At 30.8% G+C, this 72,089-nt stretch overlaps 2 protein-coding genes and 1 long non-coding RNA gene across 6 annotated transcripts; all 3 read right to left on the minus strand.

The window, feature by feature from the left end:
* Window positions 1-7,177: 7,177 nt before the first annotated feature.
* Window positions 7,178-25,313, minus strand: LOC135128869 (odorant receptor 33a-like). Its single transcript, XM_064055945.1, has 7 exons — window positions 23,985-25,313; window positions 23,726-23,933; window positions 23,577-23,676; window positions 23,422-23,526; window positions 23,055-23,210; window positions 7,315-7,470; window positions 7,178-7,255 (listed from the first exon to the last, which is right to left on the minus strand). Exons 1-7 carry the CDS (start codon window positions 24,502-24,504, stop codon window positions 7,205-7,207), a joined length of 1,296 nt encoding a protein of 431 aa, XP_063912015.1. The 5' UTR covers window positions 24,505-25,313; the 3' UTR covers window positions 7,178-7,204.
* LOC135128613 (odorant receptor 4-like) lies at window positions 22,947-40,380 on the minus strand. Of its 4 annotated transcripts, XM_064055538.1 has the most exons (7): window positions 39,162-40,380; window positions 38,903-39,110; window positions 38,754-38,853; window positions 38,599-38,703; window positions 38,228-38,383; window positions 38,135-38,180; window positions 22,947-22,966 (listed from the first exon to the last, which is right to left on the minus strand). In XM_064055538.1, exons 1-6 carry the CDS (start codon window positions 39,523-39,525, stop codon window positions 38,139-38,141), a joined length of 975 nt encoding a protein of 324 aa, XP_063911608.1. In that variant the 5' UTR covers window positions 39,526-40,380; the 3' UTR covers window positions 22,947-22,966; window positions 38,135-38,138. The 4 variants fall into 4 exon arrangements, with proteins under 4 accessions (XP_063911608.1, XP_063911605.1, XP_063911607.1 ...); XM_064055535.1 differs by lacking the exon at window positions 22,947-22,966 and having other exon boundaries at window positions 37,384-38,180; window positions 38,228-38,351; XM_064055537.1 differs by lacking the exon at window positions 22,947-22,966 and having other exon boundaries at window positions 37,384-38,180.
* LOC135129249 (uncharacterized) lies at window positions 29,821-30,943 on the minus strand. The gene is made up of 3 exons (XR_010280535.1): window positions 30,109-30,943; window positions 29,930-30,055; window positions 29,821-29,880 (listed from the first exon to the last, which is right to left on the minus strand). It is a non-coding gene; the product is annotated as an uncharacterized LOC135129249 (long non-coding RNA).
* Window positions 40,381-72,089: the final 31,709 nt, after the last annotated feature.

Below are 72,089 nucleotides of genomic sequence, written 5' to 3' on the forward strand. Positions count from 1 at the left end.
ATTTCTTCGATTACTCCAATGTTTCTTCCAGAATCCTCCATCGAAAAATACAAAAATGTGCAAAATACAACCAAATAATGAACAAATTTTCAAAAAATTTTTGAAATTTCATTAATTACATTTTCCGCTGGATTTCGGGCCCCAGAAGTCATATCCGCTTTCATTTCTTCGATAATTCCAATAATTCTCCTAGAATCGTCCTTCGAAATATACAAAAATGTTCAAAATACCACCAATTATTCGACCAATTTTTAACAAAATTTTCGAAATTTCACTAAATACATTTACTTGTAGATTTCGGGACCCAGAAGTCATATCCGCTTTCATTTCTTCGATAACTTCAATGGTTCTTCCAGAATCGTCCTTCGAAATATACAAAAATGTACAAAATACCACCAATTATTGGACCAATTTTTAAAAATTTTCGTAATTTCACTAAATACATTTTCTTGTAGATTTCGGGCCCCAGAAGTAATATCCGCTTTCATTTCTTCGATATCTGCAATGATTCTTCCAGAATCGTCCTTCGAAATATACGAAAATGTACAAAATACCACAAATTATCGGACAAATTTTCAACAAAATTTTCGAAATTTTACTAAATACATTTTCTTGTAGATTTCGGGCCGCCGAAGTCATATCCGCTTTCATTTCTTCGATTACTCCAATGTTTCTTCCAGAATCCTCCATCGAAAAATACAAAAATGTGCAAAATACAACCAAATAATGAACAAATTTTCAAAAAATTTTTGAAATTTCACTAATTACATTTTCTGCTGGATTTCGGGCCCCAGAAGACATATCCGCTTTCATTTATTCGATAATTCCAATAATTCTCCTAGAATCGTCCTTCGAAATATACAAAAATGTTCAAAATACCACCAATTATTCGACCAATTTTTAACAAAATTTTCGAAATTTCACAAAATACATTTACTTGTAGATTTCGGGACCCAGAAGTCATATCCGCTTTCATTTCTTGGATAAATCCATTGGTTCTTCCAGAATCGGCCTTCGAAATATACAAAAATGTACAAAATACCGCCAATTATTAGACCAATTTTCAACAAAATTTTCGAAATTTCACTAAATACATTTTCTTGTAGATTTCGGGCCGCAGAAGTCATATCCGCTTTCATTTCCTCGGTAAATCCAATAGTTCTTCCAGAACCGTCCTTCGAAATATACAAAAATGTACAAAATACCACCAAAATTTTCGAAATTTCACAAAATACATTTTCTTGTAGATTTCGGGCCTCAGAAGTCATATCCGCTTTCATTTCTTCGATGTCTGCAATGGTTCTTCCAGAATCGTCCTTCGAAGTATACAAAAATGTACAAAATACCACCAATTATTATCGGACCAATTTACAACAAAATTTTCGAAATTTCACCTAATACATTTTGTTGTAGATTTCAGGCCCCAGAAGTCATATCCGCTTTCATTCCTTCGATAAATCCATTGGTTCTTCCAGAATCGTCATTCGAAATATACAAAAATGTACAAAATACCGCCAATTATTGGACCAATTATCAACAAAATTTTCGAAATTTCACAAAATACATTTTCTTGTAGACTTCGGGCCCCAGAAGTCATATCCGCTTTCATTTCCTCGATAATTCAATTGGTTCTTCCACGATCGTCCTTCGAAATATACAAAAATATACAAAATACCACCATTTATTGGACCAATTTTCAACAGAATTTTCTAAATTTTATTTAATTCATTTTCTTGTAGATTTCGGGCCCCAGAAGTTATATCCGCTTTCATTTCTTCGATAACTCCATTGGTTCTTCCAGAATCGTCCTTCGAAATATACAAAAATATACAAAATATCACCAATTTACAACAAAATTTTCGAAATTTCAATAAATACATTTTCTGGTAGATTTCGCGCCCCAGAAGTCATAACTGCTTTCATTTCTTCCGTAACTCCATTGGTTCTTCCAGAATCGTGCTTCGAAATATACAAAAATGTACAAAATATCACCAATTATTGGGCCAATTTTCAACAAAATTTTCGAAATTTTACAAAATACATTTTCTTGTAGATTTCGGGCCCCAGAAGTCATATCCGCTTTCATTTCCTCGATAACTCAATTGGTTCTTCCAGGATCGTCCTTCGAAATATACAAAAATGTACAAAATACCACCATTTATTGGACCAATTTTCAACAGAATTTTCTAAATTTCATTTAATTCATTTTCTTGTAGATTTCGGGCCCCAGAAGTTATATCCGCTTTCATTTCCTCGATAAATCCAATAGTTCTTCCAGAACCGTCCTTCGAAATATACAAAAATGTACAAAATACCACCAAAATTTTCGAAATTTCACAGAATACATTTTCTTGTAGATTTCGGGCCTCAGAAGTCATATCCGCTTTCATTTCTTCGATGTCTGCAATGGTTCTTCCAGAATCGTCCTTCGAAATATGCAAAAATGTACAAAATACCACCAATTATTATCGGACCAATTTACAACAAAATTTTCGAAATTTCACCTAATACATTTTCTTGTAGATTTCAGGCCCCAGAAGTCATATCCGCTTTCATTCCTTCGATAAATCCATTGGTTCTTCCAGAATCGTCCTTCGAAATATACAAAAATGTACAAAATACCGCCAATTATTGGACCAATTATCAACAAAATTTTCGAAATTTCACAAAATACATTTTCTTGTAGATTTCGGGCCCCAGAAGTCATATCCGCTTTCATTTCCTCGATAACTCAATTGGTTCTTCCAGGATCGTCCTTCGAAATATACAAAAATATACAAAATACCACCATTTATTGGACCAATTTTCAACAGAATTTTCTAAATTTCATTTAATTCATTTTCTTGTAGATTTCGGGCCCCAGAAGTTATATCCGCTTTCATTTCTTCGATAACTCCATTGGTTCTTCCAGAATCGTCCTTCGAAAAATACAAAAATATACAAAATATCACCAATTATGGCACCAATTTACAACAAAATTTTCGAAATTTCAATAAATACATTTTCTGGTAGATTTCGCGCCCCAGAAGTCATAACTGCTTTCATTTCTTCCGTAACTCCATTGGTTCTTCCAGAATCGTTCTTCGAAATATACAAAAATGTACAAAATATCACCAATTATTGGACCAATTTTCAACAAAATTTTCTAAATTTCACTAAATATATTTTCTTGTAGATTTCGACCCCCAGAAGTCATATCCGCTTTCATTTCTTTGATAACTCCAATGGTTCTTCCAGAATCGTCCTTCGAAATATACAAAAATGTACAAAATATCTTCAATTATTGGATCAATTTTCAACAAAATTTTCGAAATTCCACTAAACACATTTTCTTGTAGATTTTGGGCCGCAGAATTGATATCTGCTTTCATTTCTTCGATATCTGCAATGATTCTTCAAGAATCGTCCTTCGAATTATACAAAAATGTACAAAATACCACCAACTTTTGGACCAATTTTCAACAAAATTTTCGAAATTTCACTAAATCCATTTTCTTGTAGATTTCGGGCCCCAGAAGTAATATCCGCTTTCATTTCTTCAATAACTCCAATGGTTCTTCCAGAACCGTTCCTCGAAATATACAAAAATGTACAAAATACCACCAATTATTGGACCAATTTTCAACAAAATTTTCGAAATTTTACTAAACACATTTTCTTGTAGATTTTGGGTCGCAGAATTCATATCCGCTTTCATTTCTTCGATATCTGCAATGATTCTTCAAGAATCGTCCTTCGAATTTTACAGAAATGTACAAAATATCACCAATTATTGGACCAATTTTCAACAAAATTTTCGAAATTTCACTAAATATATTTTCTTGTAGATTTCAATCCCCTGAAGTCATATCCGCTTTCATTTCTTTGATAACTCCAATGGTTCTTCCAGAATCGTCCTTCGAAATATACAAAACTGTACAAAATACTACCAATTATTGGACTAATTTTCAACAAAATTTTCGAAATTCCACTAAGCACATTTTCTTGTAGATTTTGGGCCGCAGAATTCATATCTGCGCTCATTTCTTCGATTTCTGCGATGATTCTTCAAGAATCGTCCTTCGAATTATACAAAAATGTACAAAATACCACCAACTATTGGACCAATTTTCAACAAAATTTTCGAAATTTCACTAAAAATATTTTCTTGTAGATTTCGATCCCCAGAAGTCATATCCGCTTTCAGTTCTTCGATAACTCCAATGGTTCTTCCAGAATCGTCCTTCGAATTATACAAAAATGTACAAAATACCACCAACTATTGGACCAATTTTCAACAAAATTTTCGAAATTTCACTAAATCCATTTTCCTGTAGATTTCGGGATCCAGAAGTAATATCCGCTTTCATTTCTTCGATAACTCCAATGCTTCTTCCAGAATCGTCCTTCGAAATATACAAAAATGTACAAAATACCACCAATTATTGGACCAATTTTCAACAAAATTTTCGAAATTTCACTAAATATATTTTCTTGTAGATTTCGATCCCCAGAAGTCATATCCGCTTTCATTTCTTCGATAACTCCAATGGTTCTTTCAGAATCGTCCGTCGAAATATTCAAAAATGTACAAAATACCACCAATTATTGCACCAATTTTCAACAAAATTTTCGAAATTTCACTAAATATATTTTCTTGTAGATTTCGATCCCCTGAAGTCATATCCGCTTTCATTTCTTTGATAACTCCAATGGTTCTTCCAGAATCGTCCTTCGAAATATACAAAACTGTAGAAAATACTACCAATTATTGGACTAATTTTCAACAAAATTTTCGAAATTTCACTAAACACATTTTCTTGTAGATTTCGGGCCGCAGAAGTCATATCCGCTTTCATTTCTTCGATATCTGCAACGGTTCTTCCAGAATCGTCCTTCGAAATATAAAAAGTATACAAAATACCACCAATTATTGAACCAATTTTCAACAAAATTTTCGAAATTTTACTAGAAACATTTTCTTGTAGATTTCGGGCCCCAGAAGTCATATCCGCTTTCATTTCTTCGATAACTCCAATGGTTCTTCCAGAATCGTCCTTCGAAATATACATAAATGTACAAAATACCACCAATTATTGGACCAATTTTCAACAAAATTTTCGAAATTTCACCTAATACATTTTCTTGTAGATTTCGTGCCTCACAAGTCATATCCGCTTTCATTTCTTCGATAACTCCAATGGTTCTTCCAGAATCGTCCTTCGAAAGATACAGAAATGTACAAAATACTACCAATTATTATTAGACTAATTTTCAACAAAATGTTCGAAATTTCACTAAATACATTTTTCTGTAGATTTCGTGCCTCAGAAGTCATATTCGCTTTCATTTCTTCGATATCTGTAATGGTTCTTCCAGAATCGTCCTTCGAAATATACATACTCGTAAGCGTACAAAATACCACGAATTATTGGACCAATTTTCAACAAAATTTTCCAAATTTTACTAAATAAATTTTCTTGTAGATTTCGGACCCTAGAAGTTATATCCGCTTTCATTTCTTCGATAACTCCAATGGTTCTTCCAGAATCGTCCTTCGAAATATACAATAATGTACAAAATACCACCAATTGTTGGACCAATTTTCAAAAAATTTTCGAAATTTTACTAAATACATTTTCTTGTAGATTTTGGGCCCCAGAAGTTAAATCCGCTTTCATTTCTTCGATATCTGCAATGATTCTTCCAGAATCGTCCATCGAAATACACAAAAATATACAAAATGCCACCAATTATTGGACCAATTTTCAATTTTCTGCCGAAAGAACTTTCGACCAATTTTTTTATCTACGGATATTGAAAATAGCTATTTTGCATTTTTTTTTATTTTTGTGGTGTCAGAGAAATTAAAAAAAAATCATAAAAATTTCAAAAATAAAGTATGCTGCTAAAATCTAAGAAAAAGCTATTTAAGAAATCTAAAAATATATAGTATGTTCCACTAAAAAACTAAGTTATATGTTGCACCTTAGAAAGAGAATTCTAGTTTAGGCACTTCATCGAGTCCATCGGGTGACTTGGTACTGACATCTTTTCTCGACGTTTCATTACACGTAGAATACGAAAAAATATCTGTGTCTCTGAAACTATTAGACCTAACGGTAATCAAAACAGAATGACGTCAGTTCCAAATTTTGCTATAGTGAATACGAAAATATTAATAAATTTTATGAAATAACATATTTTCGCCACTGTGGGTTTTGAATCCGTATTGAATTTTTACGCTAGACATGCAGATTTTCAAAAAAAATTGTAGAACGTCTGTTTTAATAATAATTAAATAAGTATTTTAGTACTACTGTTTTTAACATTTTGCTACGTTATAGTTTCATTAATGGGGCAGGGGTTACGGAGGTGTTATTTACCCCTCTGATTTTATTTTATACTTAGAGATTAAATAACTTGACATTTTTAAAAATATATTTATAATATTGTGTACAAAAGTAATAGGAGAGGAGTATAAATAAAACAACTACTCAAGAAAGAGCTACATATTTGAAGAAGTACTACAAACAGAAATAAATAAATAATTATAAAATTATAGACAGAATAAACATTCACAATTTTACATAAACCTCCTGAAAGAGAAAAAAAAATTAGTAAACTCCATGTTATTATTTCTTTATAAATAGTTTCCTTTTAATATTCTCGATATTAGAATTTGTGTTCTTGGGGTGAATTCATCAAGAAGATTAAGTATTGCGATTTTTTTGTGTTCTCGGATATAACAAACTATTCTACATAAAAGTCTTGTAGTTTTTATCCCGAATTCTTTGTGAGGAGTCCTAGAAAAAATTGCAGTTATATTACCCAAGTGTTTTTTTTTGTTATTGTACTGAAATTGGGCCCAGGTTTTTTAAAATGAATTATTATTTTTGAATCTAAATTGCTTTTTCTTTGAATGACTCTTTATTATTTAAATATAGCACAAAATCTTGAGTGCAATATATTTAAAAAAATTATTATTTATATCTACATTATAATGTAACATTTCCTAACTGAATGAAAGATGTTTATTTGATTTGTGCATTTACAGTGTGACAACTTTCAGTATCCACAGGGAGGTGTGTGCTCGTACAAATTTAAAAATATTACTAATATTAGTCTTTCAGGATGTTTGTGGAGTAAAAAAATCTATCTTCTTTCGAAAATTGTATCCTAACATTCATTTCAATAAACTTGGATTTCACTGGAAATTTTTCAATTACTGATAATTTTTTAACACTGCCAACAGAGAGTAGGACCTCCTCAAAATCTAAAAAAAAACGCAAAAACATGCTTACGTATAGCACGAATATACCAAAGAATACTTACTGTTGTAAATGTTATTAAAGACAAGTCAACAAATTTTCCAACCGTAACTACAACCGGCCGTTTTGACCTTTCCATAACGGTTAACAGCGCTTTTTGATTTTTGACATCGTATTTGTACCATTCAGTCATATATACCGCAGCTGCTAAAGAGTCGTTCTAGAACATAAAGTGGAATAAACCAAAATAGTTTTCTCCTAGTTAAAAAAATAAATACATTTACCTCTTCAGAAACTGTAAACCCATAATAACAATAAAAGTATATTTCGGTCAAAATAACACTGAAGTAAGCAGCCAGTTGGCAAACATAATAATCCAATGTTTCAACCTTGCTTAATTGTAAGCAGCAGAAACATACTACGAAAACGCTGGCTGAAATCTGGCTAAACACCACCCACGAGAAACAATCTTCGTAGTCTTTGACAAACCTGTGAAGTTAATTTAAAAAAAAATTAATCTTACCGTGTACGAAAAATTTATACTTTAAAATGGTTTCATGATGGTCAATACATTTCTTGATTTCGTTGTAAATTATTTTTTGTATATTGGATTCTGTTGACCCTACTTGCAAGATTTCTCCAAGATTTCGTAGATTATGTTTCAAAATTTTCATTTGAGTTGTTGCATGATACGCAAGACCTGCGATAAGAGGGTCAGTGACTCCGGTTATAAGGCTAGACACAAGTGGACCTAAATATTAATAATAAAAAAAAACACTGTGTAAAAATAGTGTAGAAAATTACCTGTGGCTACAAATAAGTAGACGCAAAAATAAACAAAATTATTTGTTGTGGCATCAAATGGCAACCAAACATCAATCGGAAAGCTTCGATCCTTCCAAAAAAAGGGTTTCGACACCCAACTAATTCCACCTCCAACTACACAAACAAAAAAACCGAAAGTATTTCTTCGACAAATTCTGATACAATCGTTTAAGATCATCTGATGGTTTTCTTTATCTGTCTTGAAACTTTCGAAGTAGGTAATGCATTTCTTAATCTTTTGACCATGTATCACAAAAGGTAGAAATTTCGTGATAAAACTTGTCGCTTGTACCAAGAAAGCAGCGTTATAGTTGGCCCTTTCGACATTCAAATCTTCCGAACTTATTAAATTGATTATACTTATCGTAGGAACAGCAACCACACACAACACGTATAAAATTAAGGTCCGAATTTTGTATAAATACGTTTGTTTTTCTGGTGGATATAAGTAAAACGCTTTTAACACAAACAAGTTGAACTGAAAACTTTGGGTGATTATGCCCGACATGACTGCAGTCTGTGAAATGCACAAATGCAGTTGCATTAATGTTGTTTTTTTTATATAGATGGGAAGTGCATGCATTTTAGATCAAAGGGACGCAAAATAAAGCTACATAAGCGCTTGTTTCAGGACTTATGGACTTCAAAAGGAATATAACTAATAATAATTTAATAATTGATATTAATCGATATGTCTACCTGTGGCTGAATTGCATTTAATAAAGGATTTTTTAATTGAAGCGCAGCAAATAAGGTAATAAATGTTTAAAGAAAACTTATGACCCAAAAATTGCGTAATGATTATTATAGCACTGTTCAATAATGCTCAGCTTGGATGGCAACATAATTGTGAGCGTTTTTAAGAAACATAACTATATTGAGCAAAATATCTTATTATGCAACTTGAAATTATTTAATATATTTTTTTTAAATATAAATAATATAAGAGCAAAATATAAACTCCGCCCACCCACCCTGTCTCCATTATGATGATTTTTTTTCAATTGTCGTGAGCCGGGAGGCGAAGCTTAATTGCAAAATGCTTATTTTTATAAGAAAATGCTGTATGAAATATGTTCTTAAGTAAGGTAATCGTCTTCTTTAAAGAAAACTATACGTTTTGAGTAAAAAAAGCCAAAGATTAAGCCCCGCCTCCCGCCCCGATCTCAATTGTGATGAGTTTTCCATTCCTAATCAGATTGAGGGGCTGTAATTATAAAATCCAAATTCCTCTACAAAATTTTTCCCTCTGAAAACATATTTCACATAGAAATTTCTTGTAGAGGAATGAGAATTTTTAAACTTAGCTTCGTCCCTCGATTCACGATGCATTAAAAAAATCATCACAATTGAGACCTTGCTTATAATTTGTCCCTTTTTCTTAATATGGGAAGTCTTCTTTTACCAACAAGAAAAAGAAAACATGTTTAACTATCGTGTTGTCGAAAGAAAACTACATACATTTAAAACAAAAAAATTAAGCACGACCTACCCATCCCGATCTCAATTGTGATGAATTTCTCATTCGTTGTTAGATCGAGGGGCGGAGCGTAATTGCAAAATACATATTTTCTTACAAGAATTTACCGTTTTGAACTTGTTTTAAGTTTCATGTTCTGAAAAGAAGGCGACGTATGCTAAAGAAAAGAAAAATATAAACCCCGCCCACCCACCCTATCTCCATTATGATGAATTTTTTTATTTGTCGCGAGCCGAGAGGCGAGGCTTAATTGTTAATAAGAAAATGCTATGTGAAACATGTTCTTAAGTATTCGGGTTCATACATTTTGAGTAAAAAAAAACACAGATTAAGCCCCACCCACCCGCACCGATTTCAGTTGTGATGAGTTTTTCATTTCTAATCAGATTGAGGGGCGGAGTTTAATTACAAAATCGAAATTTCTCTACAAAATTTTACCCTCTGAAAATATATTTCACATGGAAATTTCTTGTACAGGAATGAGAATTTTTAAACTTAACTTCGTCGCTCGATTCACGATGCATTAAAAAGATCATCGCAATTAAGACGGGGTGGGTGGGCGGGGCTTATATTTTGTCCCTTTTTTCATAATATGGGAAGTCTACTTTTCTCAACAAGAAAATGAAAACATGTTTAACTATCGTGTTGTCGAAAGAAAACTACATCCATTAAAAACAAAAAAAAATAAGCAGGACCCACCCATCCCGATCTCAATTGTGATACATTTTTCATTCGTTGTTAGATCGAGAGGCGGAGCGTAATTTCAAAATACATATTTCCCTACAAGGATTTACCGTTTTGAACTTGTTTTAAGTTTCATGTAGTGAAAAGAAAGCAACGTATGATAAAGAAAAGGAAAATATAAACCCCGCCCACCCACCCTATCTCCATTATGATGATTTTTTTTATTTGTCGCGAGCCGAGAGGCGAAGCTTAATCGCAAAATGCTATGTAAAACATGTTCTTAAGTAATCGTGTTCATACATTGAGTAAGTAAATTAAACCCCACCCACCCGCACCGATCTCAGTTGTGATTAGTTTTTCATTTCTAATAAGATTGAGGGGCGGAGTCTAATTACAAAATCGAAATTCGTCGACAAAATTTTACCCTTTGAAAACATGTTTCACATGGACACTTCTTGTAGAGGAATGAGAATTTTTAAACTTAGCTTCGTCCCTCGATTTACGATGCATTAAAAAAATCATCGCATTTGAGACGGGGTGGGTGGGCGGGGCTTATATTTTGTCCCTTTTTTCTTAATATGGGAAGTCTTCTTTTACCAACAAGAAAAAGAAAACATGTTTAACTATCGTGTAGTCGAAAGAAAACTACATACATTAAAAACAAAAAAATTAAGCACGACCTACCCATCCCGATCTCAATTGTCATGAATTTTTCATTCACTCTAACACATTCGTTGTTAGATCGAGGGGCGGAGCGTAATTGCAAAATGTATATTTCGCTACAAGAATTTACCGTTTTGAACTTGTTTTAAGTTTCATGTTGTGAAAAGAATGCAATGTATGATAAAGAAAAGGAAAATATAAACCCCGCCCACCCACCCTATCTCCATTATGATGATTTTTTTTATTTGTCGCGAACCGAGAGGCGAAGCTTAATTCAAAATGCTATGTGGAACATGTTCTTAAGTAATCGTGTTCATACATTTTGAGTAAATTAAGCCCAACCCACCTGCACCGATCTCAGTTGTGATGAGTTTTTTTTTCATTTCTAATGAGATTGAGGGGCGGAGTTTAATTACAAAATCGAAATTCCTCGACAAAATTTTACCCTTTGAAAACATATTTCACATGGAAATTTCTTGTAGAGGAATGAGAATTTTTAAACTTAGCTTCGTCCCTCGATTCACGATACATTAAAAAAATCATTACAATTGAGACCGGGTGGGTGGGCGGGGCTTATATTTTGTCCCTTTTTTCTTAATATGGGAAGTCTTCTTTTACCAACAAGAAAAAGAAAACATGTTTAACTATCGTGTTGTCAAAAGAAAACTACATACATTAAAAACAAAAAATTAAGCACGACCTACCCATCCCGATCTCAATTGTGATGAATTTTTCATTCGTTGTTAGATCGAGGGGCGGAGCGTAATTGCAAAATGTATATTTCGCTGCAAGAATTCACCGTTTTGAACTTGTTTTAAGTTTCATGTTGTGAAAAGAAAGCAACGTATGATAAAGAAAAGGAAAATATAAAACCCCGCCCACCCACCCTATCTCCATTATGATGATTTTTTTTATTTGTCGCGAGCCGAGAGGCGAAGCTTAATTGCAAAATGACACAGATTAAGCTCCACCCACCCGCACCGATCTCAGTTGTGATGAGTTTTTCATTCCTAATCAGATTGAGGGGCGGAGTTTAATTACAAAATCCAAATGCCTCTACAAAATTTTACACTGTGAAAACATATTTCAGATGCTAATTTCTTGTGGAGGAATGACAATTTTGCAACTAAGCTTCACCCCTCGGCTCAGGATGAATAAAAAAATCATCACAATTGAGATGGGGTGGGTGGGTGGGGCTTACATTTTGACAATATTTTCTTAATATGCGAAGTCTTTTTTTCCCAACAAGAAAATGAAAACATGTTTAACTATCGTGTTGTCGAAAGAAGACTACTACTATTAAGAAAAAATAGGCAAAAAGGGGTAAATTATGTAGACGACATCCATCGTTTGCGTTGTTATTACACTTTAATTAAACTGCAGAGCGTTTAAAAAAAAATATTATCAATTACGAGTTTTTGCTTCAGAAAACGACAAATTACAAAAAAATCTTCCTTTATTGCAGTATTATTAAAGTGAAATTTAATGTATGTTTTTATAAAAAAAATAAACCAATATAATAGATTTAACATAGATTTCGTGTTTTATTATTATTTTAAATTACCTGCTTGTTTATCATAAATTAAACTTTAACACAAACTGCTTATATTAAGAGCAGAAGGAATTCAGGAATGGAGGGAAGTAATAAGTGGCTTATTAATGTACAAAATTTATTACCACACAACATTCTACAATCAGTCTTCAGTTTTAGTCTTGATTTACCTTGAAAATCATTTGTAAAATATTATCAAACATTTAACTGCACAACTCATTCCTGTCCATGGTTCTGCAAGAAAAATCTTTAACGAAAATTCTTTACTCTGTGAACATTACCTTGTAAAAAATGTAGTACAAAATTAAATTCGCCGTCCTTCAAAAGAAATACGATTCACAGAAATAACGATCTTCTTTCCTGCACCTTTAATACAAATGCTGAAGTGCTTAATCTTAATAATCTTAACACTTAGTATAAGTTTCACTACAAGACATGATGTTGCAGTTAATATTTTTTCTGAACTTTTCACATTTTCCGTTAACGTAACCCACAACGTATAAATAAACACACATGTTATTAGCTTCTTTAACAACATGGATTTCGTTGTACTGAATTTAATAACGTTGGTCATTTTAAATGGAGAACCGTATTAATAAGGAACAAGTAAACTTGAAGACAAATTGATTAAATGACAATAGCTCACTTTTATATGCTATGAAACAATCTTTTATTTTTTCTGGTGCAGCCGCCGAAGCAGCGTCCTATAATTAGCGTTCTGAATTAATTTTACATCAAAGCCGAAATTAAAATATCCAACGACATTTCAATGAACACGAAACCTGCGCCGATTATGGCGTAGTCAGGGTTTTCATCTAAAGTTTACCGACTTTGATGAAAATTTGATTAAATTAGTTGTTTGTATCTCGTATTACTATAGCCACAATGAATTCGTCTTTACTGATTATTCAGTTGTGGCGTTGTAAAGTTCCTAAAACGTTAAAATTCATAAGTATTGTTTTTAAAATTAGCAGATTTATTAGAAATATTAAAAACTAGAATTAAATTTAAACGAATGATTCGTTTTAGTTTGTTTTTTCTTTTTTTTTTTTAGCCAAGAGGAAATTTAATCCAAGATTCACATTAAAATATCTCTAAAAGGAAAAACTGAGATGTTACAATACCATTAATGACACTGCCAAAATAACTGAAGTATCATAAACTCGTTATTTATTTACTATGCAGACGTGTATCTACATTTCTAGAAAAACAATTATAGAAGAAAATTTTCTACGAAAACAAATCTTTCTTCGAAAATCAGTTAATCAGAAAGTACACTCACCCAGAATAATTTACATAAGATTTACAAGCAATCACAGTATAAAAATCGTTCGGTGGTCTTTGAATATGGTTTGTTTGGTGTTTTTTTTAATTTTTGAACAGTTTTTTAGTGGTAACCTAAACCGCGCTGTTGCTTTACATTTTTTTTTAAATTAATGAAAATTAAAAAAACGGCGGAATAGATTATCACTAAAAAAGCTGTTAAAAATTAAAACATATAAGCAAATTTAAGCGTTTCTTTTTAGTACGGGTGTCCCAATTTTCCTGTTCCACTGCAGTGTTTTAGGATAGAAGCTTGAAACTTACAGAAATTAATTAACATAAACCAACGTCTAAAATGATTTTACACCACCTTCGTTTTTCATTGTGTTCTCTGCTAAGGAGTTAATTTTTTTCACGGAATTAACTTGTAAGATGTATTCAATTTTATTAACTGATCTTTTTTATCTTTTGCTTTAACCATTACAAAAGTGTTCTCAAAGCAAGATCTCGACTTTAAAGAGTGGTATTAAACCGCTTTTAAAATGTGAAAATATTTCTTGTTTTCTCCCATTATAGACGTAGGACCAGAGCAATTGTTAGTTGCCTATATTAGAAACCAAACAGTCTCTCTTAGTATCTGTAAAATAAGCAAGCGAAAGTACCACTACTTAACCCTGTTTTATTTCAAGAATAAAGCAAAATGCATTCACAGGTTATCTTGTGGAGCGAAACCCCATATCACATACAAAAATCACTCATTCAACACGATCAAAATCAAAATTTTGTGGTATAGGAAACGCTGCCTCTAAAGCAGCGCCTTCGAGAATAAATGTTCAAATTCAAGCAGCATAAAAATTATTAAGCATACAAGAAAATTATTAGACTCGAAACAAACTATCAAACCTCCAAGAAAATATTAAAGTTTTCCCGTTTGAAAGATGTCAAATTGATCCTCCTCTATGGACCCAAGTCTCTCAGTCTATATTTAAAAAAATGAAGTAGTAGTGGTACACATCAACAGCGTAAAATTGTAAAAATCTAAATTTTTTTCACAAAAAGCTCACAAATTTTATTTATTAAAACTTATGGTGAATATTCCAAGTGTCAGTTCAGTGGTAAACTTTTATCTGACTTACTGCACAATAATAAAATACAAACCTGTTTTAGAACCACTACCTACCACTAAAAAACTTCTTTACTTACAAGTATACAAAAGTATGAAATCACTTGAATATTTCAGAAACTGTTTAGGACCACTACTGGATCCTTTTTTGGAAAATTGTAGATTTATGGTAGTTTCGGGAAGACTAATTTAATTTTTTTGGTCGTCGCTTCTGACGTGTCACTGTCTGAAAATCTAGAATTACTGGTTGCCTATACGATATATAAGGGTGATTAAGGCGAGCCAACGGTATCGAGCTGTTTGGTTGGGGTGGGTCGGGGATATTTCCGGTTCTGTTAGCAAAGGAAATTAGGAAATACATGTGATTGACCCCGCTGTAAGTATAGTCATTTAACTCTTTGTAGTTCCACTACAAAACCTCTCATAGTGTCTCTATTGGTGAAAACAAAAATCACTGTAAGTACCCACTAAAAATCTCAGTTTTACGTATTGAAATTGTTTTTTTTTTTTTTCATTAGGTTAAACTGCCTATTCAATTCTTGTTGTTTTAATTCGAAAAAATGGCTCTTTACCGACGGAAGCGCAGTCATCGTGTGCTAATGAATCATGTGATCGAAATAGGGTGGGAGTTATAGATCGAAAACACGTAAAAACTTAAAAGCATAAAATTTAAAGTATTTTTTACAACAGCCGTTTAGTTTAGTGGTAGTTATAATATTTTTGAAGGAAAGATATATATATATTATATATATATAATAAATATGCCAGTTTAGTTTAACAAACAGTTTGACTTTTATTTTGGTATTCTAGTTTTAACTAATCAGTAATCACATTCAATTTTTTTGAACTTTCGTCCAAATGCACAAGTGGTTCTGTTCAGGAATGGTTTGTGGAAAGTCTTGTCGGACTCGAAGTAAGAGCTTGTGTCCTATTTACTGTGTAATATAATAATAATAAAATAGCTTCGTTATACGATATAGAAAATTTTAATGAATAGAAAATATTTTACCTTTAAATTCTTACCAAAGTAAAAGTGCTGAGATCGTTCCATTAGAATAAGTAAGAAAGAGTTTTCCAGGGGTTTTGGTTGCCTATATGGTTTTTTTCAATTCAACTCGACTTAGTTTCTAGGAAATGTTAAAACGAAAATTAAGTTGCCTGTCAGTAGTCTGAGCTGGATTGCTACTTTTCTACTTCATTTATTAGATCAAAATTATTAGAAGCAATATTTTAATCAAGCAAGCAAATAATAATAAAACGATGTTTTTTGCAGTTTCGAAAAGATAGGCCCGATCTTTCTTTCGAAGAAGTAACTATGAGGGTCCGAACATATTTTCTGTAATGTAAAAATACGGTGTAAAATATTTTTTAATTTTTTTTCTCATAGGTGAAAACATCAACTGTGGCGAAAAATTTTATCAACAGGAGACCAAAATTTAAAAACATCACTATCTGGCAAGCGAAAACCAACGGATTTATTTACAAATTATATGTTTCGGAAAGACCTGCAACGACAAATTTGGCAACTTAATGAAAAAAACGAATATTTCACTGTAGATACTCTTTTGGCATATTCTAGGGAACAGTTGGAATTTATAAGGGGGCGAACCACATTATACAAAATTCTTAAGTCAATTGGTTATAAACGCAGGGAAGTAAATGGTCGGAAAATTCTACGTGAACAAAAACATGTTGCAGCCAAAATTACTTTTTTGAGAACATATTTACAGTTTTCAAACTCTTGTGAAAATTTGACTTTCGTGTATTTGGATGAAACATGGATCTGTCAAAATGGTTCGTCCATTCGTCGCTGGGTGCACGATAATGATCTAAAAAGCAATCCCACCAAAACTAAAAGTGAAGGATCAAGGTTTACTATTCTCCACGGAGATTGTTCAACGGGGTTCTTGGATGGTTGTAACAGTTTTTTAAATTCAAAAAATAACGATAGAGACTATCATAAAACGACAGACGGGACAATTTTTCAAAATTGGGTGGTTAATCAGCTCATTCCTGCTTTGGAAAAGTTGAACCAAAAATGTGTGGTTGTTTTAGACAATGCACCGTATCATTCGGTTCAGTTGGATAAACCACCCACTTTTTCTAGCAAAAATGTGAAATACAGAAATGGCTCTTTAAACATAGTGTTGAATTTGAGAAAAAAATTTCGAAGAAACAGTTGTGGGATTTAATTAAACCCTTCAGAAACAATAGAAAAAAAATGAAGTTCTTAGATTATCTCCATACCATTGTCAATATAATCCAATTGAAATGGCCTAGGGATTTTGTAAGAACTATTACAATAAGCACATAAATTCTCAACCTTCATTAAAAATTAGGGTGGAGAATTTATGGCTTGAGGCGCTTTCTAAATGCACTCCAAGCATGTGACAAAATTTTTGTAAACATTGTGAAAAACTTATTTTTGCAGATTGGGAAAAAAATATAGGAAATATTTCGTATGAATCCATACCTCCTTTCATTATTTCGCTAGGTGAATCTGATTCAGAATCTGAATTTGAAAATGACGGTGATGATACAGATTTTCATAGCGAAATAATGGAAATGGAGTAAATTGTAGCTTGTCGGGGGGTGATATTTTTACGCATCTTTCGTTCTAAATTTACCAAGGTAGTATGTGAAAAACTACCTGACGTACAACAAAATAAGTATAGTTTTAGTTAGATCATCGACGTTGTTACTTTGCACCAAATTTTAAGCATTTTCATTTTTTTTGTAACTCTTCATGGACCTGGAGAAGGCGTATAGTTACGTTCTTATTAATAAGTGTTTGGAAGTACTTAGTAAAAACAAATAAAGAGCACCTACGTAAGCATTAGTAATAGCTATATAGATAAATCATTCAATTTAAGGCCGGAAAAATGTTTCAGAACAGCTAAACCCATCAAAGCACTGGAGCAAGTTTGTTGTCTTTTACCAACCTTTTTAGTAATCTTAGAAAAGTGAAAAAAGAAGTTGGAAGATATGGAAATAGGCTGTTCACAAAAATCGAATTTTCCATTTCTAAGAAGAGTGGGCGAGCAGAACGAATTGATGATTGAGAATTAAAGATGAGATGCTAAATGTGGCATGCAACAATAGTCGTATGTAGAACCCCCATTCATATAAAAACAATGTTTAAGTGAAATTTTAGTGTTTATTCCTTATATATGAAATAAACACTTACAAAAAGCCGAATAACTGTTTTAAATAGCGTAAAGTTTTATGCTTTCTAAGAAATGGATACCGTTAACTTGGTCATTGCTACTGAAAACTGAAAGTATCGGCAACAATGTTTATATTTCTGGCATATTTTTTAACCTTCAATTTAATAAAACATAACCTGACGAAAAATGTTCAGGCAATTTTTATTCTTCTGCATCGAATACCAACAAACTCACTAGATTTTCATGACCAACCCCACTATATAAAGATCGTGAACTGATAATATCTATCTTGCTGAATCAAACTTAACCATAATTTAGCCACTGGTGAAAAAAACACTGAATTGTGTCTCTTGGAAATTGAATAACAGAAAATCCGTTAGAGATTTTTTCAAATAATTTGGCCAGACAATGAATACGGCAATGAATATGGTAACAAGCAAAAAAAAGAAGAGAAATAACGAATAGAGGAATGAAACAAAAACAAAATAGTATACACATATTAACATGGAATGTACGAGTATGTGGTATTTATGAAGAATGAGCTATCAAAAATCTTATTGGAAATTAAAAGATATAAAATAGAAACAATAGCTTTACAAGAAACACATCTCTGGCAGGTAAAGGAATACAAGAAGAAGACAAGAACAATCTGTTTAAATGTAGAGGCGCAACGAGACAGTTTGGGACAAGTTTTATAGTGGAACAGAGGCTTAAAGGAAAAATAATAGACTTTATGCAAATAGCAGATAGGATCTGTGGGATAAACCAAAATCTATTCGTTCTAAATACACATGCACCGACAGAAGAAAATGAAGATGATGTAAATGACGCATTCTATGAAGAAGTGGACAGAGTTATCGACAAAATAACAAAAAGAGATATCATAAATATAATGGGAGACGCAAGTGCAAAAGTAAGGAGAGAAGAAATATATAAAGAAATATTAGGAAAACACAGCAGGCATGAAGAATCAAACAAGAATGGTCTAAGATTAATCCAATTGGCCATAGAAAGAAATATGAAAATAGTAACTATGCAATTTCAAAGAAAAGATATGCACAAGGGAACGTGGATCATTCCAGGAAGAAAAGAAACAAACCAGATTGATCACGTACTGATCCAGGGAAAACATTCTATGTTGATAACATCAGTGAAAACCTGTCGAGGGGCTGACACAGATTCAGACCATTTTTGGGGCAAAGCTAAAGCAATGGAAAGGATAAGACAAAGAACACACGAGGAAACATGAAGTAGGGTACAATACAGAATAATTACAAGCACAGGAAATCAAAACAAAATATGAAGCAGACATAGAAAGAAACCTCGAAAAGCAAGATCTTTCAAAAGAAAAAAAATTAAATACCAAATGGAACAATATAGAACGCATAGTAACAGAAACGACAAAAAGACATGTGAATAAAACAAAAGCAAGAGGAAGGAAAGAATGGTTAGACGAAGAACGCGAAGCAGAAATAAAACATTAAAAGTTATCCAGAATGAAAATGCTGCAGATAAGAAACGAACAAAATACAAGGAATTATAATAGTCAAAGAAAGATAGTGAAGCAAATATGTTGCAGGAAAAAAAGGAATTTTTTAGAAAGACAAAAGGAGTTAAGATGGTGGCGTGGAACATTCCGGAGGGCAAAAGGAAAAGAGACAGACCAAGGAAGGAGCGGAAAGAAGCGATAGAGGAAGACCTATCAGAAAAACACTTACAAAACTTTATGAAGAACCCAAAAAATCAAAGGGAATAGAGACATATCACAAAGTTTTTCACAAGTTTTACGCCTCTTATTTTAATCATTTATTTGGTTCGATTTAATGCACATTTGGTGAAACTTTCAGTTTCATCAGCCAACTATTTCAAGGTGTTCGGATTTTTATGGAAATCAGTGTATGAACAGACTAGAGAGGGTTAGTTGATTGTGTTTTATAAATAAATAAGGACAAAAATTTGGTTCTTGATACTTTATCACCATATGGTCTAGAACAATATGTCTTTGAACCGACCAGAGTCTGCGGTAAGTCAAAAACAACCATTGATAACATCTTCATATCGAACAATTTCAACAAAAGCCACTACTCATATCATCGAAAACGATATCACAGATCATTACGGGCAGTTGCTCCAAATTAATGGTTTAATTAATAAATTAAACGACAATAAAAAATGCATAGTTTATAAAAGAAATTTTTCAAAAAAAAATATAGAAAAATTTCAGAATCTGTTACAATCGGAATCATGGAGTGACGTTTATAACAATTCGGGACCAAAAAAATTCCAAAAATGTTTTCAACTATTTGACTACTATTTTGATTTGGCGTTCCCAAACCAAGAAAAAGAAATCAATATAAAAAAAACCATCCACCCAAAACCTTGGCTTAATAATGAAATTATTGCCAGTAGCCGAAGATTACAAGATATGCATAAAATCACAAAAATTTACCCTGAGGTTCCAAAACACTACAAGATCCTTCAAAATCAACATAAAATTCTAGTCAAAAAAACAAAAAAAGATTATTATGACAATATTCTAAAAACATCGATGAATATAGGTAAGGATGCTTGGAAAATAATAAATTCGCATCGTCCTAATAACAAAATAAATAATTTACCAGACACATTACAAAACTCTGAAAATGAAAATATAAGGTTGTTTAAATGTAGCAAATAGATTCAATTCCTTTTTTATTAATTCAATACAGAATATAACAAAAACTTTTAAAAATACCCGTAATGATAACAAAAATAGACTACAAAATATTCCATTTAATAGATACTCAATGTTTTTAGATCCTGTAGTAATACCAGAGGTATATTACATTATTTCATCTGTGGCTAATAAAAAATCGAAAGGACTAGATGGGATACCGTATTATTTATTTAAAATACGTTCCTGAAACCACAATAGTTGTGCTCACAAATTTAATAAATACTTCATTTAGTACGGGAATTTTCCCAGATGAGCACAACAGCAATAACTGTACCTATACATAAAAAAGGTAATACGTCAAAAATGAATAATTACAGACCTGTTGCATTGTTGTCAATTTTTTCAAAAATTTTTGAAAAGGCCTTTTATCGTAGATTATATTCCTTCATAGAAAGACACAATATTCTAAGTGACAAACAATTTGGTTTCAAAAAAGGAGGAAGAACACAAGATGCTATTGTGTCAAAGTTAATGGAGATATTTGATTCTTTAGATGATAAAAAGAAAGTAGTAGGGATATATCTTGACCTAAGCCGTGCATTTGATACTTTGAATCATAACCTCATATGTGATAAACTGGAAGCATACGGAATCAGAGGTGTAGCTTTACAATGGGTAAAAAATTATTTAACAGGACGACAACAGGTGGTAAAAGTTACTTACAATCAGAGACCCTATTTATCAGACAAAAAAAGCCATTAGCACCGGCGTACCTCAGGGCAGCATATTGGGCCCGCTCCTTTTTATAATCTTTATTAATAATTGTATACATTCCCAAAAGAACTATTCATTACGACGACAGCAATTGTTACATCTAATGATATAGCATCCTTAAGTGTTCATGGAAGTAAATGTGTTTTAAGTATGGAATCGTATTGCTCTAAAAACTTTTTATCTCTGAATAAAGACAAAACATCATATTTGCAGTTTTTGGCTTATCCTAGGCAAAAAAACTTTAGCGTATTAATTAAATCCACTACAGCTTCAGTAAAACATAATAATGTTGTAAATGTTTTAGGTGTGACTGTGGATGAACATTTAACTTGGGAACCTCATATCGATATAGTAGTTAAAAAACTGACTAGCCTGTGCTTCTGTGTAAGGCAGTTAAAAGAAAACGTAAATGTGTCAACACTTATGAAATATTATCATGGATGTATAAACCCTTACCTTTCGTACGGAATTATGTGCTGGGGCAACTCTGTATTTGTAAATAGAATTTTTATTATGCAAAAAAAATTCTTAGAGTGATATTTAATCTACCACAAAGAGGTTCATGTCGTCAACTTTTTATAAAACATAAAATATTAACAATACCCAGCATATATGTTTTGGAATGCATTGGATATGTAAAACAAAACAAGAATGAGCCATAAATTATATAATAAAAAATGTAATCTTACATTAGTACAACAAGGTCCTCGAGAGGTAGCGTTGAGACTGTACAATCATCTGCCAGAAAATATTAAGTAATCAACAATGACAAAAAATTTATTAAATCCGTGAAAGTTTTGTTAACGGAAAAAGCTGTCTACTCAAAGAATGAATTCCTTACTATGTAGGTGTTTATATGTATGTTAGTACGTTTATATGTGCATCTCTGTTTTTTGTATTTTTTATATTAATATTTATTAAATTTGACAAGTCTAATGATTGCAATTGTACGCAGCCCTTACAGACAATAAATTATTATTATTATTATTAAATTTACAACTTTTAGTTTTATGCAGATTAAAGATTGCTCTGATGCACTGCTTTTGAACAACAAATATTCTAAAGATACCACTTAAATTTCCCCAGAATATTAGGCCATATTTTATTCTGCATTTTACATAACTGTAGTACGCTACTAGTGCTAGTTGTGGAGATAATGTTCAAGTGTACACCTAAATTTATTGCTTAAGTGAATATATACTATTCTTTTAAAAATTTGTGCTGTTTTTATAGTGGTTGTTTAGTTTCATCAACATATTTTTATTTTTGTTTTAGTAGGTATTTTATAGTTACACAAAGTAAAACAATCAAAATTCATTAAATAAGTGTTTGTAAAGCGTTAAATTTTTGTCAAATTGAAAGAAGTCTTAGACCAAAGTTGCTTCTAATATTTTGATATACTCACTAGTTTTTGAATAAAATTAACTAAACTGTTCATGTGTTTCCCCTTCTCATTTTTTGAATAAGAAAATGTCATTAAATACATATAAATTTGATCTATTACAATTTCTGGTTAATAATAATCATTTCTATTTTAGAGCAGCCACCACAGAATAGCTTTTTTTCAATATCTAAAAAAATTCTATGATTAATAATATTTTACATTTAAATTCTTACCGAAGTAAAAGTATTTAGTGTTAAATCCAATAATCCTCCAGCTGAAAGCATTGTAGGTCTCTTAGATCGCTCCATTAAAGTAAGATACAGTTTTTGTGTTTCCAGAGTGTATTCGTACCAATGACTTGAATAAGTAGCTGTGACAAGCATATCGCTCTAAAATATGTCATTATTTAAACTAATTTTTAACGAAAATTAGAAGTATGAAACCAATTTATTACGTCAAAAACTGAATTAAAATTTTGCAGGGGTTTTAGAAAATGTGAGATGTTAACCTTTCAGCAAAATACATCCACATAATTTCATACTTCTAAAACAATAAAATAAAAATAAGTAAATTATGAAATAAAAAATGTTAATTACGCACCTCTTCAAACAAAAGTGTTCCAAAATAGCAGTAAAATAGTATTTGGGAGAGTATGACGAAAAAGTATACAATGTATGTCATTCCATCTATGCTTGCAAGGGGAACCTAAAGTTCTCGATTACAGTGAGAATAACCCTTTAAATGAACATTTATACCGTAAGAACTGCAGTGATGAGGAAACATAGTAAAGCTGTTGTTCCAAGAAATTGATTGAACACACACCAAGATAAACATTGATCGAATTCGTTGATAAAACTAAAAATTAATAAAAATTAATGTAAGTTAAACAAAATGAAAATCTTACTTTAGTATTTCAGTGTGATGCTTTATACATTCCACTACCTTTTGGTAAATATAATTTTCAAGCAACGTCGCACTGAACGTATATTGGTCGAAGTTTTCAGGATTCTGTATTCTGTGTTTCAAAATTTTCAACTGACTCACAGCTTGAAATATAAGTCCTCCTATCAATGGATCAAGTGATGCGTTAGTGAAAGCACAGTAGGAAATAACTGAAATAATTACTTGTCATAACATTAATTTTTACAATAAATTATCCTTACCAGCCCAGATGTAAGCATATGCAGTGTAATAATTTACTAAACTCGAAGTGGTAGAATAGGGTAGCCACATCCGTAACGGCAAGTCATATCCACTCAAGAACAATGACGGCAATAAATACAACACTTGACAACACGCCATACTAATAATGTAAATTTTCGCTATTATTTGGCAAAGGACCACACTGTTGCTGAGAATTCGTTGCTCTGTTTTATCTCGTGGTCCAAATTCCACACCATCAAAGTAACTGATGCAGCGTTTTATTTGCTCTCCTTTTCTAAACATAGGCAAAAACTTCAACCCGAAGAAAGTCCCTTCGCATAAAAAGATAGCTTGCATCATGTCGTATCCTCTTCGCATTAACATTTCTACACCCACCAACGACACCCCAAGAACGAGAAAAATAATATATAAAACGTAACCTTGCAGTCGCTCAAACGTCGACTGAGTTGGAGGATACCATCTAAAAATTTTCATCAGTTTTAAATTGTAGATAAAACTTTGCCGGTTTGGATTTTCCATCGTTACACAAAGAGCTCGATTAATCTACTGTCACAGTGCTCTGCAAAACTGTGTGGCGATTAATTGTAAGTTCTATATTAATAGGTATCGTTTCCCCTCTGTAAGTGCATTTTTTCATAAATAAAATAAGTTGAATGAATTTTTAATCAAAGAGAACATCGGCTGAGAACACGCAAATTTCAATTTTAAAAGAATAATAGATAATTATTGAGCGATGCAACAAAGAGATGCATATATTATTTACTTGGATATAATTTTCAAAGAAATGTATTTAGTTTTATCAGAGAACGTAGGTGAAATGTAAACGAATGAAACGGAGCGTGGTTGCCAAATCAATCTTTTTCAACACTTTAGCAAGTGCTTTTGAACCAGGGACATGTAAATCGTGACAATAGAGCATCTAACGAAATTAAGTGGGACGTGGTTTTAGAGAGAAAAAGTAAGTGCTGTAAACAATTATTTTAAACTTGGACCACTTACTAAATTTTAAGCATATTTTACACATTTTTTTGTTTGCCACTGCAAGCCTTCTGATGGTGTCTTCTGAGTGAATATGAAGTTAGAAAAATAAAAAGGTCCAATCACATAAAATCCCTGACATAAAAAAAGAATATTTTTGTTGTGTTGTATTCTCTCAGAAACTATATTGCTACTATAAAGAAGTAATAGTTGTAACACTTCTGAGTCATTATTATTTTCGAGAGGTTCAAAGTACTCTAGCTAAAAGTAGGAAGCAGTATATCAACTTCTTAAACCATGTGTCAAGAGACAAGAAAAATTTTGGGTGTGTCGAATGGAAACAACTGAGAGCACTTGAATTCAAGAATAGACTAAGCAAATAACTGTAATTTGAAAAATAAAAATGTAGCAGTAATTATAAATCCTTAAATATACTTTTTTTCAGAAATATTTCACTTAGCTCATTAATAACTTTATATTAATATTTTCTCTAAATTTGTGTGCACTGTTGTGACCATAAAATATTTCGACAAATATTTTCCATCATCTATTCTGTTCTCTAGTTCTTTACAAATTTTTGTCGCGACATGCTTTACTGCCCATCCCATTCTTCCGTACTATTATCAACAGTATTTGATAAAATTTTGGTGACGTCATCAAAAATTTGAAAAGTTAAATTTTATAATTTTCTTCGATCAATTTTCTCGATTACTGAATTTCTCGAATAATAATAATAACATATTTCCAACTTAAAAACACATACATTGCTATGTAAATGACTTAGAGATACGTCCGTAAACTCGAAATATAGACATTAATAGTGACAGAATAGTACCAAACAGAGTGGGAAAAACAAAAACAAATGAAGGATGTTCAATTTCTCCATTTTTGGATTCTCGATTTTTGAAATTTTGGTTGTTCAGTGTTTCAAGGTTTCGAATTCTTAAGTTTTTTTTACTATTGTTCGATTCTCGAATATTCAGTTTTATATTTTCCAAATTCTCAATTATTTGTTGTTTCTTCAAATGTTGGATTTTTCGAATTGTCAATTTTGCGATCGTTCGATTTTTCGATTTCTCCATTGTCGATTTTTCGATTTTTGGATTTTTTGAATTTCAATTTTTTCGTATTTAAATTTCCGGATTGTTCGGTTTTTTGGAGTTTCAATTTTTGAGATCCTCATCAGCTAGTCCAATTTTCAGTTTTTCGATTCTTCGGGTTCTCAATTTTCAGTCTCTGTATTTCTTAATGTTCGATTTCCTGGTTTTTCGAAATTTGTTACTTTTCGATTATTCTAGATATTTGTTTTTCTTTTTTTCGATTTTTGGAATTATTGATTTTTCAAATTTTCTATTTTTCGATTTTTTCCTTTCTTACTTTTCTCATTTTTTGATTTTTCGACTTTTTGATATTTCGAACTTTCGATTTTTTAGATTTTTCAATTTTTCGGTTTCTCAATTATCCAATTTTTCGATTCCTCGATTTTTAGATTTTTTGGACTTCCCAATTTTTCAACTTTTCAAATTTTCAGATTTTTAATTTATCTTTTATTCGATTTTGTAATTTTTCAATTTTTGGATTTCTCAATTTTTTGATTTTTCAGTGTTTCAACTTTACAATTCTTCGATGTTCCAACTTCTGGGTTTCTATATTTCTCGACTTTTCGATCTTTCGACTTTTTGATGTTTCGAATTTTCGATTTTTCGTTCTCCGATTTTCAAATTTTTAATTTGTCGTATTTGTATTTCCAGATTGTTCGGTTTTTTGGAGTTTCGATTTTTCAGCTTCTCAATTAACCGAATTTTCAGAATCTCGATTTCTTAATTTTCGATTTCCCGCTTTTTTGAAATGTTTGACCTTTCGGCTATTCGAATTTTCGGTTTTTCATTTTTCGATTTTTCAAATTTTTGACTTCAAGTTTTCGATTTTCGTTTTTTTTTCATTTTTCGATATTTTGACTTTTCTCGATTTTTCGAATTTGATTTTTCCATTTCTCGATTTTTCTATATTTCCCGTTCCTTCTTTTCTGATTTACCGAATTTTCGACTTTTCAATGTTTCGATATTTTAATTATTTAGATTTCCCGATTTTTCAAATCTTCGAATTTTTATTTTTTAAAATTCTTTTTAATTTAGCTTTCAATATTTCGATTTTGCATTTTTTCAATTTTTCAATTTCTAATTTCTCGATTTTTTGATTTTTCGACTTTCCGATTTATCGGTTTTTCCATTTTTCGATTTTTCGATTTTTTTTGCGTGCATATTTTTATTTACGAATTGTTCAGTTTTTTGGAGTTTCGATCTTTCAGATTCTCAATTAATCGGATTTTCGGTTTTTCGATTTTTAGATTTTTCGATTTTTTTTGCGTGCATATTTTTATTTACGAATTGTTCGGTTTTTTGGAGTTTCGATTTTTCAGATTCTCAATTAATCGAATTTTCGGTTTTTCGATTTTTAGAGTTCTCAATTGTTTTGAATTTTCGATTATTCGAATTTTCGGTTTTTCTTTTTCCGATTTTTCGAATTTTTAATTTATCAAATTTTCGCTTTTTCGTTTCTTCCATTTTTCGATTTTTTGATCTTTCCATTTCTCGATTTTTCGATTTTTCCAATTTTTATCTTTTTGATATTTACAATTTTTTCAGTTTTAGATTTTTCTTAGGTTCGACTTTAAATTTTTCGATTTTTCGATTTCTGAATTATTCAATTTTCTGGTTTTTCACTATTTCGATTTTTCAGTTTTCTGATTTTTCAATTTGTCGACTTTTCGATTTTTTGATTTCTGATTTTCTCGATTTATCGACTTTTCGATTTTTCAATTTTGGATATTTCAGTTTTCCGACATTTTACTTTTCAACATTCCGATTTTTCTATTTTAGGGAGTCCTAATTTTTTTATTTTTCGATAATTCTCGACTTTTCGATGTTTCAATTTTTCGAATTCTCGATCTTAAGATTTCCTAGTTTTTAGAATTTTCAATTTTTTGGGGTTTCGACTTTTCGACTTTATAATTTTTTGATTTCTGGACTTTTCGATTTTTCGATTTCTTGATTTTTCAGTTTGTCAACTTTTCGATTTGTCTATTTTAGGATCCCCAATTTTTTTATTTCTCAGTTTTTCGATTTTTGGATGTTTTAATTTCCCGATTTTTCAATTGTTTAAGTTTTTACTTTCTGAGCGTAAGCAAAGGAAGTATTGTAATCGAGTCTGTGGACCCACTATCTACTTTTACGTTTTCTCGACCTTTCATGACCCCTAGAGTACGAAGAAATAGGTCTCCCGTTTCCGTCTGTCTGTCCGTCTGTCTACCGTTCCGGATTTTTACTAGACAGATAATCTCTGAAAGTACTGGGCCGATTGTTGTCATATTTTGTACTTATATTAGGAATATCATGTAGATGGTACAACGATAACCAAAATTTACCTAGTCATCCCCACCAATAATGTGATGACGTCACTTCAAAATTGCACATAGTAAATGGGTTTTAAATTGTATGAAATAACATAGTCCTACACATGTAGTTTACGACTCCGTACTGAGTTTCTACCCGAAACTTCCAGATTTTTGTACAAAAAATCTAAATTGTAAAACAACATTTTGCAATTTAATCTTGAATCTGCAAAACCGAAAGCTTTAAAATCTTGCAGATGGTTTACAGTTACTATAAGCATGATAAATTTTTAATCAAAATATATTTACTTATCCCCTCCAAAAAATTGATGACGTCAGCTCAAAATTTTGCTGAATAAATTCTACCTAAAATGTACAAAATATGATGAGTCCGTACTTGTGATTTATCATTCCATTCATATTTTTTAGATTTTCACATACAGGGTGACTCAAAAAAATTAATGAATGCGTGAAGTTATTTTATTGATTTAATCAGGAACTACAAAACCGAATGCTTTGAAAACTTGGAGATGTTTTAAAGTTGTCATAAGCATGGTAAATTTTTGATCAAAATATATTTGCTCATCCCCCGTAAAAAATTCATGAAGCCACCCCAATATTTTCTGAAAAAATGCTATCTTAAATGTGCAAAGTATAGATTTAGTGTGATTTATCACTGCGTTAAATTTTTTAGATTTGCTTATACGGGTGTCCCAAAAAAATTAATGAATGAGTCAATTTATTTTATTGACTCCGTTTTCCCCGAAAATTTTGGAAATACAAGACTGTTATTTTTAGTATTACACTGCACCAATTCAAGTTGATATATATGCCCTTGCAACAAATATTGATGACGTCATCACAAAATTTTGTAAACTCCAAAAACCCCTGGATTTGCTTCATTGTATTTCAGGAGCGAGGGAAGTTCTGTCGAAACAACTTTCGACCAATTTTTTATTCATGAATCCGTGTTGATATCGAGATGTTTGGAAAAATCAGAACTTTATAACAACATTTTGGAATTTAGGTTTGCAATTAGAAAACCGAATGATTCGAAATCTCGCAAACATTTATCGTAATCACAGTAAATCGTAATTAAACTTTACTTAGTCCTTGTTCCCAATTTGTGCGAAACAATTTTTATCTCCAAATTTTGAAGGATCTTTTAAAATCATATATATATTTTTATTTTGATTTTGGTGTAGTAAAAATTTGAGCGGGTTTTTTTATGACCACCATCTACATAAAACTAAAAAATTCCCCAGATAACTTCATGTGAATATATAAATACTGAGTACATGCAAGTGTTTTTAAAACGTTAAATTCTCTGCTCAAATTCGAAGAACTTTTAAACCTAAGCCTAAACTAAAATTTATCAAAAATATGTACACATGAAGTTATAAAATACTTATAAACTTTTAGATAGTTTATTACAATTTTGTGAACATTACTTTCAAGTATCAATTCACTCAAACTATCAATAAACGTACAAATCTAGCCACCATAGAATAGCTTTTTTTCAACACCTAAAAATTTCCATCAAAGAATAATATTTTACATTTACATTCTTTTTACTGTAAATATTCACCATCAGAAGCATTATCTAAGAACCTCTCAATTTCTTCGAGTGTGAACACCTTGGATTTCTTTGGTCTGTGCTCTACAAACTGTTGTTTTAGGGAAGCTGACACTTGATGAAATCTATAATAATGAATAGTTTAAACCTCATAAATAATCATTGCGATGTCACAAACCTGCTTATTCAATATTTTCTTCAGATATAACGTTTTCGTTAGTTGGGAATAATACGACCATAGTGATAAGACCATCAAAATGGAACTCGCACTGTGATCACGACCTCTCAACATTTTCTCGTGAATAAACGTATGTTTAATCCACTTGTTGTATAATAATATAATTAAAACCTACCTACGTACTTAGCTGTGCAATAAAATTTGATCTTTGATGGTTTACGCAGAAAAATAGTTTTGGGTTATTGAAATATTGAAGATTTTGCGAAAGGAATTCCCCCAACACTTTTAACCAAAACTCGGGTTGGATTGTCTTTTTTTATAGTGCCGGAAGTATTAAATGTGACCTTCACGAGAAACATGTGCTTAGGGGTATAGAAAATACAGATTTTACAACAAAATAGGCAGATAAAAGTAAAATAGGTAGAAAAAAAAGTAAAACAGGTAGAAAAAAAGTAAAATAGACAGAAAAAAGTAAAATAAAAGTTCAAAAAGGCACTCATGATCAAAAATGGACAAATAGGCAAGAACAAGTAGGGCTTAAATAAAAAGATTTTCTCAGATATACACTTATATACAACTCTTATGCATTTGCCTACAACTAAAATGAAAAAAAGCCCTGGAATCCGCTTTTTATATAATAATTAATAACTAAGAAATGGTGGATATGTTATTTAGCATAAAGAAATAATTTTGTAATAATTCAGTTGTTTATTTTCCTCTTATTATTTTATTATTAACACTTTTGTAATTATTATACATCGTGTGGTAATGAACTTCTATTTTTTAATTTGTGGTTACTTCTTGATAATTGAAAAATATTGGTGTCGGATTTCAATTTTTTTGTACAGGGATTCAAGTGTTTTAAAAAAATTGGACCCCTTTCAACGATTTTAATATTTTACCATTATAGATAAACATGGAAGTTGGCGCAATTGCTTATAATTTTTTTTAACGTCAAAACTTTTACTCTGTCTACATTCGATGAGCAGATCAATGTGAACTTGCGTATACACGATGACTACGCTTGCGTCGATAAGCATCCATTCTCCAAATCATAACAGCAGCCAGAAAGCGAAAAAGCAGACATAGTAAACACGACCTTAACACAAAATGTCGTACGGAAAGACAAAAAAATAGTCGTAGAGAATTTTTTTTTTTAATGCGAGAAAGCGACTTTTAATGCAGGTACTTACACTCGTTTTTTAAAACAACAGAGGCACGATGAGGGATATTGCGTATATGGAAGCACAATAAAAAGTGAAATGACGATATGTTCAGGAGCCGGGTTAATCGCACGCATTTCCTTCGGCGACCAGACGGGAAATATCCCCGACCCACCCCAAGCGCACAGCTCAATATGATCGTCTCACCCTAATATAGGCAACCAGCAATTCATCGTCCATTAATAAAAATAAGCAGGCATCATTTTGAGCGAGATCTATCACAAGTTTCATAACCTCTACAAAGCACTTTTGTTTTTATTTACTTGTACTTTGAGTACAAACAAAAATCTCTATGCAAGAAGAAAAAGATAATAAAAAAGAATATTGTGAGGAATGTTAAAAATACTCACATGAGGGTAAGGACATCAACATTTTTATCTCGAAGAGTTTATCATAGCGAAGAGAATTTTGCGTAATGAGTAATGAGTTCTTTTCAATTGAAAATTAACCCACAATAGTATAAACAGAATAGAAAAATGGAGTGCAAAAATATTGTAATTAATTAAAAAGAAAAAAGATAATGACCAGATAAATTAATCTATTCATGCATATAATAAAGGGCGGGTGGGCGGAATATTCGGTGTGAAATTCGAATTTTTTGAAATTTTTGAAAGTTGCGATATTTCAATGAACGATTCTGGAAAAACGAACGGAATTATCGAAGAATGTATTTAAATTAAATTTCGAAAATTGTCACAAACGGGTCGAAATGTGCATAACGGAAATTTCACTTTGGAAAAAATCTAAAAATCCTCAAAAAAATCTGGGATATAAATTTCGACGTGCTGATTTCCAATTTATAACGTACCTGTGGCTTCTGAGCAACATTTTTGAAATACATAATTCGGTTCAAAAATCGAATTTTTAAAAATTCTAAAAATTGCGAAATATCAATAAGACATTTTGGAAAAACGTTTCTAGTTATCGAAGATGTTTCGAAAAATTTCAAAAATGACGCGGAATTTACATAACGGCAGTTTTCTTTGGATTATCCTCGTAACCGTGAATTTGAGAGAAAATTTGTAGATCAATTTTTTTTTACTACTAGTCGCTGATTAGAAATCTCCGACAAATGTCTTTAGCTGATTTTCGAAAATGGTTGAAAAATGGTCGAAAATATCAAAAATGTTAAAATCAGCCCACCCTCCCTATATTTTCTTAGAGGGTATTTTATTTGTCAAAATCATGCATATTTTAAATAATTTAAATTTTTAGACGGAGTGAAAAGTAAATTTTGATTAACGATTTACCATTTTCATTATAATCTTAAAGTGTGTGCAGAATATCCGAGTAATAGGTTCTGTAGTTTTTAGGCTAAACGTTTTCTTAAAATTCTTTTTTTTTTCAAAAATCTACATGTTTAAAGTTAAAAAGGAGGCGCATTACTATATATTCCAAGTCTAGAACATGGACTATATAAATAAGACTGACTTCCATCATCCACACGACATTCTTAAAGTACGCCAAAACTTTACAATAATCAGCCCCGTAGTTTTGGAAATTATCTCTCACAACCAATCGCCAACAAACAACACACAAGACACAATCGAAATCAATGAAAATACGAGTCCTAAAATTAACAGTTCTTGTGACAATTTCGAAAATATTGTAATTTTTGGATTAAAAAAAATACATATTATAAAATTTCGACCAATTTTCGACAATTTTTATCAATACCAGGAGATCTATACGACAGTTTTGTTGGTTTTTTTTTTGGAACATTTTTCATTATCCTTTCTATAAAAATTTCGACCATTTTTCGACAGTTTTCAAAATTTAACCATAGACATATTATTATGGATTTCGACTTCCAGAAGTTAGTTTCGCCTCATTTCCTCGATAGCTCCTTACATTTTTCCAAAATATAACACTAAAATATTGTAATTATTTGGATTTAAAGAAAATTTTATTTTCAAGCCTAAAGCAGAGAGCATAAACACGCTATGTTTTTGGAATTAAGAACACAAGATCTATACGACAGACTTTTTTTGATTTTTTTGGCAAATTTTTGAACATCTTTCCAATACTAATTTCGACCAATTTTCGACAATTTTCAAAATTTAACGACACATTTTCTTATGGATTTCGATCTCCAGAGGTTAGTTTTGGCCTCATTTCTTCGATAGCTCCTTCCATTTTTTCACAATCGCTCATTAAACTATTGCAATTTTTTGGATTTAAAAAAATGTATATATTTTCAAATCGAAAATTTTTTATCTTACCCTGAGAGCATGCATACGATATGTTTTTGGAATCAGTACGACGAAATCCATAGACCAGAATTTTTGGAATTTTTTTGGCAAATTTCTCAAAAACAAAAATTTTCAGTAGCCGCTATAAAAATTTATATCAATTTTTAGAATTTAACCAAAGACATTTTCTTATGGATTTCTACCCGCAGAAGCTAGTTTTGGCCTCATTTCTTCCATAGCTCCTTCCATTTTTTCACAATCGCTCATTAAACTATTGCAATTTTTTGGATTTAAAAAAATGTATATATTTTCAAATCGAAAATTTTTTATCTTACCCTGAGAGCATGCATACGATATGTTTTTGGAATCAGTACTACGAAATCCATAGACCAGATTTTTTTGGAATTTTTTTGGCAAATTTCTCAAAAACAAAAAATTTCAGTACCCGCTATAGAAATTTAAAAATTTAGGTCAATTTTCAAAATTTAACCAAAGACATTTTCTTTTGGATTTCGATCTGCAGAAGCTAGTTTTGGCCTCATTTCTTCGATAGCTCCTTCCATTTTTTCAGAATCGCTCATTAAACTATTGCAATTTTTTGGATTTAAAAAAATGTATATATTTTCAAGTCGAAATTTTTTGTCTTACCCTGAGAGCATGCATACGCAACGTTTTTGTAATCAGTACGACGAAATCCACAGACCAGATTTTTTTGGAATTTTTTTGGCAAATTTCTCAAAAACAAAAATTTTCAGTACCCGCTATAAAAATTTAAAAATTTAGGTCAATTATCAAAATTTAACCAAAGACATTTTCTTATGGATTTCGACCTACAGAGGATAGTTTTGGCCTCATTTCTTCATAGCTCCTTCCATTTTTCCAGAATCGCTCATTAAACTATTGCAATTTTTTGGATTTAAAAATATGTATATATTTTCAAGTCGAAATTTTTTTATCTTATCCTGAGAGCATGCATACGCTATGTTTTTGGAATCAGTATGACGAAATCCATAGACCAGAATTTTTTGGAATTTTTTTGGCAAATTTCTCAAAAACAAAAATTTTCAGTGCCCGCTATAAAAATTTAGGTCAATTTTCAAATTTTGACCAAAGACATTTTCTTATGAATTTCGGCCTTCAGAAGGTAGTTTTGGCCGCATTTCTTCGAGAGCTCCTTCCATTTTTTCACAATCGCTCATTAAACTGTTGCAATTTTTTGGATTTAAAAAAAATATATATTTTCAAATCTAAAATTTTTAATCTCTCCTGAGAGCTTAAACACGTGTTTTTGTAATCAGCACAATGAAATCTACATGCCCGAATTTTTTGGATTTTCTTTTAGCAAATTTTTCAAAAACAGAATTTTTCAAAATGTAATAACTTTTGCCAATTTTCGAGATTTAGCTAACGATATTTTCTTATAGATTTGGGCCTACAAAAGTTAATTTCGCTTCATTTCTTCTGTAACTCCTTGAATTTTTCGACGTGCTGATTCCCAAATTATAACGTATTTATGGTTTCTCATCAATATTTTCGAAATACATAATTCGGATTAAAAATCAAAATATAAAAAATGTCAAAATCAGCCCGCCCTCTCTCTGTTTTCTTAGACGGTATGTTATTTGCCAAAATCAGTTTTTTCTTAGCAAGTACTAGCCCCGCCCACCCGCCCCCTATTTTCTTAAAGGGTATGTTTTTTGCCAAAATCAGTCTTATGCTAACAAGAACTAGAAACAGGGAAACCAAAAAAGCGATTAATCGAGAAATTGAAAAGTCGAAAAATTGACAATTTTATAACGGCAAAAATTGAAAACTGGAATCAAAATTAAAAAATCGTAAAACTTCAAACATTGGAAAATTGACAAAATCAAAAATGAAGAAATCGAGAAATACAAAAATTGAAGAGTCGTGATATTGAAAAATCCCAACAACGAAAAATTGAAGATTCAAAAATTAAAAAATGGAGAAATCGAAAACTCGAAAAATCGCAAAATTAAAAAATCGAAAACCTGAAGAATTGAAAAATGAAAATATTGAAAATTTAATAAGTCGATAAATCTAAAAAGTGAAGAATTGAAAAAAAGAATGGAAAATCAAAAACCTGAAAAATCGAAAAATTGAAGAATTGAAAAACGGAAAGATCGAAAGATCGATAAATCGAAAGCTCCAAACATCGAACAGTCGAGAAGTTGAGAAATGGAAAAAGTGATATACCCTCTAAGAAAAGAGAGAGTGGACGAGCGGACCTACTACCTACTAAGATAAGACTGATTTTGGCAAATGAGACACTCTCTAAGAAAAGAGAGGGTGGGTGGGCGGGGCTAGCAGCTGTTACAATAAGATCGATTTTGGCAAATCACATACCCCCAAAGAAAAGAAAGGGAGGGTGGGCGGCGCTGATAGCTGCTTTGATATGGGGAAACCAAAAACGCGATTAATCGAGAAATTGAAAAGTCGAAAAATTGACAATTTTATAACGGCAAAAATTGAAAACTGGAATCAAAATTGAAAAATCGTAAAACTTCAAACATTGGAAAATTGACAAAACCAAAAATGAAGAAATCGAGAAATGCAAAAATTAAAGAGTCGTGAAATTGAAAAATCCTAACAACGAAAAATTGAAGAATCAAAAATTAAAAAATGGAGAAATCGAAAAGTCGAAAAATCGCAAAATTGAAAAATCGAAAACCTGAAGAATTGAAAAATGGAAATGTTGAAAATTTAATAAGTCGATAAATCTAAAAAGTGAAGAATTGAAAAAAAGACTGGAAAATCAAAAACCTGAAAAATCGAAAAATTGAAGAATTGAAAAACGGAAAGGTCCAAACATCGAATAGTCGAGAAGTTAAGAAATGGGAAAAGTGGTATACCTTCTAAGAAAAGAGAGAGTGGATGAGCGGACCTACTACCTACTAAGATAAGACTGATTTTGGCAAATGAGATACTCTCTAAGAAAAGAGAGGGTGGGTGGGCGGGGCTAGTAACTTTTAAAATAAGATCGATTTTGGCAAATCACATACCCCCAAAGAAAAGAAAGGGCGGGTGGGTGGGGCTGCTAGCTCCTTTGGTACGACTGATTTCACCTAATGAGATATTCTCTAGGAAAAAAGAGAGTGGTTGGACGGGTTTAGTACCTGTTATGACTGTTTTGGCAAAAGTGTGCGGTATACTTTATTAAACGATAAAAAAGCAAAATAAGAATGAAAAACGACACTGAAGTGACTAGTATTATTAATGTTGATGACGTCGTCACAAATTTTTTATTGGACAAATTAAGAACGAGTTACCCCTGTTCTCGAAAATGTGAAGAATACGCACGTCTTTATATAATAATGATAAAATATGTGTTCTACGTGACATTCTTTCGATGTAAGTATAAACATAAATAAACACTTGAGCGTCAGATTGCTATTACCTAGTGCTGAGAGACAAGGGTTGTGAGAGATGGATTATTTTAAGTTCAACGCGGTGACTCGTCAGAATCTGACAACGCACTGTCAGTCAGTAGCGTAACATGCACACTTCAGAAGGGGGTGGTTTTTAAATCTGTTTTTTTAAATCGTAAACAATAACACACCGAAATATATTAATTACGGGGGAACAGGACATACACAACACCCAGAGGCAGGGCGGGAAACGAACCCACCACTCAAGGTGTAGCGGTAAGCAGGAAGCTAACTAACCCATCCGGGTCCACTAGTTTCATTGTATTTCAGGAACGAGGGAAGTTCTGTCGAAACAACTTTCGACAAATCTTTTAGTTTGGTTAAATCCTCTAATTTTTGTTTTTTAAAATCTTTGGATATTCTAGATTTTCTGGAATATTGGATTTCTTGATTTTGGGTTTTTTTGGATTTTTTTTCGATTTTACCGAGGTCACTAAATACATCTTTCTTGTTTAATAGGTATAAATACTACAGACTCATATATGTACAGACTAGAGAGGGTTCGTATATTGTGTTTTATAAAATAAACTTTACAAGTTTCAGTTTTATGCAGATTAAAGATTGTTCTAATGTACTGCTTTTGAAAAATAAATATTCTGAAGACATCATTTGAATTTCCACAGAATATTAGGCCATATTTTAATCTGCATTGTACATAAATGGAATACGCTACTAGTGCTAATTGTGGAGATAATGTTCAAGTGTATGCATAAATCTACGAATATGTACTATTTAAAAAAAAAGTGTTGCTCTTATTACAGTATTTGTTAAGTTTAAGTTAAGTTATTAATATCTTTCAATTTATAGTTCTGTTGAAAATCTACATATCAAGGTAATTTAATATAAACATTTTTTTTATTTTTATCAAATTCGACGAAGTCTTAAACCAAAGTTGCTTTTAATATTTTGATATACCCACTAGTTTTTAAATAAAATTAACTAAATTGTTCATCACCTGGTTTTTGAAAATTTCTGTAGCCTTCACAGTACGCAGAAATGTGTCATTAAGCATTTTTACGTTCTCATTTTTGGATAAGAAAATTTCGTTAAATACTTACGAATTTTAAATGTTCTGTTATAATTTTGTGAACATTATTTCCACGTATCAATTAATCAGTGGCGGGTCCTAAGCAAAAGTGAATTTATTTTCTGGTTAAGAATAAACATCCTTATTTTAGAACAGCCACCACAGAATAGCTTTTTTTCAGTATCTAAAAAAATCCAATGAAAGAATAATATTTTACATTTGAATTCTTACCGCAGTAAAAGTATTTAGCGTTAAATCTAATAACCCTCCAGCTGAAAGAATTATAGGCCGCTGAGATCGTTCCATTAAAGTAAGGTACAGTTTTTGTGTTTCCAGAGTGTACTCGTACCAATGGCTTAAATAAGAAGCTGTGACAAGCTTGTCGCTCTAAAATACGTTATTATTTAAACTAATTTTTAACGAAAATTAAAAGTATGAAACCAATTTATTACGTAAAAACTGAATTAAAATTTTGCAAAAAGAATATTTAAAAATGTGAGATGTTAACCTTTCACCAAAATACATCCACATATAGTTTCATACTTCTAAAATAATAAAATAAAAATAACTAAATTATGAAATAAAAATTTCTAATTACGTACCTCTTCAAACAAAAGTGTTCCAAAATAGCAGTAAAATAGTACTTGGGAGAGTATGAGGAAAAAGAATACAATGTATTGCATTCCATCTATGCTTGTAACGGGAACCTAAAGTTCTCGATTATAATGAGAATGACCTTTTAAATGAACATTTATACCGTAAGAATTGCCGTGATGAGGAAACATAGTAAAGATGCTGTTCCACTGAATTGATTGAACACACACCAAGAAAAACATTGATCGACTTCGTTGATAAAACTAAAAATTAATAAAAATCAACGTAAGTTAAACAAAATGAAAATCTTACTTTAGTATTTCAGTGTGATACTTTATACATTCCACTACCCTTTGGTAAATATAATTTTCAAGCAAAGTCGCATGGAACGTATCTTGGTCGAAGTTTTCAGGATTCTGTATTCTGTGTTTCAAAATTTTCAACTGACTCACAGCTTGAAACATAAGTCCTCCTATCAATGGATCAAGTGATGCGTTAGTCAAAGCACAGTAGGAAATAACTGAAATGATTACTTGTCATAACATTAATTTTTACAATAAATTATCCTTACCAGTCCAGATATAAGCATACGTAGCGTAATAATTTATTAAACTCGAAGTGGTAGAATAGGGTAACCACATCCGCAACGGCAATTCATATCCACTGGAGAACAATGCCGGCAATAAAAACAACACTTGACAAGACGAAATACAAATAATATAAAATTTCGTTATTATTTGACACAGGACCACACTGTTGTTGAGAATTTGTTGCTCTGTTTTATCTTGTGGCCCATATTCCACACCATCAAAGTAACTGATGCAGCGTTTTATTCGCTCTCCCTTTCTAAACATAGGCAAAAACTTAAACGCGAAGAAAATCCCTTCGCAAACAAAGATAGCTTGCATCATGTCGTATCCTCTTCGTACACACATGTCAACACCCACCAGCGAGAAGGCAAAAACGAGAAAAAAATATATATAACGTAACCTTGTAATCGATTAAACGTCGACTGATTTGGAGGATACCATCGAACAATTTTCATCAGTTTTAAATTAATGGTAAAACTTTGCTTGTTTGGATTTTCCATCGTTACACAAGGACCTCGATTAATCCACTGTCATAGTGCTCAACAAAACTGGCGATTCATTGTAAGTTCTACATCAATATGTATCGTATCCCCTTTGTAAGTGCGTTTCTTCATAATTAAAGTAAGTTGAATGAATTTTTAATCAAAGAGAACATCGGCAGAGAACACGCAAATTAACTGTGATCACTTTTAAAAGAATAATAGATAAGTAATTATTGAGCGGTGCAACAAAGAGATGCATATATTATTTGCTTGGATATAATTTTCAAAGAAATGTATTTAGTTTTATGAGGGAGCGTAGTTGAAATGCAAACGAATAAAACGGAGTGTTTTTTTCAACACTCTATCAAGTGCTCTTGAACCATCGTGATTTTAGGGTGAAGATGAATGGGAAAGTAAGTGCTGCAAAGAGATTTAATTTCCTTTATTCCCTGAGGTCCAACAAAGTTTGGAACATTATAATAAATTTCCTGTAAAAAGAGGCTTACGACAACCAGAATTATGAAGAAACCAAAACCCTGTTTAATAAAATTGCAGCCTTCTGTACAATATTAAAACATCAGGTGGTGAGAGTCATATAACATCCTTGACACACAACAAGGAATTTTTTTATTTGTTGTATTGTTTCAGAAGCCATATTTTTAATGGGACACTCATTATTATTTTCGAAAGGTTCAAACTAGTCGTAGCTACAAGAAGAAGGAAGTATACTAACCTTTTAAACCTTTTATCAAGAAACAAGCAAAAATTTTGTATACGCCGAATGGAAACAACCTGAGAGCACTTGAATTCAAGAATAGACGAAGCAGATAACTGTAATTTGAAAAATAAAAATATAGTAGTAATTATAAATCCTTAAATATACGTCTTGTCCAATGTCCAATATTTCAATGCTGTGGAAATATTTCAATTAGTTAATTTATAACTTTGTCAATACTTTCCCTACAATTGTTTGCTCTGTTGACAGCATAAAGTATTTCGACAAACGTCTTCTGTCATCCATTCTGCCAGAACAACCTATTCTGTTCTCTATTTCTTTGCAAATTTTTGTGCCGACATGTTTTATTGCCCATCCCATTTTGCCCCTATTCAAATCAATATACTTACGTGTCCTTCCTAAAATGTTGATATCATCAAAAAGTTTTTATTTTGAAAAACTTACTATAAAGATTATGCATACGACACTTCTTTACCTGTCCTTTAACAATTCACATAGATATTAATTTTAAGTCATGAGGGTCTCATACTAAAAAGTAAAATTTTATAATTTTTCGAAGCTGAGTTTGTCTGATTGTACTGAATTTCTCAATTTTCAATTTTTCAATTTCTCCATTTTTTGATTTTCGATTTTGTTGAAATTTTGGTTTTTCAGTGTATCAAGGATTCGAATTTTTAAGTTTTTGTTTTTACTATAATTCGATTGCTTAATTATTCATTTTGGATTTTTAAAACTTACAATTTGCTGTTTCTTCGAATGTTGCGTTTTTAGATTTTCCTTTACTTATCTCATTTTCCGAATTGTCGTTTTTCCGACTTTTCGAACCCCCGATTTTTCATATTTTTCAATTTTTCGATTTCTCAATTATTCAATTTTTTAATTTTTCGATATTTCGATTTTTGGGTTTCTCGATTTTTCAATTTTTGGACTTCCCAATTTTTCGATTTTTTAATTAATCAATTTCTGAATTTCTGAATTTTTTGATTTTTTCTATTTTTCGATATTTAGGTTTTCCTATTTTTCGATTTTTCGACTTTTAGATTTTTCAACTTCTCGGCTTCTCTATTTCTCGACTTTCGATTTTTTTAATTTTCGAGTATTTCTATTTTGCGATTTGTAATGTAATATTTATTAACGGTTATTATACCTGTATATAGATTTATACATAACTAAAATTACTTATAATATAAATGTACAAATATTATAAAGAAAACCAAACAATATTTCGATTTTTCTTGATTGTTTGATTTTTTTCATATTTCCAATGTTACTATTTCATTTTACGTTTTATCGATTTTTCGACTTTTCGATATTTAGAATTTTCGATTTTTTATATTTTTCAATTTTTCGATTTCTCAATTATTCAATTTTTCGATTTTTCGATTTTTCAACTTGTTGGGTTCTGTTTCTCGATTTTTCGATCTTTCGAATTTTAGATTTTTGTGAATTTTCGATTCGATTTTCCCCATTTGATTTTTTAAGTTTTTCCATTTTTTGATATTTTGATTTTTGTCGATTATTTTATTTTTTCAGTTTTTCGATCTTCCAATTTTTCCATTTTTCTTTTCTTAGATGTCTCGAATATTTGATTTTTAAGAATTTTCATTTCTCGATTTTCCGATTTTTCGACTTTTCAACTTCATTTTTTCAACTTAATTCTTGGGCTTTTCAACTTTTCAGTTTTTATATTTCTCGACTTTTCAATATTTCGACTTTATGATGTACCAATTTTTCAAATTTCGATTTTCCGAATTTTTGATTTTTCGAGTTTTTCCATTTTTCCATATTCCGATTTGTGTCGAATGTTCGATATTTAGTTTTTTCAATTTTTATTTTTGTCAGTTTCCGATTTTCAACTTTGTGATTAGAACTTTAAATTTTTTCATTTTTAGATTATTTTATTTTCGATTTACGATTTTTGAATTTTGAATTTTCTGATTTTTCATATTTCGAACTTTGGATTTCCCGATGTTTCTATCTTTCGATTTTTCCGTTTTCCGATTTGTCGATTTTTTGTTTCCTGGATTTTTCTATTTTTAAATTTTTTCATTTCTGATATTCTGGATTGGTCCCTTGTTCCATTATTCAATTTCTCAATATTTCAGTTTTTCCACTTTTTCCTTTCGATTTATACACGCCTAAAATTACTTATAAATGTACAAATATTATAAAGATAAACAAACAATATTTCGATTTTTCTTGATTGTTTTCTGATTTTTTCATATTTCGAGTCTTAATTTTTCATTTTTCGTTTTTTCGATATTTTATATTTTTCAATTTTTCGATTTTTCGATTTTACAGTTTCTCAACTTTTCGATTCTTCGATTTTTCAACTTGTCGTTTTCTCTGTTTCTCGACTTTTCGAACTTTCGAATTTTAGATTTGTCTGAATTTTCAATTCGATTTTCCCCATTTTGAGTTTTTCCATTTTTTGATATTTTGATTTTGCTCAATTATTCGATTTTTTATTTTCCATTTCTCGATTTTTCGATTTCTCCAATTTTGACTTTTTTCATTTTAAAATTTTAGGTTTTTCGACTTTTCGATATTTAGAGCTTAAAATTTTTTGATTTCTAAATTTTACTAATTTTTGACTTATAGATTTTTCAATATTTCGATTTCTAAATTATTCAATTTTTTTTTATTTCTATATCCGGATTGCCCGATTTTTCAATTTTTCAGTTTTTCGATTTTTAATTTTTTCGATTTTATAATTTTCCTATCTTTCTCTTTCTTGATTTCCCAATTTGTCGGTTTTTCGATTTGTCAAGTTTTCAATTTTTCGATAATTTTTGGATTCTTAGATTTTAAATATGTTTTAATTTTAATTTTTTCAATGTTTCGATCTTTCAACTTTTCTATTCTTCAAGTCTTCGATTTTTCAATTTCTGAATTTCTCGACTCTTAGATAGTTGAAATTTTCGATTTTTAAGAATTTTCAATTTTTCGATGTCTCAATTATTCAATTTTTCGATTTATCCATAGTTTTTGGATTTCCAGGCTTTTCAATTTGTCGAATTTTTCAATTTTTGAATTTCCCGATTTTTTGTTTCTGATACTTTCCCATTTTTAAAATTTTTCTTGTCTCGATTTTCCGATTTTTCGATTTTTCATTTTTTCTTTTTCAACTTCTCGGTTTTTCTATTTCTCGACTTTTCGATGTCTCGACTTTATGATGTATCAATTTTTCGAATTTTTTGAATTTTCGAATTTCGATTTTCCGAATTTTTGATTTTTCGAGTTTTTCCATTTTTCCATATTCCGATTTTTGTCGAATGTTCAATTTTTTGTTTTTTCCAATTTTTACTTTTTTCATTTTCCGATTTTTCAAATTTGTGATTATTAGAACTTTAAATTTTTTCATTTCTATATTATTTTGTTTTCATTTTTCGGGTTCTGAATTCTTGAATTTTCTGATTTTTCATATTTCGCTTTTTGGATTTCCCCATGACAGAAACTTTCGATTTTTCCTTTTTCCGATTTGTCGATTTTTCGATTCCTGGATTTTTTCATTTTTAAATTTTTTCATTTCTGATTTTCTAGATTGGTCCATTTTTCCATTATTCGGCTTTTCGATTTTTCGATTTTTCAATTTTTGCTTTCTGATTTTCTTGATTTTTCGATTTTTCAAATTTTCGATTTTTCAATTCTTCGATTTTTTCATTTTTGACTTTCTCAATTTCCGAATTTCTCGACTCTTACATATTTCGTATTTTCGATTTTTAAGAATTTCTAATTTTTAGATTTCCCAGTTATTCGATTTTCCGATTTTTCGATAGTTTTTTGATTTCCCGTTTTTTCAATTTTTCGAATTTTTAGTTTTTCAATTTTCCAATTTCTGTATTTCCCGACTTTATGATTCTTGGACTTTTCGATTTTTAGGATTTTTCATTTCTCGATTTTCCGATTTTTCGTTTTTTCAACTTAATTCTTGGATTTTTCAACTTCTCGGTTTTCTATTTCTAGACTTTTTCATCTTTCGAATTTTAGAGTTTTTGCATTTTCGATTCGATTTTCCGAATTTTTGATTTTTTGAGTTTCTCCATTTTTCGATTTCTCGAATTTTTACTTTTTTCATTTTAAAATTTTAGGTTTTTGGACTTTTCGATATTTAGAGCTTCAAATTTTTTAATTTAAAAATTTTCCTAATTTTTGACTTTTAGATTTTTCAATTTTTCGATTTCAAAATTATTCAATTTTTTGATTCTCGATATTTCTGTATACGGATTGCCCGATTTTTCAATTTTTCGGTTTTTCGATTATTTAATTTTTTCGATTCTTTAATTTTCCGATCCTTCACTTACTTGATTTCCCAATTTGTCACCCTTTCGATTTCTGAGTTTTTTGATTTTTCAATTTTTGCTTTCCGATTTTCTCGATTTATTGATTTTTAGATTTTTCAAATTTTAGAGATTTCGATATTTTTTGGAGTCTTAGATTTCAAAGTTTTTTGAATTTCTCAATTTCCAAATTTCTGGACCCTTAGATATTTAGAATTTTCGATTTTTAAGAATTTCCAATTTTTCGATTTCTCTGTTATTCAATTTTCAGATTTTTCTATAGTTTTTGGATTTCCCGATTTTTCAATTTTTCGAATTTTTAGTTTTTCAATTTTTCAATTTTTTTGTTTTCAATTTTTGGACTTTTTAACTTTAGAATTTTTCAATTTCTGAATTTCTCGACATTTTGATTCTTGGATTTTTCGATTTTTAAGATTTTTCATTTCTCGATTTTCCGATTTTTGATTTATCACTTTTTCTTGTATTTTTCAAATTTTCGGTTTTCTATTTCTTAACTTTTCGATCTTTCGAATTTTAGATTTTTTTGAATTTTCGATTCGATTTTCCGAATTTTTGTTTTTTTGAGTTTTTCCATTTTTTGATGTTTTGATTTTTCTCGATTATTCAGTTTTTTATTTTTCCACATCTCGATTTTCCGATTTCTCCAATTTTTACTTTTTTCACTTTAAAATTTTTAGATTTTTGGACGTTTCAATATTTAGAGCTTCAAATTTTTTCTTTTAACAATTTTCCTAAATTTTGATTTTTAGATTTTTCAATTTTTCGATTTCTAAATTATTCAATCCGGATTGCCCGATTTTTCAATTTTTCAGTTTTTCGATTATTTGATTTTTTAGATTTTTTTTTATTCCGATCTTTCTCTTTCTTGATTTCCCAATTTGTCGGCTATTCGATTTTTCGATTTATCAAATTTTCGATTTTTCGATATTTTTTGGAGTCTTATAGATTTTAAAATTTTTTGAATTTCCATTTTTTCAATTTTCCGAACTCTCAATTTTTCTATCGATTTTTTAATTGTATATAGAATTTTTCAATTTCTGTATTTCCCGACTTTTTGATTCTTGGACTTTTCGATTTTTAAGATTTTTCATTTCTCGATTTTCCGATTGTTAGATTTTTCATTTTTTCAACTTAATTCTTGGATTTTTCAACTTCTCGGTTTTTCTATTTCTCGACTTTTCGATGTTTCAATTTTTCGAAATTTTTGAATTTTCAAATTTCGATTTTCCGAATTTTTGATTTTTCCAGATTCCGTTTTTTGTCGAATGTTCGATTTTTTGTTTTTTCCACATTTTTACTTATTTCATTTTCCGATTTTTCGATTTTTCAACTTTGTGATATATTTAGAACTTGAAGTTTTTTCATTTTTGGATTTTTTATTTTCGATTTCTTATTTTTACGATTTCTGAATTATTGAATTTTTTGATTTTTGATATTTCGATTCCTGGATTTTTCGATTTTTAATTTTTTTGATATTCAATTTCTCGATATTTCAGTTTTTCCACCTTTTACTTTTTCGATTTTAGGAAATCCTGATTTTTTCATTTTTTATTGTATTTTCGTTGTTTATATCTCCATTTTCAATTTTTCGATTTTACGACTTTTCAACTCTTTAATTTTTTTATTTCTCCATATTTTTTTACTTTAGAGGTTATAAAAAAATTTCTTTATTTGGTTTTATTTGTACTTTGACGGATCTTAATATTTTACCTACTCGCATATAGACAAACATGGAAGTTGGAGCAATAGCTTATTATTATTAATTTTTTAATGTGTGTATACATTCGACAGAGACGAATCAATGTGAACTTGGATATGTACGATGACTACGCTTGCGTCGATAAGCATCCATTTTTCAAATCATAACAGCAGCCAGAAAGCGAAAAAGCAGACATGGTAAACACAACCTTAACAGAAAATGTAAGGAAAGACAAAAAATAGTAGTTTTCAACCTACCGATTTAGAGACATTTTTTTTATAATGCGAGAAAGCAACTTTTAATGCAGGTACTTACACTCGTTTTTTACATTAACCGAGGCACGAGGAGAGGTATTTCGTAAACGGAGGCACAATATAAAGTGAAATGACGATATTTTCAGGAGCCGGATTAATCGCACGCATTTCCTTCGGCGACCAGACGGGAAATATCCCCGACCCACCCCAAGCGCACAGCTCAATACGATCGTCTCGCCCTAATATAGGCAACCAGCAATTCCTCCGCTACTAACAAATAAAGCAGACTTCATTTTTAGCGAGATATATCACAAGCTTCACAACCTCTACAAAGCACTTTTGTTTAAATTAATTTGCACTTTGAGTACAAAACAACTTTTGGAGCTCGAAATAAATAAAAAAGTCTCTTTAGGTAATGTTCGAAGGTGTACGAAAAAAAAATTATGAGACCGGTAATAATTTCAAGTCCACAAAAAAGTCTCTTTGGGTAGTTTTCGAAAGTTGTCAAAAAAGCAAATATTTTCTTCTTGAAACATTGAGCTTTTGGAAAAGTTATATAAATCTCGACGTGGTCCCGAAGCAAGATTTTCGAAATATTCGATTTGAAACTTGAAATTTAAAAATCCGAAAAGTCGCTATATTGGCTTCAATTTTGATCAGATACACAGAACGATTTGCTGTTTGGTAGACTTTTTAAGATGACTAAATTTTAAGATGGATGGATTTATCTCTAGTTGTGTGGAAAATAAATCTTCAAAAATAAAAAACTTTTAATTATTTATCTTATTTTATTCTTTGTTTATTCAATTAATAAAACCATAACTATAACTGTAACGTACATATCAAGAGAAAATTTTTATAAATGTACAGGCTATATCTGAGATTTTTAAGAAACTTGAGCTCATACTAAATTAATAATAACCTACAAAATATTTTTTTTAGCAATGCAATTTACCAACAAAGAAAACACTTTCATTATAACAACTCATTTGAACTTCGAGCACACATTTTGATCAAACTAGAAACGCTTCTTGGAGAATTTTATACAATCAAAATAATATACGAATCTCTTTACTGCGCCGCTCATTAATATTCCAACGAATATTTTTTAAAATTGATTACAGTTACCTTTCGTGTTCTCGGTCGATCTTCCTTTTGATGAAAAATTCATTTAAGTCAGTTTAATTTCACAAAAACGCACCTGCAAACAGATCTACGAACCATTACGAAAGTCTCATGCAAGAGCTTACAATAACTTGCGACAATGGAAAACCCAAATAAAAAAAGTTTTATCATTATCATAAAAATAATGCAAATCCTTCGATGGTATCCTCCCGAAAAAAAATCCATGTTTTATTTAGTGGAAGGTTATGTTTTATATCTTGTTTTCCTTGTGGTTGTCACATTGCTAGTGATTGTGGACATCCTCGTAGAAAAAGGGTACGATTTTTTGCAGATTATATACATAAGTGAAACCTTGTGGTATGCTTTAAAGCTTCTGCCGTTTTTAAACGGAGGCGACCGCATAAGGAAATGTATAAGTTATTTTGATGGAGACGAGTTTCAGCCGCAGGATAACACAGAAAAGGATATTATAAGTAACAGTGTATTTCTTTGTCAAATAATGACAAAATGTTATCTTGTTGGTACTACATGTGGTGAAATTGTGTATGTATTTCCTGCTCTGTTCTCAAATGGACGAGAAGTGCCGTTTCAAATATGGCTGCCTTATTCTACTACTTCAAGCTCACTGACTTACTACGCCACGTATTTTTATCAGTGCTTTGGTAGGACTGACTTATTGTAACAATTATTGCTATAATAAAAATTTCAGCTGTTGTGTATTGTGGTTATGCTTCTTCTCTGCTTGATCCGTTATTAGGAGGACTTGCGTTTCAAGCTGTAAGTCAGTTAAAAATTTTAAAACATAGAATACAGAATCCTAGAAATTTTCTTCAAAGTGGTATTTATCAAGAACTGGCCAGATGTATAGAACAACACAACGCAATACTGAAGTACGATTGTTCTGTTATTTAGTTTAACTTAACTTTAGTGTTGTTCACTTTAAGATTCGTTAAGGAATACGAGAACTGTTTTTCTTGGAGCATATTTGTCCAGTTTGCGGCAACAACAACAGTGCTGTGTTTTATCTGTGTTGCCATTGTTTCGGTAAGAATGTTACCTTTAATTTGTACCTTTAAGACAAAGTTTTAGGTGCCTTTAATCAGTATTGATGCAGCTAAGTTCACTATGTTCTTTTTTGTTGTTGTCTGGCAAGTGCTCTTTTATTGTTACTTTGGAACACTGCTGTATGAAGAGGTGAGTAATTAACTTGCTTCCTTTCAAAAAGAGCTCAATTTAAGTAAAAAAAAATTCTAATTTTTTTTTAGAGTGACACGCTCGTGGCTGCTATTTACTTAAGTCAGTGGTATGAATATCCTGTTGAAACACAGAAACTCCTGCTTACTTTAATGGAACGATCTAAACAACCCATTATCCTTTCAGCTGAAAGTCTGCTAGATTTAACCCTGAACACTTTCACTGCGGTAAGAATTTGAAAAATTAAATACCTTTTTTAGCTGTAATATTTTAGATTGTGAAAAGGAGTTATTCTTTAGTGGCAGTTCTCAAATAAATTCGTGTGTTGATTATTATGCTACCAATATGGTTACAAACCGCCGATTTATTTTCGTATGAGAAACTATTAGTACAAGATCTGGTACTGATTTGCAAATAAATATTGTGCTTGAATAAAGATTAAGGTTTTCTAATCCCTTATCTGTACGACTCAAATTCCTTGTTCATTACTTCCCGGGCGTAAGCTAAGGAAGTATAGTAATCCAATCCATCGGACGAATTGTCACTCTTAATAAATTTTTTGGAAAATTTTTGAAAATTTTGGAAACATATATCTTTTACCTTTATTGCAATAGATATCATGAAGGTTATTTCGGATTTGTAACTGGTGGAAAATTTATTTGCAATTTGGCATCAATTTTCAATAGATTGAAACAAAATTAACAATTTTTTTTGAGATCCGAGAAGATTGAAAAACCGAAAAACTTAATAAAAAAAAATAGCAAATTCCAAAAATTGTAAATGGAAGAACTGAAGAAATGAATAATTGAACAATTAAAAACTAAAATTGGGAAAGTTAAAAATCTAAAAAATTAATGAATCAAAAAATTGGAAAACAGAACAAATTAATAAAATGGAAAAATTGGAAAGCCCCAAAGTGCTAACCAAAATTTGGCTAATCATTTCCACCAAAAATTTGATCACGTCGTTACAATGAACCGTACTTTAAAATGATTTTTGAATGTTATACAGAAATATACTCCTATACTTGTAGTGTACGAATCTGCTTTCAGTTTCATCGTTAAACGTTCAAATATTTTTGGAAAATTTTTGGATATTTTGATTTTACTTTTCGTGTTTGTTGGAAATGATATCCTGACGGCAGATGTTTATCTACAATTTGACACCAATTTTCGGTGAATTGAACCAATTTTAATAAATTTCTTTAAAAATTTTTGAAAATTTTGGAATCATATATCTTTTACCTTTATTACAATAGATGTCATGAAGGTTATTTCGGATTTGTAACTGGTGGAAGATTTATTTTCAATTTGACATCAATTTTCAATAGATTGAAACAAAATTAACAATTTTTTTGAGATCCGAGAAGATTGAAAAACCGAAAAACTTAATAAAAGAAAAATAGCAAATTCGAAAAATTGTAAATGGAAGAACTGAAGAAATGAATAATTGAACAATGGAAAACTAAAAATCGGGAAAGTTAAAAATCTAAAAAATTAATGAATCAAAATATTGGAAAAAAGAACAAATTAATAAAGTGGAAAAATTGGAAAACCCTAAAGTGCTAACCAAAATTTGGGTAATCATTCCCACCAATAATTTGATCACTTCATTACAATGAACCGTAATTTAAAATGATTTTTGAATGTTATACAGAAATATACTCATATACTTGTAGTGTACGAATCTCCTTTCAGTTTCTTCGCTAAACGTTCAAATTTTTTTGAAAAATTTTTGTAAATTTTGATTTTACTTTTCGTGTTTGTTGGAACAGATACCCTGACGGCAGATGATTATCTACAATTTGACACCAATTTTCGGTGAATTGAACCAATTTTAATAACTTTTTTGGAAAATTTTGGAAAATTTTGGAATCATATATCTTTTACCTTTATTGCAATAGATGCCATGAAGGTGATTTCGGATTTGTAACTGGTGGAAAATTTATTTGCAATTTGACATCAATTTTCATTCGATTGAACCAATATTAACAATTTTTTTGAGATCCGAGAAGATTGAAAAACCGAAAATCTTAATAAAAGAAAAATAGCAAATGCGAAAATTTGTAAATGGAAGAACGGAAGAAATGAATAATTGAACAATGAAAAACTAAAAATCGGGAAAGTTAAAAATCTAAAAAATTAATGAATCAAAAAATTGGAAAAAAGAACAACTTAATAAAATGGAAAAATTGGAAAACCCCAAAGTGCTAACCAAAATTTGGGTAATCATTCCCACCAATAATTTGATCACGTCATTACAATAAACCGTAATTTAAAATGATTTTTGAATGTTATCCACAAATATACTCATATACTTGTAGTGTACGAATCTCCTTTCAGTTTCTTCGCTAAACGTTAAAATTTTTTTGAAAAATTTTTGGAAATTTTGATTTTACTTTTTGTGTTTGTTGGAACAGATGTCCTGACGGCAGATAATTATCTAGAATTTGACACCAATTTCCGGTGAATTGAACCGATTTTAATAAATTGTTTGGAAAATTTTTGAAAATGTTGAAATCATATATCTTTTACCTTTATTGCAATAGATGTCATGAAGCTGATTTCGGATTTGTAACTGGTGGAAAATTTATTTGCAATTTGACATCAATTTTCAATCGATTGAACCAACATTAACAATTTTTTTGAGATCCGAGAAGATTGAAAAATCGAAAACTTAATAAAAGAAAAATAGCAAATTCGAAAAATTGTAAATGGAAGAACTGAAGAAATGAATAATTGAACAGTGAAAACCTAAAAATCGAGAAAGTTAAAAATCTAAAAAATTAATGAATCAAAAAATTGGAAAAAAGAACAAATTAATAAAATGGAAAAATTGGAAAACCCCAAAGAGCTAACCAAAATTTGGCTAATCGTTCCCACCAATAATTTGATCACGTCATTACAATGAACCGTACTTTAAAATGATTTTTGAATGTTATACAGAAATATACTCATATACTTGTAGTGTACGAATCTTCTTTCAGTTTCTTCGCTAAACGTTCAAATTTTTTTGAAAAATGCTTGGAAATTTTGTTTTTACTTTTCGTGTTTGTTGGAACAGATATCCTGACGGCAGATGATTATCTACAATTTGACACCAATTTTCGGTGAATTGAACCAATTTTAATAAATTTCTTGGAAAATTTTTGAAAATTTTGGAATCATATATCTTTTACCTTTATTGCAATAGACGTCATTAAGGCTATTTCGGATTTGTAACTGGTGGAAAATTTATTTGCAATTTGACATCAATTTTCAATAGATTGAAACAAAATTAACAATTTTTTTGAAATCCGAGAAGATTGAAAAACCGAAAAACTTTATAAAAGAAAAATAGCAAATTCGAAAAATTGTAAATGGAAGAACTGAAGAAATGAATAATTGAACAATGAAAAACTAAAGATCGAGAAATTTAAAAATCTGAAAAATTAATAAATCGAAAAATTGGAAAATAGAACAAATTAATAAAATGGAAAAATTGGAAAACCCCAAAGTGCTAACCAAAATTAGGCTAATCATTCCACCCAATAATTTGATCACGTCATTACAACGAACCGTATTTTAAAATGATTTTTGATGTTATACAGAAATATACTCCTATACTTGTAGTGTACGAATCTGCTTTCAGTTTCATCGCTAAAAGTTCAAATATTTTTGGAAAATTTTTGGAAATTTTGATTTTACTTTTCGTGTTTGTTGGAACAAATATCCCGACGGCAGATGATTATCTACAATTTGACATCAATTTTCGGTGAATTGAACCAATTTTAATACATTTTTTGGAAAATTTTTGAAAATTTTGGAATCATATATCTTTTACCTTTATTGCAATAGATGTCATGAAGGTGATTTCGGATTTGTAACTGGTGGAAAATTCATTTGCAATTTGACATCAATTTTCAATCGATTGAACCAATATTAACATTTTTTTTGAGATCCGAGAAGATTGAAAAACCGAAAAACTTAATAAAAGAAAAATAGCAAATTCGAAAAATTGTAAATGGAAGAACTGAAGAAATGAATAATTGAACAATGAAAAACTAAAAATCGAGAAAGTTAAAAACCTAAAAAATTAATTAATAAAAAAATTGGAAAAAAGAACAAATTAATAAAATGGAAAAAAAGGAAAACCCCAAAGTGCTAACCGAAATTTGGCTAATCATTCCCACCAATAATTTGATCACGTCATTACAATGAACCGTACTTTAAAATGATTTTTGAATGTTATACAGGAATATACTCATATACTTGTAGTGTAGGAATCTCCTTTCAGTTTCTTCGCTAAACGTTCAAATTTTTTTGAAAAATTTTTGTAAATTTTGATTTTACTTTTCGTGTTTGTTGGAACAGATATCCTGACGGCAGATGATTATCTACAATTTGACACCAATTTTCGGTGAATTGAACCAATTTTAATAATTTTTTTGGAACATTTTTGAAAATTTTGGAATCAAATATCTTTTACCTTTATTGCAATAGATGCCATGAAAGTGATTTTGGATTTGTAACTGGTGGAAAATTTATTTGCAATTTGACATCAATTTTCAATCGATTGAACCAAGATTAACATTTTTTTTGAGATCCGAGAAGATTGAAAAACCGAAAAACTTAATAAAAGAAAAAGAGCAAATTAGAAAAATTGTAAATGGAAGAACTGAAGAAATGAATAATTGAACAGTGAAAAACTAAAAATCGAGAAAGTTAAAAATCTAAAAAATTAATGAATCAAAAAATTGGAAAAAAGAACAAATTAATAAAATGGAAAAATTGGAAAACCCCAAAGTGCTAACCGAAATGTGGTTAATCAATCCCACCAATAATTTGATCACGTCATTACAATGAACCGTACTTTAAAATGATTTTTGAATGTTATACAGAAATACACTCATATACGTGTAGTGTACGAATCTCCTTTCAGTTTCTTCGCTAAACATTAAAATTTTTTTGAAAATTTTTTGGAAATTTAGATTTTACTTTTCGTGTTTGTTGGAACAGATATCCTGACGGCAGATGATTATCTACAATTTGACACCAATTTTCGGTGAATTGAACCAATTTTAATAAATTTCTTGGAAAATTTTTGAAAATTTTGGAATCATATATCTTTTACCTTCATTGCAATAGATGTCATGAAGGTTATTTCGGATTTGTAACTGGTGGAAAATTTATTCGCAATTTGACATCAATTTTCAATCGATTGAACCAATATTAACAATTTTTTTGAGATCCGAGAAGATTGAAAAACCGAAAAACTTAATAAAAGAAAAATAGCAAATGCGAAAATTTGTAAATGAAAGAACGGAAGAAATTAATAATTGAACAATGAAAAACTAAAAATCGAGAAAGTTAAAAATCTAAAAAATTAATGAATAAAAAATTTGGAAAAAAGAACATATTAATAAAATGGAAAAATTGGAAAACCCCAAAGTGCTAACCAAAATTTGGCTAATCATTCCCACCAATAATTTGATCACGTCATTACAATGAACCGTACTTTAAAATGATTTTTGAATGTTATACAGAAATATACTCATATACTTGTAGTCTACGAATCTCCTTTCAGTTTGTTCGCTAAACGTTCAAATTTTTTTGAAAAATTTTTTAAGATTTTACTTTTCGTGTTTGTTGGAATAGATATCCTGACGGCAGATAATTATCTACAATTTGATACCAATTTTCGCTGAATTGAACCAATTTTAATAAATTTTCTGGAAAATTTTTGAAAATTTTGGAATCATATATCTTTTACCTTTATTGCAATAGGTGGCATGAAGGTGATTTCGGATTTGTAACTGGTGGAAATTTTATTTACAATTTGACACCAATTTTCGATGGATTGAACCAATATTAACAGTTTTTCTGAAAAATTTTTGAAAAATCAAAAAATTACAAATCCAAACTAAAAGATCGGAGAAGATTGAAAAACCGAAAAACTTTATAAAACAAAAATAGCAAATTCGAAAAATTGTAAATGGAAGAACTGAAGAAACGAAAAATTGAAACATTGAAAAACTAAAATCGAAAAAGTAAAAAATCTAAAAAATTAATGAATCAAAAATTGGAAAGAAGAAAAATTAATAGAATGGAAAAATTGGAAAACCCCGAAATTGTAAAATCGGAAAACTGTGGAATCGTCTAAGTTGCAAAGTCGAAAAACATAACATTGAAACATCGAAAAATTGAAAAACTACCTTGAATAAATGAAAAAATGTTAGAATCCAAAAATTGAAAAATGAAAAAAATCTAGAATCGCAAAATTGTAAAAGTGATTTTTTTTAAAATTAAGTATGATTACATATTTAAAGCGAGAACTAGAAAAATTGCAAATTAAAAATGAAAGAAATGAAGAATTTAAATAATCGGGAAACTGAGAAATCTAAAATCGAAAACACGAAAAATTAAAGAATCCAAAAGTTGAAAACCAAAAAATTCCAAATCGAAAAATTGAAAAATTTCACAATAAAGGAAAATTAAAAATGAAAATTTTGAAAAACTGAAAATTTGAAAAAAACAAAGAAAATAAGAAACTGAAAGAAAATTGAATTAGAAAAAACAATTATAAAATCGGAACATTGGAAAAATAAAGAAAATAAAAAACCGAACTGAAAAATTAAAAAAAAAATCAATACCGGAGAAATTTTAAGTAGAAAGCTGAAAAATGTAAACTTGAAAATTAAAAAAATTGCAGATCGAGAAACTGAAGTAACAAAAGAATTTTAAATTGAAGAATGGATAAACTCGATTAACATACATCCTTAGCGTTTTTTTTTCATGACAACCGTTATAAGTTAAAATAAAAACAGGCGTGGATTGTTAAAGTTCAGGCAAAAAAGCATTTTCAAGTAAGTTTTTCAAAATAAAATTTTGTAAAAATGTCATCAAGTTTTTAGCAAAAGCAACAAATAAAACAAGAGGCATAGAAAAACGACAAAAAAAACACTAAAAAGCTACAATAAAGTAATTAAAAAGGCGATTAAAGAAAGCTATAAATCAGGACAAAAAAGCGACCACCAGCAGATACCAAAACAAAAATACGAATAAAGCACAAAAAACATGTATAAAAAGCGAAAAAAGTTACTAAAAAAACTACGAAAAAAAGGGCTACAAAACAAGTTCAAAACGTAAAAAAGCAACAAAGATGTAATAAAAATAATTAATCACTTGGAGAAATTCATTACCTCTTAAAAAAACTCTAATAAACAGAGTGAACATCAAAGTAAACTGGAATAGGAAGAACGCAGTCTTCACTAATTAATCATTAATTTTCTAGAAAACACATTTCATTTAAGAACAAATATTTTAGTAACCGTTTTTCACACTCTAAAAATCTTATAAAGACTGCCATTTGAAGAAACCCAAAGCTGTACTCCGTAATAATAATAACTTACAAAAACAACTTTTGTAACATATCGTGCAGGAATATTTAAATCTTTTGCATTTCGAGACAACATTTGATAAAACCAGACACATTTTCTAGGAAAAGTTAGATCAAGTTAATTAATAAACGAATCTCTTTAATCCACCGCTCATTAATTATTACCCAATTAGTATTCTTTAAAACTGGACAAAGTTAACTTTCGTGTTTTCGACCGATTTTCCTTTGATGAAAAATTCATTCAAGCCACTTTGATTACATAAAACGCACCCGCAACTAATGTACGAAACCATTCTTAGCAGTGCAGCAGCAAAATACAGAATCTTGTGACAATGGAAAATCCAACTAAACAAAGCTTTGTCACTATCATAAAAATAATGCAACTCTTTCGGTGGTATCCTCCAGAAAAAAAATCCAAGCGTCATGTGGTGGAAGGCTACGTTTTATATATTTTTCTCCTTGTTGTTGTTGACTTTCTAGCGACTGTGAAGATGTTTATAGAAAAAGAGTACGATTTTATGCAAGTTATATACATAAGTGAAACCATATGGTATGCTTTGAAACTGCTGCCATTTTTAAACGGAAATGACCGTATCAAGAAGTGTATTGGTTATTTTGATGGTGTCGAATTTCAGCCACAAGATAATACAGAAAAAGAAATTTTAAGCAACAGTGTATCGTTGTGTCAAATAATGTCAAACTTTTATATCGTTGGTATTACTTGTGTCGAAATAGTGTATGTATTATCTCCATTGTTCTCAAACCGACAAGAATTGCCGCTGCAAATTTGGCTACCTTATTCTACTACTTCAAGCATACTGACTTATTACGTCACATATTTTTACGTGTGCTTTAGTAAGACTGTTTTACTGTAAAAGTGAATGCCATTGTACGAATTTTAGGTATTGTATATTGTGGTTCTGCTTCTTCTCTTCTTGAACCGCTGCTAGGAGGACTTGTGTTTCAAGCTATAAGTCAACTAAAAATTTTGAAACATAGAATACAGAATCAGGAAAATGTCGAGAAAAGAAGGTCCACTACAAGTCGTATTTATCAAAACCTAGCCAGATGTGTCGAACATCACAAAGCCATACTTAAGTACGATTTGTCTGTTGTTTTATTTATTAAGCTTAATATTTTTCATTATTTGAAGATTTATTAAGGAATATGAAGAGTGTTTTTCTTGGAGTATATTTATCCAGTTTGCGGCAACAACTTCTGTGGTATGTTTCACCTGTATTGCTGTTATTTCGGTAAGATTGTCACTTTTGGTTGCACCTGATAGTGTTAAGTGATAATAAAAAATTTAGGTGCCTCTTCTCAGTATTGAAGGAGCTAAATACACTGGCTTCTTTTTTCTTATTATCTGGCAAGTCCTGTTTTACTGTTATTTTGGAACACTCCTGTATGAAGAGGTAATTCTCAACATTTAATATTCAATAAATTTGTCTTTATTGTGTAGTGTTTGTATTTTATTTTTAGAGTGACACCCTTGTGGCTGCTATATATTTAAGTCAGTGGTATGAATATCCCATTGAAACCCAAAAACTTCTACTTACTCTAATGGAACGATCTAAACAGCCTATTATCCTTTCAGCTGAAAATCTGCTAGATTTAACCCTAAACACTTTTACTGCGGTAAGAACTTAAATGTAAAATATTTTCTTTTAACCGAAATTTTTCAGATATTGAAAAGGAGTTATTCCTTGGTGGCGGTTTTTAAATAGGTTTCTTAGCTAATTATTATGCTATAAATAGTCGCATGTTATTATCCCAACTGGTAGAAAAATCTATAAGACATTTTTATACGAAAGGAACAATATACTTACATCAACGAAATGTTTAAATAAAATTATTAGCGTTTTGTGAAAATTTATTTGCTAAAAATAGTTTTATTTAGGATTGGGGACACCACTAGAAATTTAAGAAAACGTAATTTATTTTAAAGACATTGCCTAAGCGAGGAACGTGCCTGATTGTTCCTTGAAGTATTAAATACAAAGAACTACTTAAGGCAATTTCCAAGTAAATTACCAAGTACTTACCTTTATCAAATGCACTATATTTACTTTGTAATAAGGTCCATCCGATGAAAGGCTAATTTTATGTTAATAAATATCGTGTAAATAGTAAAACCTTAACCAAAATTTGTCTAATCATTTCAACCAACAGTTCAGCGACGTCAGTTAAAATTTTTTATTAAATGGTATTTAAGTTTTATAAAATAACTGATTCCATCTATCGACCAAACTCGTAGTTGGGTCTGGACCATTGGGTCAAATCGACAGCGTTAAGCCATCTCGACCGCCCCTGAATTCTATTCTAACCAGCATCTTTGTCCAGATGACCCGATAAATCTCGCCAGCTCGACTAGAAACCGCACACTCCGCTTGTGTCACGTATTTCGGTGTTATTTACCTCAATTCCATTTTAAATGTTCACTTTCGACGACTCTGATATTAACGACAACTGAACAAGTGTTAAAGATTCAAGAAGAGCAATACACTTGTGAAATTTTAAACAACAAATAATTCTTATGTGAGATTCAAATTTGACAACAGATAATTTATACGATGGAAACATTCATGAACAAGATATTTACAGAACAAAAAACTAGCAAAGATTTATAAAAACAAACATCTGGTGTGAAATAAACTTGTGCAGATAAAGTATCACGTAAGGTTAGAAACTACAGAGCATGAAAATTTACTTTCAATTTAAATTATACAACAAAGAAAATTGTCGGGGATAAAATTGTGACATAGAGAAAAATTGTATGAGGTGAAATTTACAAAGCTAGCAAAAACTATTTTTAACTAATATTTGCCACACTTTATCAACGATTCAACCAAAGAGTCTACATTATGTTAAATTAGTCTTGATCCAAGCGATTGGTTACTTAAAACAATTAGCTTTGAGAGTTTATAATACCCTGAACTGTTTACCCCAAACAAAACACATAATAAATAAACACAAAAATAGTCAGTCATCGTTGCGAGGAAATGTAATTTTTAGCGTTGCGAGGAACTGCCTCGGTGATGTAACTTTTAACGTTGCGAGGAAATGCCACGGTGGTATAATCAATCTTTAACGTTGCGTGGTGTAATGATGATATTACTGACGATTATAACTGCCTAAGGGAGGAAATTATTTTAATCCCCCCCCTCTAGTTCACGATATTATGTATTTTGTTAATGTAACTGCCGTAAATAAACTAATATAACACTTACGTATTAGCATCCAAAAACTTATTCATAACGTGTAAACAAAGGGTGTTATGCCGACTAAGTCAATTTCATAAAGTCTCCTAGTAAATGTCCGTTACATTGTGTTAGAACCAGTTAACGATTAAAATCCTAACCTGATCGGTAAATTTACAAACAATAAAACAAATTTACAGTAGGTGTAGCGTCATTCGAAAAATCGCATTACGATTCATTTTTGTTAAACAAAGGCTATCTCGCCGACTCTACTGCCCTCTATCTAAAACATGGCGAGCTACCAACTACCCACCAAACGCTAACGTGCACACGGTTGCCTATGTTTAACAAATTTTTTGTTTGATTTTTTTTTCAAATTCAAATTATTAAAATGTGATTTCGCGCCGCTGTTAATTACACACTTAAAAACATGTCTCACATGGTAATTTCTTATAGAGAAATGAAGATTTTCCAACTAAGCTCCGCCCCCGACTGACGAGGGATAACAAAAATCATCACAACTGAGATGGAAGCGGTTGGGCGGGATTTATATTTTGATTTCTTTTATTATATATAGTATTCTTTTCCCAACAACAAACTGAAAACATGTTTAAAATGGCAAATTTTTGTAGAAATATGGATTTTTTATTAAGCTCCGCCCCGAGTTCACGGTAAAAACAAAAAAATCCCCATAACTGAGAGAGGGGTAGGTGGGCGGGGCTTATATTTTGCTTACATTTTCTTCATATACGTAGTTTTCTTTTCAGAACAAGAAACTAAACGCATGTTTAGAATGGCAAATTTTTGTAAAGAAATATTAATTTTGTCTCGTCCATGTCTCACATGGTAATATCGAATAGAGAAATGAGGATTTTGCAATTAAGCTCCGCCTCCGGTTACTGACGTATAACAAAAATCATCACAATTGAGTTAGAAGCGGCTGGGCGGTATTTATATTTTGTTTTTTTTTTTATTACACATATTCTTCTTTTCCAACTAAGAAACTGAAAACATGTTTAAAATGCCAAATTTTTATAGATAAATATCGATTTTGTTATTACACTCCACCCTCCGTTCACGATGAAAACAAAAAAATCATCACAATTGAGAGAGCTCAAATTTTGTCATTTTTACTTCCCGAGCGTAAGCAAAGGAAGTATTGTAATCGAGTCCGTCGGCCGACTCTCTGCTTTTACATTTTCTCGATCTTTCATGACCCCTAGAAGACGAAAAAATGGGTCTCCCATTTCCGTCTGTCTGTCCGTCTGTCCGTCTGTCCGTCTGTCTGCCGTCCCAGATTTTTATTAGACAGATAATCTCCGAAAGTACTGTACCGATTGTTGTGAAATTTTGTACTTATATTTGGAATATCATGTAGATGGTAAAACGCTAACCAAAATTTGTCTAATCATCCCCACCTCTAATGCGATGACGTCACTTCAAAATTGTACATAGTAAATGTGTTTTAAATAGTATAGAATAACATAGTTCTACATATATAGTTTACGACTCCGAATTGAGTTTTCACCCGAAACGACCAGATTTTTGGAAAAAAAATCAAAATTATAAAACAAAATGTACAAAATATGATGAGACTGTACTTGTGATTTATCACTCTATATTTTTTGGATATGCATATACAGGCTGACTCAAAAAAATTAATGAATGCGTAAATTTATTTATTGATTTACTTAGAAACTACAAAACCGAATGCTTTGAAATCTTGAAGATGTTTTAAAGTTATCATAAGCATGGTAAGTTTCTGATCAAAATGTATTTGCTCATCCCTCTTAAAAAATTTATGACGTCACCACAAAATTTTGCTGAATAAATCCTATCGAAAATGTACAAAATATGATGAGTCTCTTCTTGTGATTTATCATTCCGTTGATATTTTTTCGATTTGCGTATACAGGGTGACCCAAAAAAATAATGAATGCGTAAATGTATTTTATTGATTTAATCAGGAACTACAGAACCGAATGTTTTGAAATCTTGCAGATGTTTTAAGGTTATAAAGAACATAATAAATTTTTCGTCAAAATATATTTGATTATCTTTTCCAAAAAACTGATGACGTCAGCTCAAAAGTTTGCCGGATAAATCCAATTTAGAATGTACAAAATACGATGAGTAGTTTATCATCCCATTCATATTTTTTGAATTTGTATATACCGGGTGACTCAAAAAAAATAACGAATGCGTAAATTTATTTTATTGATTTACTCAGGAACTACAAAACCGAATGCTTTGAAATCTACTGCGAAAAAAAAAACATAATAGGTATGCAGTCGTCACGGTTCCGACAGCGAGGGAAGTATTGTCTAAACTATTTAGACCAATTTTTTTAAAATGTACAACTTTTTCAGAGGTGCCAAATGTCTTTTGTTAAGAATGTAAAACTTTCTCGGGAGTCCCAACCGTTTTTTTTTTTAAGTGCAAAAACCTTCTCGGGGGGCCCAAATGTCTTTTATTAGTGTGAAACCTTCTCGGGGGTCCCAACTCTTTTTTTTAATGTATAACCTTCTCGGGGGCACCAAATGTCTTTTTTAACAATGTGAAACCTTCTCGGGGGTCCCAACTCTTTTTTTTAATGTATAACCTTCTCGGGGGCACCAAATGTCTTTTTTAACAATGTGAAACCTTCTCGGGGGTTCCAACTGTCTTCTTTAAAAATGTAAAACCTTCTCGGGGGCGCCAGACGTTTTTTTAAAAAATGTGATACCTTCTCGGGGGTCCCAACTATTTTTTTTTTAAGATGGTAAGTTTCTGATCAAAATGTATTTGCTCATCCCTCTTAAAAAATTTATGACGTCACCACAAAATTTTGCTGAATAAATCCTATCGAAAATGTACAAAATATGATGAGTCTCTTCTTGTGATTTATCATTCCGTTGATATTTTCGAGGACCCCAAATATCTTTTGTTTTTTAAATGTGAAATCTTCTAGAAGACCCCAACTGTCTTTTTTTAAGAATGTGGAACCTTCTCGGTGGTACCAACTGTGCTTTTTAAAGTAGGCGAAACCGTCTCGGAGGCCCCAGGTGTCTTCCTTTAAGAACATTAAATCTTCTCGGGGTTTCAACTGTCTTTTTTTAAGAAGGTGAAACCTTTTTTTTTTATTACACTGTGACTAATAATTTTATAATTTTTCAGAGAAGCAGTATTCGTTGGACTATACTTCAGAAGCGAGGAAAGTTCTGTCGAAATAATTTTCGACCAATTTTTTTAAATATACATACATTTTTTTTTCATAAGAAGAAACTTAAAACATGTTCAAAATGGTATATTTTGTAAGGAAATATGAATTTTGAAATTATGCTCCGCCCCTCGATCTAACAACGAGTAAAAAATTCATTACAATTGAAATCGGGACGGATGGGTCGTGCTTAATCTTTGACTTTTTTTTCTTAATATATTGTTACGTTGAACGAGTGATTAAAATTGGCGTGAGTAAAACTCAACCATTTATTTCTTACAAACTCGAATATACACGACTAACTGTTACAACGCTGACTGGATTCGATTGAATGAATCCCGTTTACGACGGCGGCCTATATTTAAAACAAGACTCTCCTCTAGAAAGTTTCGTGATCCAGATCTTTCTGGAATCCATCGCGACTTCCGCTTCCAGGCCTTTCTTTAGCGAGCGCCGGCCGCTGTCACCGATGAGTCATGCTACACACTAGAAGAAACGCATACCTACTAGAAGACCCATAGGCGTCGTACCGGGGCGGAGTATGGGTTGCGTAACAATATATAGTTTTCTTTGAACAACACGATGCTTAATTTTTGCACTTAGGCTCTGCCCCCCGACTCATGACAAATAAAAGAATCATCACAATTGAGTTGAGGGCGGGAGGGTGGGCCTTATCTTTTACTTTTTTTTTTTCTTAATATGCGTAGTTTTCGTTTCCCAATGTTTAAAATGGTAAATTTTTATACAGAGATATGGATTTTGCAATTACGCTCCGCCCCTCCGCTAACAACGAATGAAAAATTCTTCACAACTGAGATTGGGGCGAGTATAGGTGGGGCTTAACCTTTGACTTTCTTGTTAACAATTATAGTTAAACAACACGATACTTAAAACATGTCTCACATGGTAGTTTCTTGTAGAGAAATGAGAACTTTGCAATTGAGCTCCGCCCCCGATTAATGACGATTAACGAAAATCATCACAGTTGAGTTGGAAGCGGGTGGGTGGGACTTATATTTTGCTTATTTTTATTATACATGTCCTTCTTTTCCAAATAAGAAACTGAAAATATGTTAAAAATGGCAATTTTTTTTAAAGAAATATGGATTTTGCTATTAAGTTCCGGCCCCCGTTCACGATGAAAACCAAAAAATCATCACAACTGAGATAGGGGTGGGTGGGCGGGGCTTATATTTTGTTTTTAATATACATAGATATTTTTTTCACTTAAAACTTAAACATGTTGTATTTAGTTTATAAAGTCAATATATATTATTCAACAATTGTATACTGTACTCCTGATGTATTAATTCTAGTTAATTTTTGTTCTAGAGAAGTAACAACAATCAGGTTGCCGATAAAGAAATTAAAATATCCCTAACTAATGACGCGCAGTTTAGATGAAAGTGAATTAACACAAGTTCTATATTCCACTATGCACAAAATTATTAAAAGATCCAGATAAAAAAAAGAGAGTGTACCTGTACAGAATTTTCAAAAATTAATTTGTATTATAGTAAATATTTGGTTGTCGAAATTAAGAACACCATAATTATGTGAATTTAGCAAACGCAACGTTATTTAAACTACGAAAAGGATGATGGAAGAATTAGAAAAAAAAAATTTGAGACTGAATACACAGTAGAAAAATATCTCAGAAGTTGGTAAGGATTGTGCAAAATTCATCTCATTAATATAAACTTAGTAGTGTAAGTGTAAATGTAAGTACAAGATTTTAATGAGATTATTAAGAGAAATTATAAAGAAGTAAGTCTTAACATACTTCACATTTCGTCCTCAAATTTTTGTTTCTCACTTAATACAGTACTTACGAAAAGCGTCGGAATTCTTGTGTGTTCAATCAGTTCGAAATATAAATTTTTATAAATAATCCGACAGGATAATGTTGGGATAATAAAGTTTTACACAACATTTATAATTTTTTTTTAATACATTTTTCTTTCATATTTAAAAGTGTCTAAGACTTTTCTTGAGGCTGAGGTATGGATATTTGTTATTAAGCATAATTAAGCATGTCCCAATTAACACAATCTATTGTAATAGTGCCACTAAAGAATAACTTCTCTTTAATATCTAAAAAGTGAAATTAAAAATTATGTTTTTTATTATATAATTTCTTGCCGTAGTAAAAGTGAGTAGTGTTAAATCTACCAATTTTTCAGCTGAAAGGATCATGGGTTTTTGAGATCGTTGCATCAAAGTAACTAGGAGTTTTTGAGATTCAACGGGATATTCGTACCACCGACTTAAATAAATTGCAGTCACAAGGGAGTCACTCTAAAATAAAACGGAATTTCAATTTTAGATTCTTACGATGGATAATTGTTGGAATAATTTACCTCTTCATACAGCAGTGTCCCAAAGTAACAGTAAAACAATATTTGCCCATTTACAACGAAAAAGAAAATAACGTATTTAACAGACTCCATGCTGACCAGAGGAAGCTAAAATTTTTATTACAAACTGCGATTAAAAAATAAAATTCTTACCGTAGTAAATGCGATGCAGATGAAACACAACACGTATGTCGTTGCCACAAGTTGGTTAAATATACTCCAAGAAAAACATTCCTCGTATTCGTTAACAAATCTTGAACAAAAAAAATAATCGGAATTTAACAACACAAATTAAAAATCATCATACTTCAGTATTGCGTTGTGGAGCTCAATACATGAGGCTAGTTCTTGATAAATATCACTCGGAAGCAAAATTGTGTTAGATGTGTCTTCTGCGACGTTCTCCGGATTCTGTATTCTATGTTTTAAAATTTTTAACCGACTGACAGCTTGAAAAGTAAGTCCCCCGATCAACGGATCGAGTAGAGATGTGGCAAAACCAGAATATACCACAGCTAAAATTTTTGTGATTATTATTAAGTGTATTATTTTTAGAGTGGGTTGATCTTACCTATGACGAGATAAAGATATGTGGCGCCATAGATCAATGAGTTCGAGGTGGCAGAATAAGGGAGCCAAATTGGTATAGGCAATTCAAATTCGTCTGCTAAAAGCGCAGGAAACGCATACGCTATTTCGGCACATATAATACTAACGATATAAAACTTTGACATTACTTGACAAAGAAAAACACTCTGGTTTAGAATTTCCTCTTCTATGTTATCCCGCGGTTGAAATTCCTCACCATCGAAGAAACTAATGCACTTTTTAATGCGGTCATTTCCGTTTAAAAATGGCAGAACTTTTATACTATAACATATGGTTTCGCACAAGTACATCACTTGCACCAGATCGTCGTATCCTTTTTCTAGGTACATTTCCACAGCCACCAGCGAAGTTACAAGAACAAGTAACAGAAAATGAATAGTGTAACCTTCCATCAGATATAACGTGGATTTTTTTTCAGGGGGATACCATCGAATTATTTGCATTATTCTTCTGATAATCACAAAACTTTCTTTCGTCGGGTTTTCCATCGTCACTACAAGTTGTGGTAATCTGAGCTGCGCTGCTTCCAGGTGCGTTTTTATCTAATTGAATAGACTTAAATGAATTTTTCATCAAAGGAAAGATCGGCCGAGGACACGAGTGTCTTTGATCACTGTTAACGAATATTAATTAGGTAATAATTAATGGGCGGCGAAGTAAAGAGATTCGGATATTATTTAACTTGTGTAGAATTTTCCAAGAAGGGTCAAACTAGTGCTCGAACTAAAATTGCTTTGTTGGTAAATTGCTTTTAGTTGAGATGAGATTATTTTAGGTGAAATGAATACGATTCAGCGATATTGTGAAAAAGAAAGGTTTTGGAATTTATTATGAGGGGAAAATATTATTATTTTATCTTTTTTATCTCCCATTAATGTAGTTACGATTGAATAATTGGTTGCCTATACTAGAACGAGACAAGGGTAGCGAGTTGCGCTGTTGGGGTAGGTCAGGGATATTTCCGGTTCGGTTTCCGACGGAACTACGTGTGATTGAGTCCGCTGCTGAAAATATACTCGTATAACACTTTATAGTGCCCCCGATTACAAAAAAAAACCTCTTATAGTGTTTGGTGAGTGGTGATGTAAATATTTCGAGGGTGAGTACCAATTAAAAACAGCTTTTTGCCACTGAAAAATTTTGTTTTTATTTAGGTAAAACAAGTGGGTTTTTGTCTTCCTTCAGCGAGGTTTTGTGTCAAGACTGTGACTGCTAATTTTGCCAATTTGATTTCTTCCTATTGTTATAATTCGGACGATGGATATTTACCGACGGAAGCGGATTCGATTGCCCATGGAAAACTTATAAAAATGTAGAAAAAAATTTAAATGTTTGTAATAAAAATTATTGAAAATTACTTTAACAGCGACATTACAAAAGTAAAAAATTAAAGCCGTCGAACGCGTGACCGATTTTTTAACGCTAGTTTCAGTTTTATGTTTTATTTTGATGGAAAAAATTGAGGATATTGTTTAGGGTAACAAATACGAAAAACCGCAACTATTTATTTTTTTGATATTCAGTTATTAGCTTTGTGAACTGTAGCATTTTCATATTCTCCTGTTACAGGCTGAAACTTTGCTCCATAACACGTAATAAAATGATTATAATTTTATTTTATTTACTCCTTAGTAAATGTGTCTTGTGATAATTTCAAAGTTACTTTATTATAGTATTAAATTTAATGATGCAGATGGACGCTGCAATAAAATATAGGAGTAATAAAAAAAATTATATATTTTATTAACTACGATTATTAAACGACAAATTCTAAGATTTAAAAGCGTGCAAAACTATTCCAATTTCCAACAAATATTTAATCCAAAAGTGAACTATGAGAAAATAAAATTCCAATAAATATTATGACCACTAGGAATAAAATGATTTTTTTCAAATTTTTATAAACTACTTCAAAAAATTAATGGTGACCGGTTTTTTGTTACCTAAAAATCATCTTCAATTTTTTCCATCAAAATCAGAAACCATGCGGAGTAAATTTTCATCCAAATTTCGTTATTAGTTTTATTTCTTACAATATTTTCTTTATTATACCTTTTGACTGACCACTTTTAGGAATGCCCCTTGTATAAATTATACAAAATTTTTCGTCCCTTTGACCCTATTTACTTTAGTAATTTTATTTATGTCTTCAGATAGAAAAATTATTTCCAAGAAAAAACTGAAACTTACTAAAGAAAATTAAATTCGATCTCTGACAACAGCTTCTATTTTTCTAAGAAACACAGGTAAGTGTTTTCCACACACTTAAATAAATTATTAAAAAACGATTAGTTTTTCCCTGCAACGTGAAAAATAATAATCATGTTTAGAGCAACGAAAATATAAAACTCACCAAAAACTTTTTCTTATTCATTTAATTTAGTTCGACAATTCGTGACAAACTTTTCACCTGACTGGTTCAGACTAAACTCAACTGTTTTTGTATTTCACCTTGCCACCCTGATGAAAAGAAATATATTTCTTTGAAGCAAATAATAATATAGGTAAGGATTTCTCTATTGCGCTGCTTAATAATTATCCAACTATTATTCTTTTTAAATTGATCACATCGTGTTCTCTTCCGATGTTCTCTTTGATTAAAAATTCATTCAATTCATTTTAATTATAAAAAAAGGCACCTGCAGGGAAATATACGATGCACACTGATATAAGAACGGTGCATTTTTCACCGGTTTCGCAGAGCAGTGTGGCAGCAGATTAAGCTAACTCGAGTAACAATGGAAAATTCAACGAAACAAAGTTTTATCATTAATATAGAAATCTTGAAAATTATTCGATGGTTTCACTTAAATCAAGCAGAAGGTTATATATTGTCTACATTTTTGCTAATTGTTGTTGTATTGGTGGAAACGTGTCTCCGGAAATGCGAAACAGCACCCTTTTCTTCGAAGTACACGCCCAATAGTGTAGGTCAACACACGTTATATTTGTCAAGAAAATATGGAGTACAAATACGAATTTATTTATCCTGCTGTGCCACATTGAATTTAGTAAATTATTACTCTACATATGGTGAAGGTAATTTACGGTAAAAAAAATGATATTAACAATAATAAATATTTTTAGCGTTTTCCTGCTTTTCTGTAACTGTTTTGGAACATAAAATAGAGAGTCTTCAAAACGGTGGAGGAAGATTGACTACGACTTTGTTTGAGAATTATATTCTTCAAAAAATAGTCACATGGATAAAGCATCAAAGTGAAATACTTAAGTATGCTTTTTTTTCTAGTTTAATTCACGTTAATTTGTGTACTTTTTTAAGTTTTATTACCGAATGCGGACAGTATTTTTCTTGGTGTATATGCCAGATTATGGAAACAGGAATTGAAGCGGTACAAATGTTTGTCTTAAAATAGAATTTATGATTAAAATACAAAACTTTAGGTGCTTATTCTCAGCATCGATGGAATTTAATACACTATTTCTTTGTTAATTGTTCACTGCCAAGTGCTGCTTCACTGTTACATTGGAAGACTGCTATTCGAAGAGGTGAGTAATTAAGATTTTTTATTTAATAAATTTGGTTTGTTTTATTTTAACACACATCGATTGAAAGCATGAATTATTGTTTCAAGTCATTTTTCTACTTGTAATAAAAAATATCATCCCTTTCAGATTTTTATAAATGACTAAATCTAGTATCCTTATTTTTTTTATTTACAGAATTGCCTACTTTTCCTGAAATATTAAGTTAACGGTATCCATTTCTTAGAAAGCATAAAACTTTACGCTATTTAAAACAGTTATTCAGCTTTTTGTAAGTGTTTATTTCATATGTAAGAGACAAACACTAAAATTTCACTTAAACATTGTTTTCATATGAATGGGGGTTCTACATACGACTATTGTCGCATGCCAAATTTAGCATCTGATCTTTAATTCTCGATCATCAGTTCGTTCTGCTCGCCCATTGTTCTTAGAAATGGAAATTTCGGCCTTTGTGAACAGCCTATTTCCATATTTTCCAACTTCTTTTTTCACTTTTCTAAGATTACTAAAAGGGTTGGTAAAAGAGAACAAACTTGCTCTAGTGCTTTGATGGGTTTAGCTCTTCTGAAACATTTTTCCGGCCTTAAATTGGATGATTTATCTATATAGCTATTTAGTGCGGATAATTTCTGGTTCTGGAGATATTTAAGCGTTTACATACATTCTAGAAACCCTGTATAAAGGTTATCAGAAAGCAAATATTTTTTTGAGAAGCCGAATTCGTCGGACTGTACTTCAAGAGCGAGGGAAATTTAGTCTAAGTAACCTTGGACCCATTTTTTTTCTTTTTGTTAGCTACCATGACCCACTAACTTGATTTTTTAATATCACATTTGACGTGTCTTTCTCAAAACCTCCTGTGACCAAAGACGAATACTTATACTGTGACAAAAAAAAAACATGACATAATGACAACAATTTTTGGCAGACGAGACATTACGGAAAGATGGTCATGAGTTCCTTAGATTACCTCCATATTATGGTCAACACAATCCTATTGAAATGGCATAACTTTTGGGCTTTCATCCAAAAACAAAATCGAGATTTGAAGGCTTAAGATTTGATAATTTTACCCAAATTTTAGTGTAGGTAATTGTGATTAAGTATTTAACTTGTTTCAGAGTAAAATGCCTGTTATAGTTGTTTACTTAAGTCACTGGTAGGAATACATCGTTGAAACGATAAAACTTTTACTTACTTTGGTGGGATTGTCCAAGCAACAGTAAGTCCAACCGATGGCCAAGAAATACTATTTCCTAATATCGGTTGTAAAATACATTCGTTGTTGATACAACTACATTGTAAATATTTTATAAAAATTTGGAAATAAAATTGTTTAAAGGTTTGGTAAAACTTTATTATCCCAACATTCTCCTAGCTTTATTTATATCTTGATATAATATTGATTTATAAGATGTATTCTGATAGAGTTCATCAGGAGAATGGTCAGTTTCACGTTTTCAATTTGGTTAATAGTTATAGCGAATATTTTTTCGGAAATTGTACTGTTTAGGTAATTATTTTTCTTTCGACTTTTATTTACAGACTAGCTTTTCGCCCGCATTATTATCAACTTCCAAGTAAAAAATGTGTTGAAGGACTTTAATACAATTTCCAGTAAAAATTGACATGAAAAATGTTTGCTCATAAAAGCTTTGTCACTCCCTTTCATCTTCTTAAGGGTGAAATCTTGAAACAATCTGAAATGCGTGTTTCATTATTTGTGTTGAAGAGTGTTAATACCAAGTTCCCCGTAAAAATTTCAATTTACAGTAGAAATATTTTTCTCATACAAATTTCGCCACCATTTTTGACCCCCTTTGAGATTGAATCTCGGAAAATAATTAAATACGTGCTTCATTAGTTGTATTGAAGAGCATTAATACCAAGTTTCACGTAAAAATTGAATTTACAAATATTTTTCCCATATAATCTTAGCCACCACTTTTTACCCCCTTAGGGGTTGAATTTCGGACAATGCTTAAATATGTGTTTCATTATTTGTGTTTAAAATCACTTATACCAAGTTTCACGTGAAAATTTAATTTTACAATAGAAATATTTTTCCCACAAAAAGTTACCCAGTACTTTTCACCCCCTTAGGGGTTGAATCTGGAAAAATGCTTAAATACATGTTTTATTATTTGTGCTGAAGAGCAATAATAACAAGTTTTAAGTAAATATCACTATAAAAATATTTTTCTCATACAAACTTAGCCACACCCTTTTTTACCCCCTTAGGGGTTGAATCTATGAAAATTTGTAAATACGTGTTTCATTTTTTGTGTTGAAGAGCATTAATTTAATATCAAGTTTCACGCAAAAATTAAAAATCAAACGAACTTACCTTAAGTGATGTTCGATTATAATTATATAAGAGTCTCGTTCGAGATGATTACATCGTAGTACCGCTACTTTGACTAGATCCAACCACAAGATTTAGAGAATAAGCGGTTAACCGTCATACAGTTTAAAGCTCATTCCAAAATTATGGAATTAAGCTGTAACCAAACTCTCAACTTTAGGGGTGCGTAAAAAATTTTTCAGGATAAAAATTTTGGGAGGGATGTAATCATCTCGAACGAGACTCTTATACATATAAGAGGACCCGGGTGGGTTAGGTAGCATCGCGCTTGCCTGCCACACCTTGGGTCGTGGGTTCGATTCCCGCCCTGCTCTGGGTGTTGTGTATGTCCCCCGTTACCCTGTAATTGGGCCTCCGGCCTGTTGGGTAACGTTAACCAATAAAATAAAAATAAAAATAAAAAAAAAATATAATTATAATCGAACATCACTTAAGGTAAGTTCGTTTGATTTTTAATTATATTACGAGTCTCGTTCTTCGAGACTACATCGTAGATGTTTA

The sequence above is a fragment of the Zophobas morio genome, unplaced genomic scaffold (assembly GCF_036711695.1).
Source record: "Zophobas morio isolate AGI-343-1 ecotype UQ-CSIRO unplaced genomic scaffold, CSIRO_AGI_Zmor_V1 ptg000014l, whole genome shotgun sequence".
In the NCBI taxonomy this organism is placed as follows: domain Eukaryota; kingdom Metazoa; phylum Arthropoda; class Insecta; order Coleoptera; family Tenebrionidae; genus Zophobas; species Zophobas morio.

What these genes read in the sequence shown, in the direction of transcription:
- LOC135128869 (XM_064055945.1), bottom strand. Translation starts at nt 24,504, where the DNA reads ATGGAAAATCCAAACCGGCAAAGTTTTATCTACAATTTAAAACTGATG. An exon ending in ATATGCTTACATCTGGGCTG is followed by an intron (nt 23,934 to 23,984) that starts GTAAGGATAATT and finishes TAATTATTTCAG; the next exon opens with TTATTTCCTACTGTGCTTTC. An exon ending in CACTAAATACTTTTACTTCG is followed by an intron (nt 7,471 to 23,054) that starts GTAAGAATTTAA and finishes TTTATGTTCTAG; the next exon opens with AACGACTCTTTAGCAGCTGC.
- LOC135128613 (XM_064055535.1), bottom strand. Translation starts at nt 39,525, where the DNA reads ATGTGTGTACGAAGAGGATACGACATGATGCAAGCTATCTTTGTTTGC. An exon ending in TATCACACTGAAATACTAAA is followed by an intron (nt 38,854 to 38,902) that starts GTAAGATTTTCA and finishes ATTAATTTTTAG; the next exon opens with TTTTATCAACGAAGTCGATC. An exon ending in CGCTAAATACTTTTACTGCG is followed by an intron (nt 38,181 to 38,227) that starts GTAAGAATTCAA and finishes GGATTTTTTTAG; the next exon opens with ATACTGAAAAAAAGCTATTC.